Genomic DNA, 72,089 nt, shown 5'->3' on the forward strand with positions numbered 1-72,089 from the left:
CCACTGCACATTATCTGAGGAGCATCAACATTATCTAAGGAGCATCATCAGAGGGAGTGGGTTTGGAAACTCAAAATATCTACTTCTATGGCAGTGTTTGCACAGGCTGCCCGATTATTGGCATAAGATCTGATCTGATTGGTCAAAAGAGCAATTGGTGGTAAAAAGATCATAAATGGTATGCCTGTGACAATATAGCCCAAGTCCCATGACTGAGTCAGTATTATAATCCCTGCCTGTGTGATGGTCTGAAACCCAGGTCTCCTGCACATCACAAGACTGTGTTAGCCCTTTGAGCCAAAGCCTTGGCATTCATTTTGGGGACAAGTCTTCAAATCTCAGGCAAGTCAAAACTTCCCTTGCCAACTCAGCTATATCAGTAGATTGATATATGGGACTTGCTCCCTCTCTCCTTCGTTATCATATGACATTGTTCACAGTTCATATTTTTCATTGCTCCAGGAGATTCCATCCCTCCTTAAAATAGTTCAGGATAAATTTACCCTCATCCTTCGTGAGAGGATATACGAGGGAAAGAGGAAGTTATCAAGCAATTGGGGTAAGAAGTTGCACTTCAGGACTGGTGTGTGTACTGTATACTGCAATTGAGCAGGGGGTACAGAGAGGAGAGGAAAGAAGGAGAGGCGGGTACACACATATTCCTGGCCCTCAATCAGACCAAAAAAAAGACACTCCTCCTGAAGCCTGAGCCCCCGTCGGCCAGGTAACCCAAAACCCGAGTAGGGGAGTTAGCGTGGGATATGGGGGAGAGGAACAATGTGGCTCTTTGTGTGGAGCCGGGCAGAGAAAACAAACCGTTTCCCCAGGAAAGAGATCAGGTTCAGGCTCCATCTCAGAAGACCACACAAGGCTGATGATTGGAGCCTAGTAGCCTACCGTCTAGTGTAGAGCCACTGAATAGGGTTGAGGACTCTGATAGGCTCATGGAGTATGGCAGAGATCAAAGAAGGAGGTATCTCTGAAGTCCAAAGATGCTGTGAATATACTAGAAGTCCATATCTTGGGCTGCGTCCCCCATTGGACTGCTTCCTTGATTGGCACCTCGTGGTCAGAAGAAGGGCGGGGCCAATCTCCCTGGTGGCTGACTGATTGGCTGAGGAATGGATTGGAGAGAGGGCGTTGGTTCTGGTGATGTCCATAAGAGGGCAGGGCACTGGATCTGGTACCGCTGTACAGTGTAAAACAGTAAAGCAGTTCATCACATACAGAGAGAGAGAACGAAAGACGTAGAAAGAGAGAAAGTGAGAGAAAGAAAGAAAATGAGAGAGAGAGAGAAGAGAGAGACACGGAGAGGGAGAGAGTGAAAGAGAGACAGAAAGAAAAAGAGAGAGCGAGACAAAGGGGGATGAGAGAGAGAGAAAGCATTTACATTTACATCTATACCATAGTCTTAGATCTGCCTTCCTATTCTGTCAATCCTCCCTTCCTTAATCCACCCACTCAACATAAACACTGTGAGAATGAGGCTTTTAGATATGTCAACACCCAGATAACTGTCACATAGGTTATTATCAAGCCAAGAACATCTGTGCTGAACACACACTCACACAGGCGGATGCACACACACACACACACACACACACACACACACACACACACACACACACACACACACACACACACACACACACACACACACACACACACACACACACACCAGGGGCCAAGAAGCCATGGCTCTGTACTCTCTAACTCTCTATTCCCCTTGTCCCTCTCCGTTTAAGTTTCAAACGCTCTGCAAATACCCATGTGGAGGGATCTAGTTACACGTGGCAATAAAATAGCCCAAATAAAGGCATTGAAAACTGAGACGAAACCAGGCTATTTCCTGAGCTGAAATCCTCCAGTTGGCCTGTTGATTTTGTCAGAGCTAAAAGACTTAAAAGTATTTTTAAGACACTTTTAGTAGCGAACACAATGAAAGTGGACAGCCATATTAACCTCTGCACTGAGAGTTACTAAGCTAAAGTCAGTCGACTGTGAACGCAGACCAGGTCCCATTACACATAAGCGCTTGCGACATATGAAAACACACACACACATTACTATACACACCCTCAGCAGACACATATACTGTATACACACGCACACACGTTTGTTTTACTATCCTTTTGGGGACCAAAAAAACTATTCCCGTTCAATATCCTGTTTTCCCTAACCCCTAACCCTAATCCTTAACAACCTAATGCTAACCTTAACCCCTAACTCCTAACCAGTGCTTAACTAGTACATTTGGAGGTGCCGGAACAAAAAGTTAGCACGAGAGGGGGATGACCTGGGGAGCTTTGAGGTACCGGAACACATGATAAAGAAAAACTATTCTTTATAATAAAGCATGCTGTACATATCATCACATTTCCACTGTGACATAGAGCAATATAGTAGAGGCACTTATAGAAGTTCCACACATGGGGAACATTTTTTCTCGCCTAGGGTCCGGGAAATGTTTGGCCTTGTATAAATGCATTTCATCCAATCCTACGTCATTTTACATTACTGGAGACTTTGGCATAATGTTTTTTTATTGCCACGTTCAAAACAACTCGAAACTGAGAACTGGGAAATATCTGACTTCCGACTTCAGTGCGTTCAAGACAACTGTAAAATTCAGAAACAAAATAGCTCCGACTGGGAAAATGAGTTTTGAACGGACTTCCAACTCGGAATTCCAAGTGGGGAACTCTGGCCTAAGAGCTCCGACTTTCCGACCTGAAGATCACTGACGTCATGATTCCACCTCGTTTTTTTCAGAGTTCCCAGTTGTCTTGAAAGCACCATAATACTGCACAAGTGATCGAAATGACAGGCTACTTTGACTGACTGATAATCTGAGATCAATGAAAATGACTTATCTTGAATCCATCAATACCCTAGGCCTAGGTGTGTGGAGACATGTTGTATGCTACAGTATGAGGAGGAAATTATCATCCTAAAAAGGCTTTCCAGTATCACTTACTCACCCAATGACGCACAGCTCACTTGCTGGTGATGGCATATGCGTTAGTGCCAAAGCCCCCCCCCCTCTCTCTCTCTCCCTTGTTCAACAATATTTGGATGTTGATAAAATATTTTGGTAGCCTACAGCTGGTTATATTCTTCTTTTCTGTCGGAGCCATGTGCTTTACAAACCTGTGTTTCCCGCGATTGTAGACTATTTAAAATATTGCAAGAAGCCAGTTTTGTCTGCATGCTGTTTGTTCACTGACAGATTTGCCACACGTTCCCAACTGTAGGCTATGTCTTGTTATTGGGCTACACTCGACAGCTAGGCTATTTTTAAAAGAAGCTATTTATCCTCTGTGGCTAAATTTGAGGCTTTCTCATGGTGTGGCAGTGGGGTGTATTCATGGATGCCAATGAAAGTGAGGCTTACCCCAAAAAATGGACCAATTAAAAAAAAAATATATATATAAAATAATTGATCTTTTGTCTTTCTGTGTTTCATAATTTTCCTTCCGAGCGTCCGAGCGTGTGTAACAGCGGCCCTCTGTCTCTCTACGTGTATGCCATCTATCTGATGCTGTCTGGTCCAAACAAGTATGACATTGTTGTCGCCCGTAGCATTGAAGGCAAGGGAAGCCAGCGAGCATCTGGCCTCCCTTGATAAAAAAAATAATCCCAAATGTGCCAATCAGCGTCGAACTAAACTGAGCTTAACTGTAAATGGTCCTGGCGCAACAAAAAAAACGTTAAGGGAAGCCAGCTTTGATTTTGGAACATATGGTATTGACAGAAAAACTTGAATTGTGCATCTCGTTGTGTTCTCGTCCTCCGGTGGCTAGCTAGCTAAAATTGGCCCTTTCCTAAATTAACCATGGATGGAGTTCGGGATTTGGACTTGAGGTTTTACTTAATTCTCCGTACTGGCCAATGATTATAATGGCTATTCTGATCCAAACATTTGGATCAGAACCACCATCAGAACCACCGGAACCACTGATCCAACCACCATCCAATTCATACATTGTTGTGTCACTGGTCTGAGAGGATGGAAGTTCAAAATGTAACTAAATGTCGAAGGCTAACGTTAACTAAGGTTGGAAATGAATGGAAGTTAGGCTAGCAAACAAGCATTTTAGCCAGGTAACCTAGGACAACAACAAATACAAGCGTGTACTGTATGACAGAGTGACAGACCGTTTCGTTAACATGAAAGAGAGGAGGATGGTGTTGTTGTTTCTCCACAAGTAGGGTGAGTCAAAATGTTTATCTACTTGCACGAACGCGCATGCACACTCACACACACACACACACACACACACACACACACACACACACACACACACACACACACACACACACACACACACACACACACACACACACACACACACACACACACACACACACACACACAAAGAAATCAGAACCATGAAAATCCACATCATATTTAGCTGATGTTGATTGGACTAAATCGTTTCTGGTATCTTTTAGTTTTCACTGTATTAGACAAAAGAAGAGGTGATTTGATGATGTTGAAATGTTGAAGTTGAAATGGTGCTGGAATAGTGGAGGCAGCTCCAGTTTTCATTGTGACTTGAGGTAACTCTCTGTGGCTCTAAATCAATACTTGTTTTGTGGTCTGAAAATGCCAGAAACATTAACTTGTGTCAGGATTTGGCCAGGGTTGTTCCGGGTTTTGGTCAGTAGATGCCCCCATTGTGCTTTTTGTCCCTATGTTTTTCCCTTGATCCCCATTATTATTTGCACCTGTGTCTCGTTTCCCCTGATTGTATTTAAACCCTTTGTTTCCCTCAGTTCTGTGCTCTGTGTTTGTATGTTAGCACCCTGCCCTAGTGTTCTGTGTGCTCTTGTCGATTCCGGGTGACGTTCTTGTGGTATTCTGTTTTTTGTTTTTGTTTATTTTTGGTGAGTTTCTTTTGAGGTCTTTTTGTGTTTTACCTACCACCTTTTGGATTTGCCATTTTTTGTATTTTAGGATTTTTTCTTTATTAAATACACCGTCTTAAGTACTGCTGTGTCTGCCTCATCTTCTGGGTTCTGCTGTCTATTCGTGGCTCAGTTGGTTAAGTGACTGTTTCTCACTCCGGAGACCCAGGTTCGAAACCGGGTCCTGACAACTTGACTTGACCAGGCTGTAGGCAATGTAACTGTCTGTCACTGTACATGCAATATGCTTTGTTCACTGGACAGATGTTACTATCCGGTCATAAAACAAAGGTGTGGTTGAATTTATTCTGCCACTGTGTCTTCTTATTGTCTGGGTCTTTAGGCCTCTATACCACGGTCGCAAGGCATATGAATTAACAGGTTATAGAGCAAATAACGCAATTATCACATCACATAGGTTGTAATATAGCTTTTTTTTGGGGGGGTGGTGTCCCCAGTGATTTTACCCACGCTCCGCTACTGTGGTGTAGTAGTTATTTCTGAACAGACAGCAGTAACTCTATAACTTTGGCAAATTGATGTCAATTTATCAGGCTCCTCCAGAACCCTTTCCTCAATAAGGAAATTATAAAGTGCAATGCTGGAGAGAAGAGAGCTGCAGGCTCTATTAGAGCAGAGAGAGAGAGAGCAGAGGGAGGGAGAGAGATCATAGAAGTGAATCTCATTCTAGTTCTGTGAAAGCCAATCATTTTTCATGCCACGAGATGTACCAGATCCAGCCAAATAGGTTCCGGTTCAAATTAAGCACTGGTCCTAACCTTAATTGTAACCCTAACCCTAATTGTCAACCTAACCTAACCACTAAGCATAAAATAGTATCTTTTCTTGTGGGGACTGGGGAAACTTCCACTTGTCTGAATTTTCCTTGTTTCACTATCCTTGTGAGGACTTGTGGTCCCCACAAAGATAGTAAAACCAAAAACACACACATACACAAACACACACACAGGCTCCCCTTACACAGAATACCAAGCAATAAATCCGCCAGCGCAACGCTGGCAACCCTCTGTGATTTTCATGTGTATTGGTTACTAAGGAGACCGGTGGACCACGTGAAACTACAACAAATGACAAAGGGTGAAGCGGGGACCTCTCTGAAAGGGGATGGTTTAATGCTTCTGGCACATGGCTTTTGGGAATATATGATAAACAGTCATTGGGTTATGTGTCGCTCTCTGCCAATAGCCATCTTTTTCACTTTCAGACACAATTATTAAGATGAGGTTTTCGAAATGGGAGGGGAGAAGGGAGGAAGTAGAGGTAACTGGAAATCAAAACCTTCTCTGTCATCATGTGTACATTAAGCCCAGGATGTAAAACGGAAAGATAAGCACATAATCACACAGCTCTGGGCGGCAAAAGGACCACTTGAATGAACAATTAGAAAAGGGTAAACTGGAGACGGATCTGATTTGTCGAAAGTAAGGAGGGTTCCAATCTGATTGGTCGTTAGGGTTGTTCCTTGAATGTACTTTATGTCTTCCATAGAACATCTGGTTGGCAGGAAGAAGCTGTGAAGTGAGAGAAGGGAACAAGAGAGGAGAGGAGAGGAAAGGAAAAGAGAGAGGAGAGAGTAGATAAATGGAGAGAAGAGAAAGAGAGGAGAGGAGAGAGTAGATAAAGGGAGAGAAGAGAAAGAGAGGAGAGAGTAGATAAAGGGAGAGAAGAGAAAGAGAGGAGAGAGTAGATAAAGGGAGAGAAGAGAAGGAGAGGAGAGAGTAGATAAATGGAGAGAAGAGAACGAGAGGAGAGAGTAGATAAAGGGAGAGAAGAGAACGAGAGGAGAGAGTAGAAAAAGGGAGAGAAGAGAAAGAGAGGAGAGGAGAGAAAAGGGGAGAGGAGGTGGAGAAGGAGAGGAGAGAGTAGATAAAGGGAGAGAAGAGAAAGAGAGGAGAGAGTAGAAAAAGGGAGAGAAGAGAAAGAGAGGAGAGGAGAGAAAAGGGGAGAGGAGGTGGAGAAGGAGAGGAGAGAGTAGATAAAAGGAGAGAAGAGAAGGAGAGGAGAGAGTAGATAAAGGGAGAGAAGAGAAAGAGAGGAGAGAGTAGATAAAGGGAGAGAAGAGAAAGAGAGGAGAGGAGAGACAAGGGGAGAGGAGGTGGAGAAGAAGAGAGGAAGGGAGAAGGAGAGGATAAGAAAGAATAGGGGAGATGAGGAGAGAAGAGAACGCCAATAAATGCTACTAAATTAGACGAGAAGAGATGATTGCTCACCACTAAACTCCTACATGGAAGTGAGACCGAGCGACGGCGCCAGGGCCAGTATTGCATGTCAGTGTCGTTGTGACACACGTAACCGGATCGTTCCGGTTCTGCTGCTCAGTATTCTAATGAAGCCCCAGAGCTCTATCACTGAGGGCTGGCTCTCATTTTCACAGCACACACACACACACACACACACACACACACACACACACACACACACACACACACACACACACACACACACACACACACACACAGGCTCTCATATTCACAGCGCCTTCGAGTCTGCTGATCGCCACCGTCTCCAAGGTAACGCCAGAAAGAGGGCTGGATTGGAAGAGTGGTGGTTCATGGGATAAAAGATTATCACACAGTGTGGAACTTTGGCAGTACCCAATCCTTTGGGTGAGCTGCTCGATCACCCTTGATCAATCGACCTCACCCATGGACACTGAATAATGGGGCCTGAGTTAGAGCGGTGTTTGTGAGACAAGGGTGGATCCCGAAGGGACTTGGGCCGGGTCTTTTTACAAACATGTCCGTAGACTCTGAATGGTTTGAGCTACAAACTATTAAAATAAAGCTGAGATTCTCACAAACACGCACATGTAACATGTGTTGCTCTATGACACTCTATGACTCTCACAAGCGACACAAGAGTCGTTAGAAAGTAAGTGGTTCTTCTATATAGAAGTTCATAGGAAATCCCAGGACAGTGTTTATAATACTGTAATAAGCTCACATATTTTCTGTCACAAACTCGTAGGATGTTCATTTCCCACTGTTCAAACCATTTCTGTACTTACAGCATTCATATAAATTAATTTTTCTCAGGTTTTTCCTTTGGTGGACCTTGTTTTTTTACATTTCATTTGTCAATCAAATTGTTTTCTGTTCTACTTGTAGCTCCGATTGTCCTGAAAAGAAAAAGGTCAAACAATTCATTGTGAGGCTAAATCTAAAGGCTGAACAATCAGATAAATGAAGGTCAGATCAATTAAAAGACGATTTTTGCTGGGGACTTGGGACTGATAGGGTTAATGAGTGCTTGTTTCCTTTGAAATGTAGTTTGTTTGAACAGACTAAAATGAATAGCTTGAGTTCAAAAAACATTGCATGTTACCTTCACCCTGGTGGTGCAGTGGTCTAATACCGTGAGTAAAGTAAGAGAACAGCATAGGTTTGAATCTCACTGATGCCGTGCTACAATAAAGGTTCTGACCACAACCTAAACATGTACACAGAACAGGTGAAATCTTCACAGATTGTTTTAAAAACCTTTAGTTTTACTGATCAGGAAGTGTATGGCTTTGGAACCAAATGTACTAGCTCGGTTCTCAAAATGTATTTGAATCAACCATGTTTGATTAGAGCGTGCCTGGTGCAATGGAGCCAATGGGATATTCCCAAAAGCACACACACGGTTACACAATATGCGCATGGCCACGAAACAGAATGGCTCCAAAGAGAGAGAATCCCAGTCATTTGGCACTCCCCACAGCTCTAAGATTACAGCTAGGCCAAGGGAAGGAGCAGAGAAGAGAGACAATGAGAGTCACTTTGAAAAGAGATCACCTCAACAAGCAGGGTCTGTTACAGTGACAACGCTTTGTTTGGATGTTGGACTGTTTTATATGGGGATCTGTCAGGGCACGCGAGTGTGTGTGTGTTTGATTGTTGGTGATATATTTAAGCAGTTAATTGTATACTTTTTTCTATGGTTATTTCATCTATATGGAAGTTCCTTCATATAATCTTCAACTGTATTACGTCTTTCTCATTCAGATTCCTCTAGGTATCCTAACATCTCCATGACCCCCCCCCCAAAAAAAACAACAACATATGTGATAGTGCCCCAAATGCCTGTGTAACAAGCAACACCCACCTCCCTCTTCTACTTGTTCTGATCTCGGATTCGGAGGCACCGTCTCTTCTGAGCAGGCTCCATGTCCCCAGGTCCAGCCACACTTGGTGGGCTCCAGAGGGCGCCCTTGTCCCTGAGCTTGGGCAGAAGGAGTGTGGTGTGGGTGGTAGCTGGGAAACTGCCCGTCCTGGTAGGGGTAGGGGTGGGGGTGGGCAGGGCATAGGCGTGGTCCTCATCGAGGATGTGGGGGTCCTTAGGGTCGCCACTGGGCGAGGGCTCCTCTGATTGGCTAGTGGGGAGGGGAGGGAACTGGCCCTGGTCCCTCCCCTGGACCTGGCCATTGGAGCAGCTGTTCTCTTTGACTGCCTCCAGCTCGCTGAGGACAGAGTCAGGGCCAAGGAGCGGGGCCTCTCTCTGGGACTGGGAGGAGTCTGGGCTGGGAGCAAGGTCGGGGGATGATGACGTAGTCGTTCGGTTAGGGATATCTGGGGACATCGGGGGGGAGGAGGTGGCGGCATCACAGGGAGGGCTGCGGCATCCCCCTCTGGTCGTTGGTGGAGTGTGCGAGGGGGTTGTGTGTTTGGGCTCTGGGGGAAGGAAATGTCGTGAAGGTGAAGGGGGGACTGGGATGGTGGAGGGGTGGGTTTGATAATGTCATGGTGGTGGTTGTGGTGGTCCACTCTGGTATCCAATACCCTGGTGCTTTGCCCCGCTCTGGACTCCCGTTTACCCGACAGGTCCACCATTCCATGGAGGTTGAGCTCCAGCTTGACTGGGGTCCTCTGGAGCACTCTATGAATGAGCTGTCTCTCTGGCTGCTGCTGCTGGCCCAGCTTAAAGTCTATCAGTGCCTCAATCACTGAGGTGGAAGAAGGAGAAGCATCGTAGCAAGCCCTGGGGGAGGAAGCTGCACTGTGGGGGGTCGACATGGGCGACGGAGCCTGCCTCTCCGATTTAACCCAATCTGTGATATCCCTTTTGGGGTGGTCGGAGGGCGACGGGAGACCCTGGTTGGTGGTTCTACTTAATCTGCTTTGCACAGAGCTCCCTGGAGAGGGCAGTTTGACACCACTGGAGCACCTCCTCTCCATCCCATCTGGCACTGGCTGGATAACCCCACTGGGGGAGGTCCCTAGGGGGTCTGAGGGGGAAGCCTTAGGGGGCATGGGTATGGGGATAGGAATGGGGATGGGGACGGGGATGGGTACAATAATGGGGTAGGGAACCAGGACCATGGGCTGAGGGAAGAAGGGGCCTAGGGACGGCCATCTCCCGAAGTTCATCATAGAGGGCATGGGCACAGGGCCACGGGGCCCCATCATTGGGGGGGAGTGCAGGCCAGGGAAGTAGGCCCCCGGGTATGGGTGCATTCTAGGTGGGTTCATGGAGGAGGCCGAGGGGGGCTGGAGGTGGGGGTGGTGGGGGGAGTGAGGGGTGGACCGGTTGATGGGGCTGGAAGGGGGGCCAGGGTGGCACCTGTGGGGATTGGCGATGGGGCTCGTCAGGCCTTGGGCGTGGAGGGGGGGCCGTATGAAGGGCAGTGGGATCTGAGGAATTGCTTGGTGGTGTTGGTGGTGCTCCATGGGGGGGCGAGGAGGGGGGACGGAGTGGTGGTTTGCCACCTCTGGGGGTGGCAACGGTGGCAGGACATGCCTCTCCAGGTGTCTCAGCCCAGAGACGGGGGCCTTGGAGGACGAGGACGACGCCTCAGATGGTGACACAGTCCTTGGCATGGGCCCTTTGGGTGACCTGGTCCTCCCCCGAACGACCGCCGCGCCATTGTTCCACGATTCGGGGGTTAGGAGTTTCTGGTTCTGACCCCCTCCGTTGGACTCAGTTCTCCCATCCTGGGTGGGTCTTCCTGGGCCTGGGCTGGAGCTGATGAGAGCTGCCCTGGCCTCTCTGTAGAACACGTCCATCTTGTACTGGTTCAAGCACTTACTACTGCAGAACTGGAGCCGTTCTGCGCCTGCGCCGAAGTCCAGGTACTCTTTGGTGTGGCGGACGTGTTTGCACCAGTCGCACACCTGAGGTACAGGCGAGAGTGACTGTGGAGAATTACTAAAGTGTCACGTGAAAAGGGAAAACCAATTATTTGAATGTGGAATGTATTGTATAACATTTAAATAGAGTGATATTGTTTTTCCATCTCAAAATACCTAAAAGGCCCTTAATTGTTTCCGCACAAAAACATTTAATCAGTCTATATTGGAAAAGGAGTGACTTCAACATTTGGGATGAATTCTCCATGTAAGGCAATCTTCCCTATATAGCATGTGTTCAATTTCATGCTCAAATCATATTAAATTCATTGTGTTCTTTTTTTTAAATGATTTGGGCATTAAATGTAATATATTCTAAACACGAGAGATTAATTTGCATGGGGAATTGGTCCCAAAATGCTGATGTGGCTAATTGTTGGCTATGACTACTTGAACAGAACCTAATGTGGATTGCAGCCTCTCCTTGTCCATAGCCTATTTTAAGGTAACAAATATCTATATATGGAAAACAGCTAAACTATCAATTTAAGGGGCAGTTTCCCAGTCACAGATTGGGAAATTAAGTGTTTTGAAGTAGGTGTACTTAAAGACAAACATGCTTGACTTCATTTGTACACTTTGAGCAAAAACATTTTAGTTATGTTTAGTAATGTATTTCCATGATGTCGATTATGTTCTGTTCTTACTCTGGCCCCACTGCTGTTCATCTTCATCACCAGTCGGGGTGAGTCGTCGGCATGGGTGTGTTGGGGGGATTGCTCACCTCCATTGAGATCTTCATCCCGGGCCTGACGGACAGGGGCAAAGCCACATCATTATACACTTATAACAAACTGTCAAGAGCTCGGTCATGTTCTTAGGCACCAAACAAACAAACAAACGGACTGATTTGTCAAATAAGAAACAGTCATTGTTTTTTTATCTCCGTTTGCTAAATGTTTTAAAACGTTGTGAACACGTCCCAGGATTGAGTTAAAGTTGTTTTAGAGTACAGCCTGGATTCAGTTGAACACTTATGAGATTTTAAGCACCAAGCTTTGATGAGGTAGCATTTGCTTTAAGTCATCATGGATGGCTCTCGTGGTTATTAAAGCAAACTTAGATAACCAATTCCAAAATAACCACTGCAAGATTTGCCTCGTCATAGGGGTTCAATGTAACAGAGTACATTGACCTGTGGGCTTTGAGGTCACTGAAACAAAGGGAACGTTTTGGAAAGTCTTGATAAGATAAAGTAGATGACATACATAAAACCCTTATAATATTGTCAATGGTCCGGCTGTAATAATATTGGGCATTCCTCCCGATTCATGTAAGCTGATCCTGTGTGGATCTGCGAGCAGTGAGCACCCCCCTTCACTGTGACCCACTGAGTCGTGTTGAGTTACGAAACATGAGGCAGCTGCAGGTAAGGTATGCGCTGAAACTGGACACCTTGCCCCTAGGCCCCCTGCCCTTCTTCCTCGGTGAGACAAGCAGGGACAAGCCAATGGCCAAGGTTCCATCCCCACCTCCACCAACCCAAAAAATCGAGGGGTTGTTGCAGCCTGGTAGGTAGGCAGTAGACGATTCCCTCTTTCCCCCTGTCAGTTATTGTGTGACTATAACCTAGCGCTGCATAAACAACAGAAATGTTGAATGGGGATAGCCTTGCCTGACACCCCCATGCCTCTAAGAGGGGGTATCCATGTCTTGGATGGAGGGTGAAAAATGGTGGTAATGTGTATGGGAGAGAAGCGGTGTATGGACACTACTCCCCTGTCCTCCCGAACCAAGCCGCATTTTTGATTGGCCCTTTCTCCATTAAGGCAAAACTGATACTAAGGGCTTTATTGAATCGGTATCACAGAAGTTCAGCATTACAGCATGACTGAAATTTAACGGTTAGCTGAGACTGTATTCCTGGTAAACGATGCATACGAAAAGTACCTTCACATTTCTATCACCCAATCTCTAATGCTTCAGCGATACAGATTGAATAGAGCCCTAACTGTCCTTTGCAAACTTTGACCCCTTCCCACGCTCCAAACACTGGCCTGTCTATTAGAAACCATTATGTGTGTGTGGGTGTCTGTGTGTATTTTGTTTGTATTTTATTAGTGTCCTCATTAGCTGTTGCGAAAGCAGCAGCTTCTCTTCCTGCGGTCCACACAAAAATGAAACATGAGATAATACAGAACATTAATGGACAGGAACAGCTCAAGGACAGAACTACATCAATTTAACAAATGCACACATAGTCTACATACACACAAACTAGCTTTGTCAAATATGGGAGAGGTGTTGTGCCGTTGTGCCTGGGATCGAACCAGGGTCTGTAGTGACACCTCCAGCACTGAGATGCAGTACCTTAGACGGCTGCACCACTAGGATACAGTATATAATACTTTCTTGAATTTGTTCTGGATTTGGGGACTGTGAAAAGACCCCTGGGGGCATGTCTGGTGGGGTAAGCGTGTGTGTCAGAGCTCTGTTTACTATCCAAACAATTTGGGATTTTCAACGCATTAATGTTTCTTTTAAAAAGAAGAAGTGATGCAGTTAGTCTCTCCTCAACTCTTAGCCAAGAGAGACAAGCATGCATAGTATTTATATTAACCCTCTGATTACAATGAAGAACAAGACATGCCGCTCTGCTTTGGAACAGCTGTAGCTTAACTAGGTCTTTCCTTGCAGGACTCGACCACACGACTAGACAATATCTTAGGCAAGAGAGACTGGCATGCATAGTATTTATATTAGCCCTCTGATTACAACGAAGAGCAAGATGTGCTGCTCTGTTCTGGGCCAGATGCAGCTAAACCTTGCAGCACTCGACCACACGACTGGACAATAATCAAGATAAAACAAAACTAGAGCTTGCAGGACTTGCATTCTGGAGTGTGGTGTCAAAAAGCAGAGAATCTCTTTGTTACGGACAGACCTCTCCCTATGTTTACAACCATTGAATCTGTATGTTTTGACCATAACAGTTTACAATCTAAGGTAACACCAAGTAATTTAGTCTCCTCAACTTGTTCAACAGCCACACCATTCATTGCCAGATTCAGTTGAGGTCTAGAACTTAGGGAATCACTTGTACCACATACAATGCTCTTAGTTTTAAAGATGTTCAGGACCAGTTTATTATTGGCCACCCATTCCAAAACAGACTGCAACTCTTTGTTAATGGTTTCAGTGACTTCATTAGGTGTGGTTGCTGATGCGTATATGAACAAATCATCAGCATACATGGACACACATGCTTTGTTTAACCTCTCTTGGGTAAGGGGCAGTATTTTCACCTCCGGATGAAAAGCGTGCACAAAGTAAACTGCCTGTTACTCAGGCCCAGAAGCTAGGATATAGTTGGTATATTTGGATAGAAAACACTTCATTAGTATTAGAAACAGTTTATTCCTTCTTATAAATTGTATCAATTATTTACCTTTTAGGGTACCTGAGGTTGGATTAGGAATGCTGTTTGAAATGTTTGGAACAAGTTTACAGGTAACTTATTAGATACATTTTAGGCATGTTGGGCGAGTTGAAACCGGTGTATTTCTGAATCAAACACTTCAATTAAATTGACATTTTTGGGACATAAAGTAGGATATTATCGAACAAATGGACCATTTGTGATGTTTCTGGGACATTTTGGAGTGCCAACAGAAGAAGATCTTCAAAGGAAAGGCATTAACTATATCGCGATTTTTGACTTCTGTGGCGCACCTGCCTAGAAATATGATTTTCATGTGTTTGTATGCGGGCCGCTGTCCTCAAGTAATCGCATGGTTTGCTTTCGCCATAAAGCCTTTTTGAAATCTGACATAGTGGCTGGATTAACAAGAAGTTAAGCTTTATTATGATGTATAACGCATATATTTTCAAGAATGTTAAATCTTTGAATTTGGTATTTTTGAATTTCACTCGATGTTGGCCAGGTGGGACTCTACCGTCCCACCTGCCCATTAGAAGTTAATGCCAGTGGCAGGTCATTGGTAAAAATAGAAAAGAGTAGAGGGCTTAGGGTGCTGCCCTGCGGTACACCACACTTTACATGTTTGACATTAGAGAAGCTTCCATTAAACCTCTTGATACTCCCCATCCCGGATCCGGGATCGTGAATAAAGCCTCAGGCTCATTAGCATAACGCAACGTTAACGATTTCTGAAAATCGCAAATAAAATGAAAATAATGCGCCTGCTCTCAAGCTCAGCCTTTTCTTAACAACACTGTCATCTCAGATTTTCAAAATATGCTTTTGAACCATAGCAAATCACTAATTTGTGTAAGAGTATGCTTAGCTAGCTTAGCATTTTGAGTAGCATTTAGCACACAACATTTTCACAAAAACCAGATAACCAAATAAATAAAATAATTTACCTTTGAAGAGCTTCGGATGATTTCAATGAGTAGACTCTCAGTTACATAGCAAATGTTCAGTTTTTCCTGAAAGAATCTTTGTGTATGAGAAATCGCTCCGTTTTGTATATCACATTTGGCTACCGAAACGAACTGAAAATTCAGTCACCAAAACGCCAAACTTTTTCCGAATTAACTCCATAATATCGACCGAAACATGGCAAACGTTGTTTGGAATCAATCCTCAAGGTGTTTTTTCACATATCTCTTCATTGATATGCAGTTCGTGGAAGCCTGCTTTCCCCTCAGAATCGCATGGAAAAATACCAGCAGCTGAAAAAGACGCACCAATTTCGACGGAGGACACCGGGCGGACACCTGGAAAATGTAGTCTCTTATGGTCAATCTTCCAATGATATGCCTACAAATACGTCACAATGCTGCAGACACCTTGGGGAAACGACAGAAAGGGCAGGCTCATTCCTCTCGCATTCACAGCCATATAAGGAGACAATGGAAAACGGAGCCTCAAAAATCCTGTTGGTTTCCTGGTTGCCGTTTCATCTTGGTTTTGCCTGTAGCTCCCGTTCTAGGGCACCCACAGAGAATATCTTTGCAGTTCTGGAAAATTCAGAGTGTTTTCTTTCCAAAGCTATCAATTATATGCATAGTCGAGCATCTGTTTGTGACAAAATATCTTGTTTAAAACGGGAACGTTTTTCATCCAAAAATGAAATTGCGCCCCTAGAGTTTCAAGAGGATAAGGAAAGCCCTCTAAGTTATATTAGGCAGCTCTGAATCCATGATATGGCAGAGGTTGAAAAGCAATAACACATACGTTTTCTCAATAACAGGTTATGGTAATTAATATCAAATGCTGCACTGAAATTTAACAGTAGAGCTCCCACAATCTTCTTATTACCATTTTCTTTCAACCAATCATCAATCATTTGTGTCAGTGCAGTACATTTTACATTTACATTTAAGTCATTTAGCAGACGCTCTTATCCAGAGCAACTTACAAATTGGTGAATTCACCTTCTGACATCAGTGGAACAGCCACTTTACAATAGTGCATCTAAATCATTTAAGGGGGGGTGAGAAGGATTACTTTATCCTATCCTAGGTATTCCTTGAAGAGGTGGGGTTTCAGGTGTCTCCGGAAGGTGGTGATTGACTCCGCTGTCCTGGCGTCGTGAGGGAGTTTGTTCCACCATTGGGGGGCCAGAGCAGCGAACAGTTTTGACTGGGCTGAGCGGGAACTGTACTTCCTCAGTGGTAGGGAGGCGAGCAGGCCAGAGGTGGATGAACGCAGTGCCCTTGTTTGGGTGTAGGGCCTGATCAGAGCCTGGAGGTACTGCGGTGCCGTTCCCCTCACAGCTCCGTAGGCAAGCACCATGGTCTTGTAGCGGATGCGAGCTTTAACTGGAAGCCAGTGGAGAGAGCGGAGGAGCGGGGTGACGTGAGAGAACTTGGGAAGGTTGAACACCAGACGGGCTGCGGCGTTCTGGATGAGTTGTAGGGGTTTAATGGCACAGTACATGTTAAGTGCCCTTCTATATAAGCATGCTGCATTTTTTCCAACAGTTTGTTAAGTGCTGGCAGCAAGCTGATAGGTCTGCTGTTAGAACCAGTAAAGGCTTTACCACTCTTGGGTAGCGGAATAACTTTTGCTTCCCTCCAAGCTTGAGGACAACACATTTCTTCTAGGCTCAGATTACACATATGACAAATAGGAGTGGCTATAGAGTCAGCTACCATCCTCAGTAGCTCTCCACCTGTTTTCAATGCCAGAAGGTTTGTCATTATTGATCGATAACAATCATTTCTCCACCTCTCCCCCACTAACTTTACCAAATTAAAACTTGTAATGATTTTCTTTCATTATTAGTTTTTTTATGCATGAGTATGATGGTTCAGTGTTCATTGTTGGCATTTCCTGCCTAAGTTTTCCCACTTTTCCAATGAAGTAGTCATCAAAATAATTGGCAACATCAAATGGTTTTGTGATAAATAAACCTTCAGATTTGATGAACGATGGAGTTGAATTTGTCTTTCTGCCCATAATTTCATTTAAATCATTGATCTTGGCTTCATAATGAAGTTTATTCTTCATTTTGTTGAGTTTAGTCACATAATTTCTAAATTTGCAGTAAGTCAGATGTTAAGCCAGTCAGATGTGCAGCCAGACTTATTAGCCACTCCTTTTGCCCCATCTCTTTCAACCATACATACAGTTTTTCAATTTCTCATCAATCCATGGAGCTTTAATAGTTCTATCAGTCAGTTCTTGTCACGTTCGTTGTAACGAGGAGACCAAGGCGCAGCGTGATGAGAATACATTCCTCTTTATTAAAGGAAGAACACCTAAACAAACTAACAAAACGAACGAGAAGCTATAAACACTGGTGCTGATACATAGCAACATGGCAACTAATACATAGACAATAACCCACAAAACCAACATAGAAAATGGCAACCTAAATAGGATCCCCAATCAGAGACAACGATCAGCTGTCACTGATTGGGAAACAATTCAGGCCACCATAGACCTACATTTACCTAGACGTACCAAAACCCCAAAGATGTACAAAAAAACCCTAGACAGGACAAAAACACACATATCACCCTCACCACACCCTGACCTAACCAAAATAATAAAGAAAAAATAATAAGGTCAGGGCGTGACGGTACCCCCCCCAAAAGGTGCGGACTCCCGGCCGCAAACCTAAACATATATGGGAGGGTCTGGGTGGTCATCTAACTTTGGTGGCGGCTTAGGTTCTGGACGCCGCCCCCCTTTTCTACACTGAGGGCTGGGGACCCTCGATGGGGACTCAGTGCTGGGGACCGTCGCGGGAGGTTCCAGACTGTGGCCCGTCGTTGGTAGTTCCGGACTGTGGCCCGTCGTTGGAGGTTCCGGGCTGTGGCCCGTCGTTGGAGGTTCCGGTCTGTGAACCATCGCTGGACGCTCTGGACTGGGTACTGTCGCTGGACGCTCTGGACTGGGTACTGCCGCCGGACACTCTGGACTGGCGAGGCGCACTGTAGGCCTGGTGCGTGGTGCCGGCACTGGTGGTACCGGGCTGGGGACACGCACCTCAGGATGAGTGCAGGGAAGAGGAACAGGGTGTACTGGACTCTGGAGGCGCACGGGAAGCCTGGTGCGTGGTGTTGGCACTGGTGGTACTGGGCTGGTGACACGCACCTCAGGGTGAGTGCGGGGAGCAGGCACAGGACGTACTGGACTGTGGAGGCGCATTGGAGGTCTCCCTCCTGTCCGGAGCTGCTAGAACCGCCCACCTGCCCAGAGCTGCCAGAGCCGCCCTCCTGCCCGGAGCTGCCAGAGCCGCCCTCCTGTCCGGAGCTGCCAGAGCCGCCCTCCTGTCCGGAGCTGCCAGAGCCGCCCTCCTGTCCGGAGCTGCCAGTCGCCCATCAGTCAGGAGCTGCTTGAGCCGCCCGTCAGTCAGGAGTTGCTGGAGCCGCCCGTCACTCCGAAGCTGCCAGAACCGCCCGTCAATCCGGAGCTGCCGGAGTCGCTCTTCACTCCGGTACTGCCGGAGTCTCCCACCTGTCCGGCGCTGCCGGAGTCTCCCATCTATTCGGGGCCCGCTGCAAGGGTCCCCAATCCGAGGTCGGCGGCGAAGGTCACCGCTCCAAAGGCGCCACTTAAGTGGGCCAAGACGATGGTGGAGTGGAGTCCATGCCCTGCGCCGCCACAGCGGACAGATGCCCACCCAGACCCTCCCCTATGAGTTTAGGTTTTGTGGAGTCCGCAACCTTTGGGAAGGGGGGGGGGGTACTGTCACGCCCTGACCTTAGTTCCTTTCATATGTCTTTATTTTAGTTTGGTCAGGGTGTGAGTTGGGGTGGGCATTCTATGCGTTCTATGTTTTTTTATTTCTGAGTTTGGCCTGCTATGGTCCCCATTCAGAGGCAGCTGTTTATCATTGTCTCTGATTGAGAACTGTACTTAGGCAGCCTGTTTTCCCACTATGATTTGTGGGTAGTTGTTTTCTGTTTTGTATTGCTGCACCTTACAGGACTGTTTCATTTTCGTTTCACTCTCTTTGTTATTTTGTTTAGTGTTTCTGTTCTAATAAATATAACTTGAACACTTACCACGCTGCACATTGGTCCGATCCATCCTATTCCTCATCAGAAGAGGAAGTCAATCGTTACATAATATATAAATGTTATCTTATGTTAGTAAGTTATTAATTTCATTAACCATATTTCTAAGACTACATACAGTGCATTCGGAAAGTATTCAAGCCCATTGACCTTTCCCACATTTTCTTACATTACAGTCTTATTCTAAAATGCATCTGCACACAATACCCCATAATGATAAAGCGATTACAGGTTTTTAGAAATTTTAGCAAATGTATTAAAAGTTTTTTTTAAATGAAAAAATGATTTTACATAAGTGTTCAGACCATTTGCTATTAGACTCAAAGGTGTTTCTACAACTTGATTGGAGTCCACCTGTTGTAAACTCAATTGATTGGACATGATTTGGAAAGGCACACACCTGTGTATATAACCTCCCACAGTTTTAAAAACCCACAGATTAAAAACCAAGCCGTGAGTTTGAAGAAATTGTCCGTAGAGCTCCAAGACAGGATTGTGTCAATGCACAGATCTGGGGAAGGGTACAAAAACATTTTTTCAGCAAGAACACAGTGGCTACCATCATTCTTAAATGTAATAAGTTTGGAACCACCAATACTCTTCCTTGAGCTGGCCGCCTGGCCAAACTGAGGAATCGGGGAGAAGGGCCTTGGTCAGCGAGGTGACCAAGAACCCAATGGTCACTCTAACAGAGCTCCAGAGTTCCTTTGTGGAGATGGGAGAACTTTCCAGAAGGACAACCATCTCTGCAGCACTCTACCAATCAGGCTTTTATGGTAGTGTGGCCAGACGGAAGCCACTCCTCAGTGAAATGCACATGAAAGCCCACTTGGAGTTTACCAAAAGGCACCTACAGGACTTTCAGACCATGAGAAACAAGATTATCTGGTCTGATGAAACCAAGATTGAACTCTTTGGCCTGAATGCCAAGCGTCACGTCTGGGGGAAACCTGACACCATCCCTACGGTGAAGCATGGTGGTGGCAGCATCATGCTGTGGGTATGTTTTTCAGCGGCAGGGACTGGGAGACTTGTCAGGATCGAGCGAAAGATTACTGGAGCAAAGTACAGAGAGATCCTTGATGAAAACCTGCTCCAGAGCACTAAGGACCTCGGACTGAGGAGAAGGTTCACCTTCCAACAGGACAATGGCCCTAAGCACACAGCCAAGACAACGCAGGAGTGGCTTCGGGACAATTCTCTGAATGTCCTTGATTGGCCCCGCCAGAGCCCAGACTTGAACCCAATCGAACATCTCTGGAGACACCTGAAAATAGCTGTGCACCGACACTCCTCATCCAACCTGACAGAACTTGAGAGGATCTGCAAGTGTGCCAAACTTGTAATGTCATACCCAAGAAGACTTGAGGCTGTAACGACTGCCAAAGGTGCTTCAACAAAGTAGAGTAAAGGGTCTGAATACTTATGTAAAGTGACACTTCAGTTTTACATTTTTTATAACTTTGCAAAAATGTCTAAAAACCTGTTTTTGCTTTGCCATTAATGGGGTATTGTGTGTAGATTGATGAGGGAGAAGAAACTATTTAATACATTTTAGAATAAGGCTGAAACATAACAAAGTGTGGAAAAAGTCAAAGGGTCTGAGTACTTTCCGAATGCACTATATATTCATGTGGGCTATTTTTAGCCCTTTTCCAGTGTAGCTTGTGTGTGTGTTATGTGTGTGTGTTACCTGTGTTGTGCTTGGATAAAACCCTTCACACATGCATGCACCCACACACTCTCTTTAAGTTCTTGATTTTTTTTATCAATACAATGGTATAGATAAAGATGACCTCACTGAGGAAAACAGTGGTATTCCATTTCCGAGGGTTTGTTTACCTGCCAGAAATCTCACTATTAATGTGTGTGTGTGTATGTGTGTGTGTCTGTGTGTGCATGCTTATCTTTATTTCCATCTGAACTTCGTCAGTTTTGTCAGACCTAAAATTGTCCATTGACTCCTAGTTGAACCAAGGTTGAATCCCTCACCTTGTTGCGTTTGAAGTAGGCCCGTCGGCAGGCGGCGAAGCACTTCTCACTACAGAAGCTCTTCAGCTCGGTGCCCATACAGAGAGAGTAGCGCTTCACCCCCTCCTTCTGACACCATACACACACTATCTGCACATTCTGCACATCTTCCACTGTGGGCAGAGCCAAAGGAGAGAGGACTCAACATCAACATGCGAAGTGTGATTGACGATGATGATGATGACCATGTTAAGAGCATGTGAGTGTTTCATCTGTATGAAATAATTGTACGCTATATGTGATGATGATGATGATGATGATGACCTGAAGACTAGGCTTTAGCTCAGCGGTTAGCAAGCTTTTATGATGTGCAGGAGACCTGGGTTCTAACCCAGTTGTTCACACAAAGTGCTTGTGTGTGTGTGTGCATGTGTGATGTTTGCCCTACCTGCAGATGGCTTTATAAGGGGGACAATTACAGGAGCACTCTTATGCTCCTTAGGGCTGGTCAAAGAGGAGGAGCTGGGGAAGGAAGAGGAAGTGGGGACGCTGGATGATTCTCTCTCTCCACTCCTCATGGCCAGTGCAGAGGGGCTGACTTTGCTGTTCAAGCTCTTGGGCTTCGGCACTGAGTTTTCTGGAAGGTACAGGATTTGTATGGTCACTTTATGAGAGCCCATATATGTTCTAACATGTATGGAGTGATATAAGTGACAAAATAAATGTCATCTGCATTCAAAATGTTGAGCTTTTGGGGGCACTAATATCACTCCATATAAACAAATAATGTATATGCAGCCCACAGGACGTTGAAAAAATAAAGATCATTTTATTTTATTTAACCTTTATTTAACTAGGCAAGACAGTTAAGAACAAATTCTTATTTATAATGACGGCCTACCAAAAGGCAAAAGGCCTCCTGCAGGGAAGGGTCTGGGATTAAAAATACAAATAAATAAAAAATATATAGGACAAAACACACATCAAGACAAGAGAGACAACACAACACTAGATAAAGAGAGACCTAAGACAACAACGGCACTGAACATTTTAGAAAGAGACAAATCCAGTCATACAGGGATAATAAGTGAAACATAAGAATGGTGAATTAAGTTGCAAGTATGTCTAGCAAATGTTTAAAGTGATTCTGTCTTTATTGAAAAACCTGTATGCTCTGTTATTGGGTTACCCGTGAGTTCTGTCTGACCTCTGTTAACTATGCTACCTGTGTTGTAGATACCTGGGCCTTGTTCAGTTGGCAGAAAAGTTTTGAAAGGGAGTGAAACGGGAAGATACTACCTGAACTAATGATCTTGGGTTGTGTTCAGTAGGCAGAAATAATTTTGAAACGGTAAGGTGCCACCTGAACTTGTTCAATTAAAACACAGATTTCCACTATCTGGTGCAAAATGTTTTGCTACGATGAGTCCTACTGAACGGGACCCTCGCCTTTTCTCACCTTTAAGGACGGAGACATGCTGCTGGCGTCTCTCTCGGTTGGGGTAGTTCCGTATCTCGGTTGCCTCGTTGTCCCTGAGCTCCACCTTGTCATAGCCGTACCAGCCTAGGAGCTCATTCATGGTGCTCTCTGCAAACGTCTAGAGGGAGAAAAGGAAAATAAATCACTGAGCAACATTATAGGTTATGTCAGTCAGGTGACATGGCGGGTGACGGGGCAACTGAAACACTGCATGCTAATGCTAAGCCAATATGAACTTCAGTTTTGAGTGACCTTACATCTGAGGTTTGTGAGTGGAACTTTTTCATCCCACTCTTTAAATGTAACCAGAGCTTCCACTCCCGAATCAATGTGCTGGATTCTTTTGACTTCCAGACCAGCCCTGCCTGGATGAAATGAATAGGGGAACACAGAGGCGTACAGTATGACTCTTTTTCCATGATGTATTCCAGTTTGTTTACTCTTGCTAAATCAGAGACGGAAAAGTTTTTCAACCTAATACTATTGTGAAATCTATGAATCATCATTTGTTTGTCTCTTTTAATTGAGGGGGGAAAAAAGAGACACAGAGAAGAAAAAAAAGTGTTCTAAGCAGATGGGTTGAGAATTGAACGTCCAGGCTTTTTAATTTATTTATTAAGACCATGTTTTAAAAAACAGCACAAAGGTCTAGCCCTGTCTCTTCATCTGCCCACCTCTCCGCCTCTGTGGCTTTGGGGGCGAGCGGGGATTGGAGCAGAAACACGATCTGGAATGGGCAGAAATCAGAGCGGGACACCCTACACCGCCTCTAGGTCCCATGGTTCTGGGAAATGACCCGCTCCTCTCCCCTCAACTCTCCTGAGCGTCCAGCACTCTCCAGTCCCTCTCTGTGTGTCCCCTCCCTCCTCTCCCCTGCCCTCTCCTCTCTCTGCCTCTCCTTGGCCCCCTCCGTCCGGCACCTTCCAGCCCTGATACCCGACACTGCACTCTCGGGTTTCAACCTTTTCCAGCGTGGACAGCCTGCCTGTGGGAGTGTTGTACTAGGCCTGTAGTACTGACTGCACATTCTTTCCCCCTGCTTTCCTCACACTGACTGACCTCTGCTCCGGACCAGGGCCTCAAAGAAATGGAGCTCTGTGTGTATGTGTGTTTCTTTGTGTGTGTGTGTGTGTGTATGTGTATGTGTGTGTGTGTGTGTGTGTGTGTGTGTGTGTGTGTGTGTGTGTGTGTGTGTGTGTGTGTGTGTGTGTGTGTGTGTGTGTGTGTGTGTGTGTGTGTGTGTGTGTGTGTGTGTGTGTGTGTGTGTGCGCACACAGTGGTATCATATCGAGCTAAATATGCCTAATGATGATTAGTCAAGTATTTGGTGTCCGTGTGCTACTGTCTGACGTGGAGGGAGTGGGTCAGACTATGGTGTTGAAATAGATCCTTTAGCTGACACAACACTGGACCGGACCGGATCAGCCCGCAGACAGAATGCCCAGAAACAACCGTGTCTGTCTGTCTTTTTGTCTGTCCGTCTTTCTTTCTTTCCCTCCCCTTCTCTATTTCATAAATCGACCCTTATACAACTGGCCTTCAAGTCCAACAACCCCAGTTCATGACCTTATACTGTAGATCCTGTACATGTCTGAGATTCACAAACTAGTAGTCTGTCAGTGCTACCTGCCATGGACTAGCCCAGTCTACGTCAATGATTCCATCAGGGCCAGTCCTCCTACATTACATTCAAGTGTCGTTTTGTCTCACTATTTTCTCATTAGACGGAGACAGGCGTCTTTTCTTTCCCCTCCCCATGCTTTACTTCCCACAATGTTGTTTTTGTTTCTTCTTGGCAGTTCAGACAAACATCTGCTTTGTGAGAGTGACAAGCCATATCCCAAACCACAGAGAGAGCCCCAGCCAAAGGCAACAACCCAGGGCCGACCCCCAGATCCAGCCCAGATCCAGGCCAGGCTGACTTACATCAAGCCCGGATAGCATTTCGCATGTTTTGATTAAAATTAGTTAAGTTGTAATTCTACACCCCTCCCTGCATATCAAAGCTACAATCCAAACCACTCATGCAAAAATACCACATTTCTTCTCTCACGAAAAGACCAGAATATAAACGCAAACTACTTTTTTTTTGTCCTTTGGAGGGGGAGCTCATGGATATTCCTTACCTTTTACTCACAAGTCTCAAATGTCCTAAGCGGAAAGTCTCAAGTGACCAGTGTTACTCAGTTTGTTTGGCCAAATGCCTTCCATTTTATAAAGTTAGATTGTAATAGACTATCCTACCACAACAAGTGCGAGCACAGCCGAAGCAGGGAAGAGGTTATGTGTTCTTGCTGTCTGGTGGTGACGCACATCTGGAACACCACTGGACATTGCGCGCGGCCACAGCTGGACTGACATGGCGTCACTAAAGAAGGGCTACAATTCAGTGTGCACGATATCAAATAGCCTATTGGATAACATAAGATTGACACTTTGATTAAACACACACTTTTCTATCCTCCCGGAAAAGTACATTTCCAGAAAGTTGGTTTATTATGGCAAGGCCAGGTAATCTAATATTATTTCACCAATATGGGACTGATGTTACACAATTGTTTTATCACTTTTATTTCGTCAGTATTCAATAATATAATGGCTTTGAATTATAAAACAACATTAAAGGGAGGTGCGCTAATCATTTCACTGAAACAAATCAAAGTTTGCGTCGCTTCTATGCCTCTTGAACTGTGATTTTTACGCACGGCACTCTCCCCCACTGAATCAAACTGCCCTTGAAAGAATTCACAAACGGAACACCGACAAAAGAAAAGCAGCCAAAACAATTCCTCTCACCTTCATCTCTTGGTTGATCTCTCTCTTGACGGGGTGCGCAGGTTTCCTACTGCGTTTATTTTCCGGTGGTCTCCCTTTTTCCATCTCTGGCATAGTTCTGATTTGCTCCGTGTCACTTCTTTGGCGGGCTTCACTCGGGTCTAGTCGAGGTGCGGCGTCAGAGTGCAAAATCTGTCACTCTCGGTGACAGCGGCTGTCATGCCCAGACGTTTGCGTCCGTCATCTGAGGGCTCCTTCCATTGACTCTCCACTGAACATGCGTGTTGGGCGCTGTGGCCTGCTGCTGCCGTGGTACCGCCGCCAACGAACAATCCCCTCTCTCTGTCCCGGAGAGCAAGGAGGGGCTTCCGGGCTGTAACCCAACACCGGGCGCCCACCCCTCAACATATACATTTCATTAGGAATGCAAGAGCTGTGTATTATCTGCGGGGAACACACTACCAACACTGTGTGTTATATTCCAGTATTTAAATAAATATATTAAAAGTCAGATTGGGTAAATGATACCCATACATAATGTTTGGGGCGGTCTAAAATGACATATGTTCTATCAAAGACAGAGATAGCGAGAGGACACATAGCAACCTTGGACAGGGACAATGGAAAGTAGCCTGCAACCCACTATTATTTTATTGTCAGTGATACCACACACTTGTGGCTATGGTCAAGAGGAAAGGAAGCCACTACACACCTACTTGATGTGCCTGCTCTGCTGAAATCCCTATTCAATGAATGTTTAACACTATATTTTTGGGATGGCACAGTTGGACCTGCTAGGGCCTCATTTAGGTGAGACCACATAGGACTATGCCACTGAGAAGTGTCTTTTTGATTTTTATTTACCTTTATTTAATGACGGCCTACCCCGGCCAAACACTACCCAAAGCCAAACACTACCCTAGGCCAAACACTACCCTAGGCCAAACTCTACCATAGGCCAAACACTACCCAAGGCCAAACACTACCCTAGGCCAAACACTACCCTAGGCCAAACACTACCCCGGCCAAACACTACCCCGGCCAAACACTACCCCGGCCAAACACTACCCAAGGCCAAACACTACCCTAGGCCAAACACTACCCCAGCCAAACACTACCCTAGGCCAAACACTACCCAAGGCCAAACACTACCCTAGGCCAAACACTACCCCGGCCAAACACTACCCAAGGCCAAACACTACCCTAGGCCAAACACTACCCAAGGCCAAACACTACCCTAGGCCAAACACTACCCAAGGCCAAACACTACCCTAGGCCAAACACTACCCAAGGCCAAACACTACCCTAGGCCAAACACTACCCTAACCCAGACGACGCTGGACACTCCCGATCACGGCCAGTTGTGATACAGCCCGGGATCGAACCAGGGTTTTTAGTGATGCCTCTGGCACTGTGATGCAGTGCCTTAGACCTCTGTGCTACTCGGGAGAAACATTTTACATCTCTAACAACTTTGTGTGTCTGATTTGCTGATCTCTCTCTCTCTCTCTCTCTCTCTCTTTGCATTCATTTATTTCTCCTCTTTTTCGCTATCTCTCGCTCTCTGATCTTTATGTACCGTATTCACTCTCCCCCCTCTGTGACTATATGGACCTCAGACAGACAGACAGACAGACAGACAGACAGACAGACAGACAAGACAAGACAAGACAATACAGGAAGAGGGGTGTTGCACAACCCCTCTTCCATTTCCCCTCGGCCCCCTCTGCCCTGCTCTGTTTCGAGGAACCCTGGGGACCACAGCTCATGTAAACAGAAACCCGATCCCGGTGCGCTGGCTCAGGTTGCGCTCCCCTCGTAGACCCGCTGGCCACTGGTGATACGAGATCCGCCTGGGCTTTGGAAACGGGGGTTATCAGATGCCTTCCAACAGGCCCCCTCTCTTCCCGTCTCAGAGCACATCTGGTGCCTCTGCAGGGAGCACAGGCAGCGAAGGGAACGCTGTCCCTTGGGTTCCCTCTGGAGGGAACCCAGACCCTCACTATTCCCTCTGAAATCCACTTACCAAAATGGCAGGGACTCAAGACGGTATTTATAAGGCCTAAAGTTACCATCCCCACATCTGGATCCAGTCATAAGAAGGGCAATTTTGTGTACCTTTAATGTATCATTATTTGCATTACTGTCCATAGAGGGATGATTAAAGTGTATTGTCCCTGACAATTTAGAAAATTATCGAGAATGTTTGTGAGGTACAAAAAACAGGTTCCCCCCATAAGTTCGCAATGGGCGGTTATATAAGGTCTTTGATTTTGCGATACTTTGACTTGCCACCAGAGAGCGATATTACCCTTTTTCTGTGGAGGCAAATTGGCTTACCATTTGGATGCTTGTTTAGCCTATGGACTCACGCTTCGAGCACACCAACAGAGTAGGGGATTTCGGGACGCCATCATTACATCCATTTCAAATGAAACGCTGCGTTTGTATTGCAGCATTACATTGTAGAGGCAGTTTCAGTGCGTCCGGTGTGGTGCATACTTTGAATTTATCGAACGTATGCGTCAAACTGTATGCATAGATGGCTTAACAGAAAAGGTATCAGAATGTGAATGTTGAACTTTTGTTGCAAACATATCCAGATGATGCTGCGTTCTATTTTACAAACTACACTGTCGGTGTGTTCGAAGCTTTGGTCAACCTCTGCCGATGAAACCCATGTATATTTGACCCATTAGATTTGTATACATATAACGCTCGGACAGAACATTTTGAGATTACTCTATGGGTCATAGGAACCTGTCCATACAATGGTAAAACAAAAACCAAAGACGCAAGTAGCCTAATATAATTCACATAGGACCATAAATAGGTTCATTACCAACTGTAGCCAGGATATGTCACTGTTGGTCAAAAGTAATGTCGCGTTCAGTAAGACACAAGGTTTTGGAACGTTCAGATATAAATATACGATGTAGGCTCGAACAAACATGACTCTGGCATGTAAAATAAGTAAAATAATCAGCTCTATTCCTGGAATTTCTAACGGCAACATTCGACAATATTTGGCAACTTTATGTGGCTTCATTTGGATGTTAAAATCTGATAATACCTGAATAGAAGTTGGCCCATGTAGCAGACCTTTCCATCCAATGGCACCATATAATGGGTTTAATAGAAATATTTTGTTTGATATTTTGTCCAATGAATGCTTCCGAATTTTGCCTTCCCACTGATGACACATACTCTAATTAAATCATCTATTAAAATACATGCATGAAATATATACAATCCATGTGGATTTTAACGAAGCATATGTTCAATATAAAAACACATATGGGTATCACACTTTTACAGTAGGCTACATTGTTATTTTGTTTACAGGTTGTTTGTGTATGTGACCAAGTTTCAACGTCACACGTCAGTCATGATGCTGGTATAAAACGTTGGTCCGACTTTTTCAGTGATCACATTTTCAGAGGGACTGTGGCTGCGCTTGAAGTTGTGGCCAGATCATCATCAGGATGTCAAAAATGACAGTTGTTCATCTCGGAGTGATTGTCTTCGCCATATGTTTATCGACAGAGGTATGACAAAAGATGTGTTATTCATATTAATAAGAAAAATACGTTTTTTTAAATTACTTAAATTCGCTTTTCATTTGCTTGCGGTATTTTTGTGGTAGGCTATTCATTCGATAGTTTATAATACATTGTTTTTTGATTACGTTTTATATGGCTTGGATAGACAGGATTGAAAGTAGCCTAATAGACCAGTAGGGTAGTCGTTACTTCTCATATATAGGCCTAAGCATGTAAATCATATAATCTCGGTGTCTTTTCTGCAATTATCCTACATTTCTTTCTTGTAATCACTTTGTTATAAAACCACTTAGGCGAATTAATTATTTAAACCCACGGTACACCTGAGTCTTTCCAAGGGTTAAAGTTTATTTCAGTGCAGCGCGCTAAAAAGGAACCTGAAACGGGTAGCAAAGACCAACAGTTTGCGCGTCTGCTTTTGCACTATCATTCTCTCTTTGTATGGTGTTACTGGCCAATGTGATACCTGGTTGTGACCCAGATAGGCTAGCTACACATAGAAATTTAAAAATAATGTTTTTCCTAATTATTGCCAGTGTATGTCTGTAATTTAAAGGTGCATTGCGTTTTATTTGCTATTTTATTTTCCATTCCATGGAAATGTGCTTGGTTTGGATAGGCAACGTATATTTGTTCTAATCCAGGGGTTTTCTGTGGGATTTGACATGCAATGTTGGACTACAAAATTGTTCAATCAGTACCCAGCTAGCACAATTTCTGAGAACTATGTTTCTGAGCTTGGTGAGAGCATGGTTGAACTGTGGTTATTTAGCATACAACCTTCCCACAACTTTCTGGGAATTGTGCCGTATAGTTGTTTGGCTTTGGAACATTCTCAGCACATTTAAGGAACTTGGCAACATTCTTTTCTTTGTATTTCATTACTTTAACAGAACGTTTCCTGAAAGTTCAAACATAGTTACATTCATTTCAATTTTGGTTATGTTCCAGGAACGTTCTCCAACTGTTTGCCCATTAGGAATGTTGCCAATGTTAAGAAAACATTAAGAAACAACTTTCTGTGTGAATTTCAGTACTTCAGCATAAGGTTTCCTCATGGATCTATTTAAATGTCATGTTCTCATCTGTTCCCGAGAACATACAGATTCCTTTCCATAAAAACCAACATTAGTAACCGTCAGAAAACATTCTTAGAATGTAATTTAAAGACATATACATTCCGTTCTCAGCATCCACAAATCTATCTGCTATCATGTGAAGTTTGTTCAGGCGTTGGCCACTCACACTAACTGGCCACACCTGATCTTAATGAGTTTCCTTTGAAATTGGTTCTGTTTGAATAGATTCAAATTAACAGCTTTTTGTGTATATATATATATATATATATATATATATATATATATATATATATATATATATATATATTATATATATATTTGTGACATAGCCTCAGTGAGATTCTATAACCTACAATCTTCTGTTCTCTATCCACGGAATTAGTTCATGCTGCCACCAGAATGGAGCGAGCATTCCATTTATTGTATATACAGTGGGGAGAACAAGTATTTGATACACTGCCGATTTTGCAGGTTTCCCTACTTACAAAGCATGTAGAGGTCTGTAATTTTTATAATAGGTACACTTCAACTGTGAGAGACGGAATCTAAAACAAAAATCCAGAAAATCACATTGTATGATTTTTAAGTAATTAATTTGCATTTTATTGCATGCCATAAGTATTTGATACATCATCATACACCTTTTCCAGATCCTTCAGGTTTCGGGGCTGTTGCTGGGCAATACAGACTTTCAGCTCCCTCCAAAGAATTTATATTGGGTCCAGGTCTGGAGACTGGCTAGGCCACTCCAGGACCTTGAGAAGTGTCTTACCGAGCCACTCCTTAGTTGCCCTGGCTGTGTGTTTCAGGTCGTTGTCATGCTGGAAGACCAAGCCACGACCCATCTTCAATGCTCTTACTGAGGGAAGGAGGTTGTTGGCCAAGATCTCATGATACATGGTCCCATCCATCCTCCCCTCAATACGGTGCAGTCGTCCTGTCCCCTTTGCAGAAAAGCATCCCCAAAGAATGATGTTTCCACCTCCATGCTTCATGGCTGGGATGGTGTTCTTGGGGTTGTACTCATCCTTCTTTTACCTCCAAACACGGCGAGTGGAGTTTAGACCAAAAAGCTCAATTTGTCTCATCAGACCACATGACCTTCTCCAATTCTTCCTCTGGATCATACAGATGGTCATTGGCAAACTTCAGACGGGCCTGGCCATGCGCTGGCTTGAGCAGGAGGACCTTGCGTGCGCTGCAGGTTTTTAATCCATGACGGCGTTGTGTGTTACTAATGGTTTTCTTTGAGACTGTGGTCCCAGCTCTCTTCACGTCATTGACCAGGTCCTGCCGTGTAGCTCTGGGCTGATCCCTCACCTTCCTCATCATCATTGATGCCCTACAAGGTGAGATCTTGCATGGTGCCCCAGACCGAGGGTGATTGACCGTCATCTTGAACTTCTTCCATTTTCTAATATTTGCGCCAACAGGTGTTGCCTTCTCACCAAGCTGATTGTCTATTGTCCTGTAGCCCATCCCAGCCTTGTGCAGGTGTACAATTTTATCCCTGATGTCCTTACACAGCTCTCTGGTCTTGGCCATTGTGGAGAGGTTGGAGTCTATTTGATTGAGTGTGTGGACAGGTGTCTTTTATACAGGTAACGAGTTCAAACAGGTGCAGTTAATGAGTGGAGAACAGGAGGGCTTCTTAAAGAAAAACTAACAGTTCTATGAGAGCCGGAATTCTTACTGGTTGGTATGTGATCAAATACTTATGTCATGCAATAAAATACAAATTAATTACTTAAAAATCATACAATGTGATTTTCTGGATTTTTGTTTTAGATTCCGTCTTTCACAGTTGAAGTGTACCTATGATAACAATTACAGACCTCTACATGCTTTGTAAGTAGGGAAACCTGCAGAATCGGCAGTGTATCAAATACTTGTTCTCCCCACTGTATATACATAGCATTCCATGGATAGAGAACAGAAGATTATACTTTCATCTGTGCTTTGAGTAAAAAAAAAAACTTAAAATAAGCTAGCAGTGTTAAGTCTTCAAACATTCAGGGAAAGTTAAGGAAGTTATTCAAAAACCTGTAAATTCTATTCTCAGAGTGTTAATAATACTTTCATGGAACCACAATAAGTTGTGATTATTGAAGATGTCCGCTTTGGCTGAAATGTGCTTTGTCATGTCCCAATTCTGTAGAATTACGTTTGAGTTCTCACTTAACCAAGCATCTTCCTGGTTGCCTGCAGGTGGTCTCCCAAAACACAACAGGATCCACATGGGTTAATGCGACCAGTGCGGGCTCCAGCGTCAACTCCACCACCATGGCCACAGACCCGTACAGCAGCTCGGCCAACTCCACCTCCCCTACCGGAGCGGGCGTGTCACTGCAGTCCAGCCCCTTCTCTCTCCTGCTCCCCATCGTCATGGCGACCTCCCTCCTGTACCGCTACTGTTGATCTACCGCTCTATTGATCTACCGCTCTATTACCACAACCACCACCACTCCCCTCAACCGCACTGAACAGAGACCACTAGACATCTAAGATTTCGCCCCCACCCACTCATTCGCCCAAAAGAAAGAAAATCCTAGTGCTGACATTTTTCTTCGAAGGGGGGGGGGTGTAACGTCAGTTGGAGAGGAAGCTGCCACCATCACCCCCCCCCTTTCAAATCACTTATGGAGAATCAAAGGAATGGCACTCTTCAATATGGCTTCCTGCTCCAGCACTATACTCCGTCATCCCTCAAGACCTGCGTTTCCATAGCAACTCCACCATCCTGGTTATCAGTCTGTGGAATGCTGGGGGATGCAGGCCTGGAGGACGCAGGTGGTTGTCATGTCACATGTCTCTCAAAATGTGGACCACTTTGGTGTACAGAAGTTCTAATCGTAGTTTTTAATTATACCTAGGAAAATAATCTGAAATGTGTTTTGTATGTGCCCAAGGTGAAGGTTGTGCATAGGAGATTATTAATAAAGAAATTCAAACCTCTTTTAATTAAAATATTTTAAATGGGGTTTTCACGATTTGGTGCTTTTTAGTTTGTGTTATTGGCAATGTACCAGAATGTGTTGTATGCAAAGAGAATAACTTTGACACTGGACTTGAGTCTGTATGCGTAGTGATTTCTAAAGATTTTCTGGTCTTTTTCAAGGAGGATATAACTGGCATATCTGCCTTTCAATGCCTGGGTTGGTCATAACAAAATGACTGTACTGTGGGAAAGGATGACACATGTATATTCCCCCTTATAGTTTATATTTTGTATAAATGGCAATGTTAGTTTTTGTTAGCCCTTCCGAATTAATGGTACGGAATAACAATGTACAATAAATTATAATAAATGATATTTTGTGTCCTCCTTGGATTACTGTTCAAAGGTGGTTTGTAGGTTGATACTGAACTAGGTCACTGGGCTCAATGAGTTGGTATTTTGAAGATGCTCTATTTCGGAACCCCTTTTGGAGGGCAAAGGTTCCATGTCGCTTCTAACTTCTGTAAACTCTTTGTCATTTCAAAGGGCCAAATCTCGTTTTCAGATTTCTGGTTTGTTCAGTGATCCAGCCCTCAAACACTCTTCTAGAAACTGTCGCCTCTACTTTGATCCATCATCTCTCGCAATCGATCTCGGTCCATTACATCCTAATGTAGTTTTCTATAGGGGTCCAACAGCAGCAGCCAGATGAATTATTGAGCTGCCACGTTGTCTAGACAGCAACTGCTGAGCTGGCTGCATGGGCCTGAGCTAGACTCTGCATTCTATGATGCCCCCTCGATCTCTAGTCCAGTGACACGCACTACAAAATAGTTATGACCATGTCCTCTCGATGTCAGTTTTTGACTGGGGTCCTAAGAATGCCACATTTATCACTTTTTAACCCTAAGGCACTGACTTTTTTATGCACTTGCCAAGAGTTGGAGAGTGTCCCCCAAGGGTATATTATTTACTATTTGATTAGGTAATGAGATGCTTTCCGAAGTCTACCCAACACTGTCTAGTCTTTGCCTCAGTGCTGCATACTCATGAGGACTGCTGCAGAGAATGGGGGAAAAATACATTCATACTCAAAGGGATGCAGCTTCATGGCTAGAACCATCTTTAAGGCATAGTTCACTTAATGTCGTTTGTTCCAAACAATTGTCCATGTCAGTAGTCAAGTTTTCAAGAGAGAACTTTCAGTATGTAGCAAAAACTCAGTTTTGCAGTGAACTATCCCTTTAATACAGATATTGTTCTAATATGTAGGCTAATTTTAAAAAGGGATAACAACTACGTCGACGGCCACTTTGTGTCCCAGCAGACAAATACGGATTAACATCCAATTTTTGTTGTTGAATTATACCAGAACAAGTAACCAAAAGGTCACTGGTTTGAATACCCACGCCGACAAGGTGAAGAATCTGTCTGTGAGGCACATAACCTTAATTTGCTCCAGGGGCGCCATACTATGTACATTTTAGTGCACCTATCTGGTGTCTGACATCTTTATCATGCAAAATGAAGAGATCAGTAGCCTCAGACGAACATGCTACTTGTTTGTCATAGACCAGTGGTAACCAACCGGTTGATCTCCAAGCCATTCTTAGTCACCAAACATTTTTGTAAAAAACAACAAAGCCTTGTGTTACTATTTTTTCTTCATTTGTTTCATGCTGTTGACAATAGGTACACTTGATTCAGCAGCTCTAGCGCCAGTGTTACCATTTCATATTTCTTAAGTTAGAACTCCACCTACCAGTTGTTGGGGGTTAATTAACATGCTCAAGTGCAGAACGGCAGAATTTTCCATCTTCGGGATTCAAACCAGTGACTTTTCTGTTACTGGCCCAACTCTTAACTGTAAGGCTACCTGTCACCCCCAGGGTTGGGTAGGTTACTTTCTAAATGTAATCCATTACAGTTACTAGTTACCAGTCCAAAATTGCAATCAGTAATGTAATTTTTGGATTACCCAGACTAAGTAACTTAATCTGATTACTTTCCCCTTAAGAGGCTTTAGAAGAAGACAAAAATGTATGTTACCAATTGAACCACATCTATTGCAGGATAAATCAATGTTAAAGTTTACATAGCTGGCCATATATGGATGTTCAATGTTACTTTATGGGTTGGTTATGTAGGCTTCTCCTAACCAAAGCTTTCTACTACATACAATCATACGATTAAATTATATCTTTACATTAAAATATATAATTTATAAGTCCAAAAATGGATGTAGCAACTACAGACTGCCCCTTTAAGTCTATCAAAAGTGTACGAGTTTGAGCAGTTGTCCATTAGGCCTACGGATGTATGTTATTTTAACGGTATGAATTAGATTGAGCAATAAAAGCCCCACTTTTATTCCAGAGGATGGGATTCGCACTATGCAGTTGTTGCAAGAGCACATTTCTCACTGGTTGTCCACTGGTTTCAAAAACAATGATTGACAGGCAGCTTAAACTTCTTGAATTGAACAATTATTGGGTGAAACTACACATTTAGATTTGTGAACAGCCACAATCCATAAGGCACAAATAGCTAAATGAGAGTGCAGCAGTGTGATTCACATCAATGCGCTATGTAGATTTCTTCTAATAAAAAGGGATATGTGTATCGCCGTAGACTACACCACTGCTGTCATCCTTACTGTAGACTACACCACTGCTGTCATCCTTACTGTAGACTACACCACTGCTGTCATCCTTACTGTAGACTACACCACTGCTGTCATCCTTACTGTAGACTACACCACTGCTGTCATCCTTACTGTAGACTACACCACTGCTGTCATCCTTACTGTAGACTACACCACTGCTGTCATCCTTACTGTAGACTACACCACTGCTGTCATCCTTACCTCCAAGCGTTTATTCAAGTTTGATCATCTTTGGATGCCGACAGCAGTCGCAGCATTGGAAGACATAGCTTGGCCTGAAGCCAACAAAGGTCTATTCCTTGATTGAGTACAATATTTTTGCAGGTAATGTAAGGGATTACAGTTAGCTGTTTTTGAAATCCCTTACATGTAATCCATTATTACCCATCCCTGGCCACCCCTATGTAGAGACGGGTATGGTGCTGGAGTGGAGATTTTGAATATATGTTTAAAAATAGATGAATTTACCATTTAACACGGTATTAAAATCCACAACATTCAAACCATTTCAACATTATAGACAGGAAACAAATTGCGCACAAATGCCGAAATCTAAAGTATGTTCTCACCACTGTGTTATTTTTGTGCAACCTGTTGTACATGCTGTGGAATGACATCTGCAGTGAATAGACTAGTAGAGCATGAGAACGCAGTAAACCGATGATGCTACAGTCAGTGGAGAGAGACCAGGCAGTGCGGAAGTCCTTCTCAGCAACACTAAAGCCAAGCTTTACGAGCCGTTGACCTGCCCATTGTCTCCCTCCATCCTCTCCCTGCTCCATTAACCCTTTCCTGCCCAGCTTGTCTCGGCCCCCTTGAGATTGCATTGAAAATTATAGTGCAAATGATCAATGCTGTTCGAGATTCTGCACAGATTATTATAGCAATTGTGAAGATCTTCACAGACCTGCGACTTTTGCATGTTATCTTGAACATGCACGCTTTGTATGATTACATAAGACATTTATAGTTACTGTAGGCCTACCTCAAAATGTGGCCATGGATGGATTACTCAATGTAAGGTTGAATGAATACTGTTACTGTAACGGCGTTCTTCGTTTGTCGAAAGAGAGTCGGACCGAAATGCAGCGTGTTGGTTACTCATGTTTTTAATGAAACAAATAACGATACATGAAATAACTTAGAAATACAAAAAACAACAAACGGAACGTGAAAAACCTATACAGCCTGTCTGGTGAAAACTAACACAGAGACAGGAACAGTCACCCACGAAATGCAAAGTGAAACCCAGGCTACCTAAATACGGTTCCCAATCAGAGACAACGAGTATCACCTGACTCTGATTGAGAACCGCCTCAGGCAGCCAAACCTATGCAACACCCCTACTCAGCCGCAATCCCAATCACTACAAAACCCCAATACAAAATACAATAACATAAACCCATGGCACACCCTGGCCTGACCAACTAATTAACTAAAACACAAAATACTAAGACCAAGGCGTGACAGTTACATTCATTTGTAAGATATTAAATAATCTAAAGTTAAGGCTGTTTTACAAAAGTAATATTGAATTGTGTTTGGTTGACAACACAAGCAGATATCAACAGGATATATAATGCTTGGATCCATCTGAACCACTGGCTTAATCCTTTTATTTTGTATTTAATTGGAGACGAATCCAATATATCATTTGTTAATTTGTCGACAATTTAATAGGCTATTTACTCTATTGCAAAAGTGATATTGGAATTGAACGCAACCAAATATCAACATTTGAAGGAGATATCTTTGTGCCACTGATTTAGTCTGGTTTTAATTCCAGATTAGTTACAAATTAATAAATGATATGGTGGATTCACGTCTCTATCTCAATCAATAATCAAAGTTAAAGAATTGGCCTAAATCAAATCAAACTTTATGTAAAGTGCATTTAAAGTTTCATTTTATTTAGTCCTGCTATTTAATTTGAAGACGTGAATCAAACATTTCAAGGATTAATTTGTAGACAAACTGGAATTAAAACCTGACTAAGTCAGTTGCACCGATGGAACTATCTCAACAGAAGATACATTGCCTTCAAATGTTGATATTTGGCTGCGTTGACAATCAAACACAATTCAATATCCAATTTGTCTACCAATGTGTTGGATTCAGATCTCAATCTCAACCAAAAATCTAAATGAAAGAATAGGACTAAATTTAATCTAATCAAACTTTAAATGCACTTTAAATAATTTTTCAATTGATTTATTCCTATTCTTTAACTTAGATTTTTGGTTGAGGTGGAGAAACTAATCAAACACATTTATGATTAACTTGAAGATTAAATGTGAAATAAATGAATATGCTCTGTTAAACCTACCCTTTGGAATGACTTCAATAGCAACAGTGAATATATAGATCTCTCAATAAGCAATCTCACGATAGCACATTGGGAGTAGTCAGTGAGAAATATCAAAGCTAAGCTGGGCTTGGTTAAAATCCTGGATGGGAGACCAAATGAATAGCTGTAGGAGGTGCTGCCCAGAGAAATACATTTTCTGATAGTGGAAATACTGTTGAAGATCTGACCTTTCAAAGGTACAAATTCAACATTTTATACAAAGTTTGTGACGTTTGTCATGTCAAAAAAATGGTTACAATGATGACATGGTTGAAATTCTACCCCCAATTTATTTATTTTTTAATCAAATGCATTTTCAATGTAGATTCCACGGAACAATACGTTGACAAATTCAATTAGGTTGAAACAGCATTTATTCAACCAGTTTGTCTGTGTCAATCACACAGACAATTGACGTCAAACATTGATTTTTAAAACTTTAGTTTTAACTGTGTCTGCGTCCCTACACATATAGACTCCTATGGGACAGTGTGTATGGACCTGTTTGTGTATGGATGCGTGTGGGGTCCTGGCTGGTATTTTGCATATAGGCACTGTGTTTTGATTGAGGTCCTTAATATGTGTAAATTCTGTTTAGACCGGTAGAAACGAGCTATATACACAGAATAGAGTGAAACAGGAAAGTTATTTCAGATATATTAGCTTCATGTAAACTGGACTAACAAACATGTTAGCTTGTATCTCTTCACACACCTGCCCAACACATGACCGGTAACCTAGCACCCGGAAACGCCTACATACTCTGTGTTGGTTAGTTCCCGGTAATGGGAGGAGAGGCCCAAGGCTGGGGATAAAGGCCAATAGGGGTTGAAGAGGTTTTCCAAAGATTAGACAATTACAGTGAAGAACAGTTGCTAACTCATGGTATGCGTCCCAAATCGCACCCTGTATAGTGCACTACTTTTGTAGTACTAAAGGAGTGCAGAACGCGGGGAATCAGGTTCCATTCAGTAAAGGTCTTCAACTAAAGTAAAAAATAAAAGAGCAACCATAAAATAACAATAAGGAGGCTAGATACAGGGGGTACTGGTACTGAGTCAATGTGCAAGGGTACAGGTTAGTCGAGGTAATTGAGGTTATATGTACATGTAGGTAGGGGTAAAGTGACTATGCATGGATAATAGATAATAGATAATGAACAGCGAGTAGCAGCAGTGTAAAAAAGGTGGGGGGGTCAATGCAGATTTGATTAGCTGTCTTATGGCTTGGGGCTAGAAGCTGTTCAGAAGCCTTTTGGACCTAGACTTGGCGCTCCAGGACCGCTTACCGTGCGGTAGCAGAGAGAACAGTCTATGACTAGGGTGGCTGGAGTCTTTGGCAATTATTAGGTTCTTCCTCTGACACCACCTGGTATATAGGTCCTGGATGGCAGGAAGCTTGGCCCCAGTAATGTACTGAGCTGTACACACTACCCTCTGTAGCGACCGAGCAGTTGCCATACCAGTCGGTGATGCAAACAGTCAGGATGCTCTCGATGGTGCAGCTGTAGACATTTTTGAGAATCTGAGGACACATGCCAAATCTTTTCAGTCTCCTGAGGGGGAATAGGCGTTGTCGGGCCCTCTTCACGACTGTCTTGTTTTGTTTGGACCATGATAGGTTGTTGGTGATGTGGAAATCAAAGATGAGAATGAGAACAACACAAAACAACTATTTTATTCAAGATATTTTCCCTACAGTATCTAAATGGAATCTTGTCATTGTGAAGATAGAATCTCCCCTATTGAATGAATAGTCCCACCGGATTCAGTACACACAAAGTACCATTCACGGCAATGGAGATCAGAGCATTGGTTAAAACGAAGAAACCACCAAACAAACAATGACTTATCAGCACTTCAGATTCTTATCTTCTTGGGTTAATTTGCTTAAAAAACAAACATATTGTGGCCAATGGGTCGGTCAGGGGTGGGCTGGGGGACAGAGGAGAAGACGGAGAAGGAGAAGGAGAAGATGTTTGCTCTTTAACCGATGGACCATTCTGTGATTCAACTGTGTGTGATGATAGAAGTCAGCAGCACTGTAGGGCGACCGACCGACTAAATTCACATTGAAATGTGAGTTAATGATCTGTCATTCTCATTGAAAGCAAGTCTTAGAAGGAGTAGATCTGTTCTACAGTGGGGAGAACAAGTATTTGATACACTGCCGATTTGCAGGTTTTCCTACTTACAAAGCATGTAGAGGTCTGTAATTTTTTTTATCATAGGTACACTTCAACTGTGAGAGACGGAATCTAAAACAAAAATCAAGAAAATCACATTGTATGATTTCTAAGTAATTAATTTGCATTTTATTGCATGACATAAGTATTTGATCACCTACCAACCAATAAGAATTCTGGCTCTCACAGACATGTTACAACCCAAATTGTAAAAAATAATAATAATAAAAAAATATATACGTTTACAAAATAACATGGGTAACTATTTACACACTTTCAATATTTGGAAGACCCTCAGTCCTCTATCAAATCAAATTGATTTATATAGCCCTTCGTACATCAGCTAATATCTCAAAGTGCTGTACAGAAACCCGGCCGAAAACCCCAAACAGCAAGCAATGCAGGTGTATACTTTCGCAAGGCACTATACTGTATATAGAATACAGGGAACATAAGGTTGAATATATTATTATAGACCTGCTAGATCTACTGTCTCTTTTATATTATGACATTTCAGCTAGATCTACTGTCTCTGTTATATTTTGACAGACCAGCTAGATCTACTGTCTTTATTATATTGCAACAGACCAGCTGTATCTACTGTCTCCATTTCACTTTGGCCATTGTTGTGGGCCTGCCCTCCCCTCAACAGCCTCAAATAGGCTAGTTCATGTGAGTTGGGGTGGTGCGGCAGACACATTCCATCACTTTTCATGACATTTCATTACATAATTTCATCACATTTTATTACATTACATTTTTATATATTGCTTCTAAAATTTAAAAAAATCACAAATAATATGTTATATTATTAATTTCAAACAAGGGCATTAGCATGAGAAGAATTTACCAGTCCTGTCACGACTTCTACCGAAGTCGATGCCTCTCCTTGTTCAGGCGGTGCTCAGCGTTCGACGTCACCGGTCTTCTAGCCATCATTGATCCATTTTTCATTTTCCATTGGTTTTGTCTTGTATTCCCACACACCTGTTTTCAATCCCATTCATTGCCTGTTGTGTATTTAACCCTCTGGTTCCCCTCATGTCTTTGTCAGAGATTGTTTATTGTCATTGTGTTGTTTTGTTGTATAGGTGCGCGACGGGTCTTCGTACCCATATTTGTTTATATTTCTTTTTCTATTTAGTGTTATGGCGCATGTTACTTTGACATTATTAAAAGACTCCATTTTACACTCCGTTTGACTCTCCTGCGCCTGACTTCCCTGCCACCTATACACATATCTCTGACAAGTCCAAAACGGTGACATTGTTCCTCTTCTGCTGGCCCCGTTACAGATTATACACAGTTGCTACAACGGTGTCCTCTCCGCTCAAACAATATTCCTCCACTTGGGAATCGCTAAATGAATCGTCCTACAACAATCTCTGTCTCACTTTTCTGATCAATTTATTCTAAAATTGTGTGTACATCTGTATATCTAGACTTAGATTTAGCTTTCCCTGACTTAGTCGCCATACTGAATCTGCGCGTTTACCAAAACAACGCTGTGCGTAAAATGCATAGCTCCTTCCGGAATAAAACTTCAATAGCGAATGACTCTCTTTACACCGGAGTTTACGATACGGGTTGGTCTTCCAACACACAACCATTGCATATTGCCATTTACCTCAGCTCATTGGCTATCTACCCAGCTAGATTTCAAGACGAGCAGTGGTCATTGGGTTAAAATACAGTCAATCAACGAAACAGTGGTCATATCATTGGTGCACAGTGATGTCAATACTTGTTGTCTTCAAATCGGTGTCTTTCAGTCAATACGTCCCGCGAAATGGCCCATCAGGTTTGGTTGTGTTACAAACAAATCAGTTGATTGCAATGAAACCAAACATGACTGGAAAAGTCACGTTCTGTGTGGGTTATTTACCTGGAATATGTTGTCGAAAATGGAATAAGACGGAATTCACGGCACAAGCGGTTCACAAAACGTTTCGTGTTAGGCTATCATTGTAACAATGATCATTGGGATTGCAAACAGATGAAGATCGTCAAAGGTAAACAATTTATTTTAATGCAGTATGTGATTTTGTTACACCTGTGCTGGTTGATTTTTTTTTTTTATGGGGCTCTATCCTCATGTAATCACATCGTATTCTTTAGCAGCAAAAATCCTTTTTTAAATCTGGATTAGCAAGATTCTAGGCTTTCGATACATGTGAGACATTTGTATTTTCATGAATGTTTAATATGACTATTCATGTTGTGGAATTTCAGCCGCTACGGGGTTCCGTGCTCAGAGAGGTTAACCTGGCCAGATTGTACGTTTTGCTTCAGTTTTGTCGTCACATTCTGCAATTGGCTTGCGAGGCTACATTAGCTAAGGTAGGCTACGTCAACTGCAGCAATGTATTTGATCCGAGCACGTGCCAGCACCAGCAGTGCAAGCCTCCCTCTATGCTTTTGCGCAAATTAAGTACGTTCGGAAAAGCTAAAAGTATGCATCTTAGAAATAGTTTTCACATTCAAACTTTACATAGCTGAACTCAGAATTAACATGGTCGCTGTGGTAGAACTCTTATTTTGATTGGTTATATTGTCATTTATCAAAATCCCATCAGGTAGCCTGATTTAAGATTTGTCATGTAGGCTAAACAAGATTATTGGGGAAATTGTTATTCTTGCAAAGCATCTAAATGTCAAACCATTATATTAAACTGACTATTCACAATAATCGTATAATTGTGTGCATACTCCTATTGGTCAGTTACCATAATCAGCTCGTAACACCAACAACACCACACGTTAAAGCCAAAACAATTCTGACACTGACAGAACTTATTGGAGCCCATGACCACACGTAGTGGTACTTGGTCGGCAGACCCTGTCACACTGAACGAGTCAAGATGTCCGACAATCGTTTAGGATCTAAGAATTTGCCCACAACTTGGAAATTGTGTCTGGGTTTCATAAGACAGAAGGTTACATAAGGCAAAAACAAAAGGCGGGTGGAGAGGGCATATAACCTCTCTGGCCCACCCGACACGCTAGCGTCCCACCTTGCCAACAATAAATGCAAATGCGCTACGCCACATGCTAATAGCACTCGTTAAAACTCAAACGTTCATTAAAACTCACATGCAGGGTACTCAATTCAAGCTACACTCGTTGTGAATCTAGCCAACGAGTCAGATTTGTAAAATGCTTTTCGGCGAAAGCATGAGAAGCTATTATCTGATAGCATGCAACACCCCAAAATACCAGAAGGGGACGTACACAAAGGAATTAGCGTAGCCGGCGCTACACAAAATGCAGAAATAAAATATAAAACATTCATTACCTTTGACGAGCTTCTTTGTTGGCACTCCTATATGTCCCATAAACATCACAATTGGGTCTTTTTTTTTCGATTAAATCGGTCCTTGTATACCCAAAATGTCCATTTATGAAGACCGTCAGATCCAGGAAAAACACTGTTTTTAAACGCAACGTTATTTTTTTAAATTAAAAAAGTTGCCTATAAACTTTGACAAAACACTTCCAACTACTTCTGTAATCCAACTTTAAGTATTAGTAAACGTTAATAAACTATAAAAAAATCACGGAGCGATCTGTATTCAATAGGCACAAGTTTGGAAAACGTAGCCAGCTTTTCCGGTTCCATGTTTCACAGCTGTGGACCTGAAAACCAGATGTGGCTATTACTCAGATGACCAAGGATTTAGTTGAATTGAAATCACAACACTGGCGACATTGTGTGGAAGCTGTAGGAACTGTAATCTCACCCTTAAGTATTTTTCCTTCCAATAGACAATACATAGACTGGTGGATTGATTTTTTCTCCGTCGATTTTGTGATCAGGTTTCCTTGCAATTTTGACCACGGAACTCGTTCTGTTATAGTCACAGACACCATTGAACCAGTTCTAGAAACTTCAGAGTGTTTTCTATGCACACATACTAATCATATGCATATACTATATTCCTGGCATGAGTAGCAGGACATGGAAATGTTGCGCGATTTTTAACAGAATGTTGAAAAAAGTAGCCCGATCTCTAAGAGGTTTTAAATTAACATCTAGCAAGGTTTACAACTACTAATTTGCAACTACTTACTGTGTTTTTAGCTACTTTGCAACTACTTGTTAGCATGCCAGCTAACCCTTCCCCTAACTCTAAAACTAACCTCAACCCCTAACCCTAACCCCTAGCCTAACTAATGTTAGCCAGCTAGATAACGTTACCATCTAGCCACCCCTAGCTAATGTTAACCACAACAAATTGGAATTTGTAACATATTTTATGTTTTGCTCATTCGTAACATAGTGTACTAATTGAAATTCATAATATATTGTATGAATTGCAATTCATTACATTTTAAATGAAATGGAGATGGATAACCACAAATGAATGCGAAACATATCAAACTAAACGGAGTGTGTTTGATTTGTGTACAGAATAATGTGAAATGCTTTGAGACCACGTTGCAGGGACGGCAAAATTGTTGGATAAGGAGGCTAAAATCGTACAGTCTGTGCAGGCCTTAAGTCATTGATCTTGCTTGTAGTATACCCATCGGGCCCCAAGTTTGGTTTGTGTATGTGCAAACCAAATCTATTAAAGTTAAGATAAGAAACATCTTGGTGGATGGAAAAAACATATCACAGCTCAAAATAACAGCACTGAAGCAACAAGATGCTCATTAGGTTTTCACTGTGTTTTCCTCTGTGTACACAACAGCCGACTCAGCAGTCTTTGGATTTACACATTTCCAAGATGTCAGACTCAAAGATCTGCAAAGATCTCCAAGATTCTCTCAGGTTTTCCAAGTTTTCCATTGTGATGATGACCTAACCAACTGGGCACAAACTGATTGAATCAACGTTGTTTCAACGTAATTTGTCAACGTATTGTGACATGGCATCTACTCAGAAAATAAGTTGGATTTGAAAACTGTTGTTTTGAGTGCGAAATTTCAACTACATGATTATGTCTATGACTATTATCAATGTGACTATTACCAATGTGATTATCGTGAGAATAATTGTTGAGAGATCTCCACTTAAAAACTAAATATTTTCACTGTTACAATCACAGTCAAATCAAATCAAATTGTATTAGTCACATGCGCCGAATACAACAGCTGTAGCCCTTACAGTGAAATGCTTACTTACGAGCCCCTAACCAACAGTGCAGTTTCAAGAAATAATGCATAAGAATTACAGATAAAAGTAACAAGTAATTAAAGAATAGCAGTAAAATAAACAATATATACAAAGGGGTGCCGGTACAGAGTCATTGTGCGGGAGCACAGGTTAGTTGAGGTAGTATGTACATGTAGGTGGAATTATTAAAGTGAATATGCATAGATGACAACAGAGTGGCAGTTGTGTGGAGGGTGGGGGCGGGGGCAATGCAAATAGTGTGGGTAGCCATTTGACTAGATGTTCAAGAGTCTTAAGGCTTGGGGGTAGAAGCTGTTTAGAAGCCTCTTGGACCTAGGCTTGGTGCTCTGGTACTGCTTGCCGTGCAGTAGCAGAGAGAACAGTCCATGACTAGGGTGGCTGGAGTCTTTGACAATTATTAGTGCCTTCCTCTGACCGCCTGGTATAGAGGTCCTGGATGGCAGGAAGCTTGGCCCCAGTGATGTACTGGGCCATACGCACTACCCTCTGTAGTGCCTTGCGGTCGGAGGCCGAGCAGTTGCCATACCAGGCAGTGAGGCAACCAGTCAGGATGCTCTCGATAGTGCAGTTGTAGAACCTTTTGAGGATCTGAGGACCCATGCCAAATCTTTTCAGTCTCCTGAGGGGAATAGGTTTTGTCGTGACCGCATCACGACTGTCATGGTGTGCTTGGACCATGTTAGTTTGTTGGTGATGTGGACACCAAGGAACTTGAAGCTCTCAACCTGCTCCACTGCAGCCCCGTCGATGAGAATGGGGGAGTGTTCAGTCTTCTTTTTCCTGTAGTCCACAGCTGGTGCTCTCATGCATGTTTCAGTGTTATTTGCCTAGAAGCAAGCATAAAAGTAGTTCAGTTCGTCTGGTAGGCACATGTCACTGGGCAGCTCTCGGCTGTGCTTCCCTTTTGTAGTCTGTAATTGTTTGCAAGTCCTGCCACATCCGACGAGCGTCAGAACCGGTGTTGTATGACTCGATCTTAGTCATGTATTGATACTTTGCTTGTTTGATGGTTTGTCGCATAGCGGGATTTGTTATAAACTTTCCAGATTAGATTCCCGCTCCTTGAAAGTGGCAGGTCTAGCCTTTAGCTCAGTGTGGATGCTGCCTGTAATCCATGGCTTCTAGTTGGGGTATGTACGTATGATCACTGTGGGATGATGTCATCGATGCATTTATTGATGAAGCTAATGACAGATGTGGTGTACTCCCAATGCCATCGGAGGAATCCCTGAACATATTCCAGTCTGTGCTAGTAAAACAGCCCTGTAGCTTAGCATCTGCTTCTTTTGACCACTTTTTTATTGATCTAGTCACTGGTGCTTCCTACTTTAATTTTTGCTTGCAAGCAGGAATCAGGAGGATGGAATTATTGTTTGCTTTTTGCAGAATACAGCTTCTTCAATGCTATCTTGGTGCCAACCTCTGACTGAGGTGGTATGTAAACAGCTATGAAGAATACAGATGAGAACTCTCTCTGTAGGTAGTGCGGTCTACATCTTTTCATGATATACTCAACCTTAGGCGAGCAAAAGCTCGAGACTTCCTTAGATATAGTGCACCAGCTGTTATTTACAAAAATAATGTAAGATGGTGCAGGAGTAGTAGGCAGACATTTAATGTACCCCCAACCGATTTTGTTTTTTGTTTGTTTACCTGCGTTGTTTGTAACTTATTTTTTTACTCATTTTGTACATAATGTTGCCACTACCGTCTCTTATGACTGAAAATAACTTCTAGACACCAGGACTGCGATTACTCACCACGGACTAGTAGAATCCTTTTTCTTCTTTCACGACTCTGACGAGCCCAAGGTGGAGGAAAAAAGCTCCCTCGGGAACAGGCCCCAACCCCCGTGATCTGCGTGAAGAGGAGGCGGAGAAAGAGAGGCCGGGGAAGATTAAACTACCAACTGGACATTAAAAACAGTAACATCTTATGCTTTTTTTTCAAAAGGGTTGTTTTTTCAGAGCAGATAAAATGTGACCATACTTTAGTACTCATATACTGTATCATCAATGATGTTATTGAGGCCTATATAGCATTTGCATCCTCATTTGCGTCATCAACGGGTATTGTTTCAATTCAAGCCAGAATGAACAATAGACAATAAAATAGGCCTATGGTTTCATGTTCTGGTTGTAATGATACAGTGGGGCAAAAAAGTATTTAGTCAGCCAGCAATTGTGCAAGTTCTCCCACTGAAACAGATGAGAGAGGCCTGTGATTTTCATCATAGGTACACTTCAACTATGACAGACAAAATGAGAAGAAAAAAAATCCAGAAAATCACATTGTAGGATTGAGAATGAGTGGATTACTCAAATCGATGGCGCCAACTAAACAGACTTTTTGGGATATAAAGAAGGATTTTATCTCACAAAACGACACTACATGTTGGGACCCTTTGGATTGCAAATCAGAGGAATATTTTCAACAAATAATTGAATATTTATTCGCTATTTTATTCGCTATTTGTGAATTTTTGAAACCTGTTCTGGTTGAAAAATATTTTGACGTGTGGCGCCGTCCTCAAACAATCGCATGGCATGCTTTCGCTGTAAAGCATATTGTAAATTGGACAATGCAGTTATATTAACAAGAATTTAAGCCTTTAACTGATATAAGACACTTGTATGTATTAATATCCATAATTTTATGATTATTTATTTGAATTGAGCGCCCTTCAGTTTCGCTGGAAGTTAGCGGGATGCCTAGCCTTAAGAATCGTGTACTTTTAATGTAAGTACATATTTTAAAGGATATCTAATGCTTGGATAGTTTCATCTGAGCCCCTGGGTTAATCCTATTCTTTAACTTTTTTTTTTTTTTTGGAGACATGAATTCAACATGTAAATTATGAAATTAGATAATAGGCTATTTATTGTCCCAATGGGCACAATCTTGTTGAATTAACATTGTTTCAATGTAAATTGTGAAAATTAGAAGTGGAAATTACATTGGATTTGAAAAAGTAATCAACTGTTATTTTGAGTGTGAAATTTCAAACACAGGATTATGTAATCATTGTAACCAATTTGTAACATACACTACATGACCAAAAGTACGTGGACACCAGCTCGTCAAACATTTTGTTCCAACATCATGGGCATTAGTATAGAGTTGGTCCCCCCTTTGCTGCTATAACAGTCTCCATTCATCTGGGAAGGCTTTCACTAGATGTTGGAACATTAATTACAATGGGGACTTCCTTCCATTCATCCACAAGAGCGTTAGTGAGGTCGGGCACTGATGTTCGGCGATTAGGCCTGGCTTACAGCCGGGGTTCCAAATCCTCCCTAAGGTGTTAGATGGGGTTAAGATCAGCGCTTTTTACAGGCCAGTCAAGTTCTTCCACACTGATCCCGACAAACTATTTCTGTATGGACTTCGCTTTGTGCATGGCGGAATTGTCATGCTGAAACAAGAAAGCGCCTTCCCCAAACTGTTGCCACAAAGTTGGAGGCTCAGAATCGTCTATAATGTCATTGTATGCTGTGGTGTTAAGATTTCCCTTCTCTGGAACTAAGAGGCCTAGCCCGAACCATGAAAAACAGCCACAGACCATTATTCCTCCTCCTTCAAGCTTTACAGTTCTCCTGGCATCTGCCAATCACAGATTCATCCAAGCAGTGAGCTTTACACAACTCCAGCTGATGCTAAACCACAAATAAAAGTTAAAGAATGGGATGAAGCCAGTGGCTCAGATGGAACTATCCAAGCAGTAGATGCATGTCCTTTAAATGTTGACATTTTGTTTGCGTTGTCATCCAAACACAATTCAATATTACTTTTGTCATACATGGTACCAGTTTCAGGCATAAGTGATATACAAGGTCAACTGGTGCAATTTTGAAATTTAGTTGTGTATCAGCAGTTTTTCTCATATTTCATTCACTGACAGTGATTAGAAATGTCAGCTAACAATTTTTAGATTGGTAGTTAGTCTAGCCAGCTATCTAAACTTGAGGTAATTAAGGCTGAATACCAACTGGGCACACAGGGCACGTGCCTCCATTGATTTTGTTATTCATTATCACTCAGCTGTCATATTTGTATTTATATTTATTATGAATCCCATTAACTCTTCCTGTGGTCCGGCAAATTAAGGCAGTTATACAATTTTAAAAACATTATATTCATAACATTCCTAACATTCAATACATTCATAACAGATTTCACAACACACTAAGTCTGTGCCCCTACTCCACTACCACATATGTGACCGACCTTCTCGTCCCGGTCTTATGTAGCAACATTTGAAATTGTGTTTTTTACATTGGATAAAAGCAGACGCGCAGAGCTTGAAAATGGTATGTCATACACTAGATTTCTGGAACAATGTGAAAGTAATTCTGCTATGAAAGTTGATAAACTTATAAAGCTCACTTTTTAGAAAATGGCCCTTGAATGTTTTGGTACACCTATTGGAGAGCTCTTCTTTGTCTATACACATACAGCATGGTTCACACCCTCTTAAGCTTTAGCCCCACCCATCTCTTTAAAGATTCAAATGAGGCCATGTACTAAACAACCAAAGATTTCAAGACAAAAGGCTGGTTTGTACTACCGGTGTGTTTGTAAATTTAATCTGGAGTGCTAAAGTGTGCTCTGGGCGTTCGTAAACTCAGAGCGTTGTCAGATTGTCCGTTTGTAAATTCAGAGCATATTGCGCTCTGAGCTTTCAGAGCGCATTCTGGATGCTCTGGCCGAGGAGTAGGGTTGATGCGAACATTCTGACCTAACAACAGCAGTCAAACACCCAAGCTAACTGGCTAATGTTGGCTAGCTTGCTAGCTACTTCCAGATCCAAAGGAGAAAAGAGCTCACTGACCATTATACTCATCCTAGCAGAGCTGGATATGCTGTTATTATGTTATCCAGAGTGTTGTTGACTGCAACTGTACTGCTGACAACAATTTAATGACACTTTTTTACCAACGTTTACTGACACTGGCCATATTCAACGGGTGTTGAGCGTTCGTAAATTCATCAGTCATTCTGCGCTCTGGCACACTCAGACGAGAGTGCTCTGAAATTGGAGTAGATAGCCAGAGCGAATGTACCAGCTACGTCTATCAACAGTTGTCACAGTGACATCCTTAACATACTATTGAAATGTTTACTTGCAATGTGGAGCCTTTTGTTTTGACATGTAGCTAGCTAGCTAAACAATGAACCATAATCCCAACTCATAATGTTACTATCCTGCATGAATATGCAGGTTGCTAAGCAAGCAGGTTCAATGTTAGCTGGTGTAGGAGAATTTCCAGTGCTTTGGTGATTTTCCGTTATCTATTTCCCCAGAAGTAGTGAAACAGAATCAATATGGGGTTAATTATTAGACATGTGTAAGCAGAATGTAGGCTGAGCCCATGTGAATGTACAAAGCTGGATCAATATAGGGTTAAATCATTAGACATACAGTGGGGCAAAAAAGTATTTAGTCAGCCACCAATTGTGCAAGTTCTCCCACTTAAAAGATGAGAGAGGCCTGTAATTTTCTTAATATTCTGTTTCATTTGTTCCCAGGGGGGAAGGGGAAGGCACCTAGGGAGTGCTTATACTCAGTGTACATTTCTTCTTAATTATAAACACGTAATCAAGATAGCATCGCAGGTCGGTGGAGAGCTTCACAATTGCCGTAATAATATGTGCAGAATCTCAAATGGCATTGATCAGTCATATGGTATGCTTTCACTGTAATCTCAACTGAAATACAGGCCATTTGGTTCTGCTATTAGATGATGCATAGTGATAACACATTAATCTGTTGTATACTGCAAATATTCCTGAACTTTGCTTTGCTTATAGATGGTTGAAAGCATAGTGACCTTGAAGAAGGCACAGTGATGCCAAAAGGTTGGTGTTTTACCCAATACTGGGAGTTTATATGTATGGAGTGTGAGACTCTCTTTGTTTGTATAGCTGAAAGCATCGTGATAACATTGGAAATTCAATTCACTTTTGGATTTCTTTTTGAGTGGGTTAATATCGGTTGTAATCTCATTGATCAACGTCTCAACCAAATATTACCCAATTATCCATGTTGGAATGAAGTGGGGAGCCTAGTGGGTAGTTTCCCTTATGTACAGATTTAGGATCAGGTACTCCTCCCCCAATCCTAACCTTAACCATTATTGGTGATAATGCGACCCAAGATCAGCCTCTGGGCCCTCAAACTCAAGTCTGGACATCGACGCCAGTTCCACTGCGTTTTTTTAGTTGTTCCCCTCTAATCAGTGACTGATTTAGAACAGGGACACCAGGTGGGTGCAATTCATTATGAGGTAGAACACAAAAATGCAGGCTCCGAAACTCGTAGTGTAAGAGTTAAATACCGCTGCTCTAGGGGAAACTTCCTACTCCGGCTAGCAACCACTAATCACCTTTGTACGATGACGTTTAACTGACAAAATGTAACCATAAACATCAGCAGTTGAGGGGGAAATCAGGCTGATTGGTGGGTTTACAATTGTTCTATTGAAGATTACCTTCTGTTATACAACGTGCACAAACCATCATGATTGAGGATAAGAAAGTCAGTTTAGCTAATTCCAGTGGTGGGCCGTCAGGGCCAGCAAGGCCTTCTCTGCTGGCCTAAACATCATCAGAATATCGTTTTTTTTAAATATATTTTCCCACAAATATGTATTAAATTATCCCCCAGAGTAAGAGTTACTGTCATGTCTTGTTATGTCTGTTCCATTCTTCAGCTGTTCTACATCTCCCCTAACTAGCTCATTCACTCTTTCTCACCTGTTCTCTCTTCCCCCTCTGATTAGGTCTCTATTTCTCTCTCTGTTCCTGCTACTTTCAGTGTCTGATTCTTGTTTGTGTTTTTGATGCCAGAAGCAAGCTGTCGTCTCGTTTGCTTCCACCTTGTCCTATCCTGTCGGAGTCTGCCTGGCAGGTGCATCCTGCACTATACTACGTTCTTTTTGTTCCATTGTCAACGTTGGAAGAGGATTTATGCCATTCCTGTTTTTCATTAAAGAACTCTGTTTTCTGTTAAAACCGCTTTTGGGTCTTCACTCAAGTACATAACAGAAGAATCAGACCAAGAATGGACCCAGCGGCTCCGGACCCTTTTCACTCCGCCGTCGAGATCCAGGGAGCGTTGCTAGGCAGACACGAGGAGGAATTGTCTGCTGCTCGACATGCCGTTGAGACCCTGGCCGTCCAAGTCTCCGACCTCACAAGACAGGTTCACCAACTCCACCTCGATCCACCGCCCACTTCCAGGGTTTCCGAGTCTCCGGAGCCCAGGATCAACAACCCGCCCTGTTACTCTGGGGAGCCCACTGAGTGCCGCTCATTCCTCACTCAGTGTGATGTGGTGTTCTCTCTCCAGCCCAACACTTACTCCAGGAGCGCAGCCCGCATCGCCTACGTCATTTCTCTCCTTCCCGGACGGGCGCGTGAGTGGGGCACGGCAATCTGGGAGGCGAGGGCTGAGTGTATTAACCAGTTTCAGGACTTTAAGGAGGAGATGATACGGGTTTTTGACCGTTCTGTTTTTGGGGAGGAGGCTTCCAGGGCCCTGTCTTCCCTATGTCAGGGGAATCGATCCATAACGGATTATTCTATTGAGTTTCGCACTCTCGCTGCCTCTAGTGACTGGAACGAGCCGGCTTTGCTCGCTCGTTTTCTGGAGGGTCTCCTCGTCGAGGTTAAGGATGAGATCCTCTCCCGGGAGGTTCCTTCCAGTCTGGACTCCTTAATAGCCCTCGCTATTCGCATAGAGCGACGGTTTGATCTTCGTCGCCGAGCTCGTGGAAAGGAGCTCGCGTTCTCCGTTGCTCCCCTCTCCACATCACTGCCACCTGCCGCATCACTGCCACCCTCCTCCGCCGGCTCGGATGCTGAGCCTATGCAGCTGGGGGGTATCCGCATCTCGGCCAAGGAGAAGGAACGGAGAATCACCAATCGCCTCTGTCTCTACTGCGGCTCCGCTGGTCATTTTGTCACCTCATGTCCAGTAAAAGCCAGAGCTCATCAGTAAGAGGAGGGCTACTGGTGAGCGCAACTACTCAGGCCTCTCCTTCTGGATCACGCACTACCTTTCCGGTCCATCTCCGCTGGCCCGGTTCATCTGCTTCCTGCAGTGCCTTGATAGACTCTGGGTCGGAGGGCTGTTTTATGGACGAGACCTGGGCTCGGGAACATGACATTCCTCTCAGACAGTTAGGGAGCCCACGGCCTTGTTCGCTTTAGATGGTAGTTCTCTCCCCAAGATTCAGCGTGAGACGCTGCCTTTAACCCTCACTGTCTCTGGTAATCATAGCGAAACCATTTCTTTTTTAATTTTTCGTTCACCTTTTACACCTGTTGTTTTGGGTCATCCCTGGCTAGTGCGCCATAACCCTTCTATTAATTGGTCTAGTAATACTATCCTATCCTGGAATGTTTCTTGTCATGTGACCTGTTTAATGTCTGCTATCCCTCCTGTTTCCTCTGTCTCTTCTTCACAGGAGGAGCCTGGCGATTTGACAGGGGTGCCGGAGGAGTATCACGATCTGCGCACGGTGTTCAGTCGTTCCAAGGCCACTTCTCTCCCTCCACACCGGTCGTATGACTGTAGTATTGATCTCCTTCCGGGAACTACTCCCCCGGGGTAGATTATACTCTCTGTCGGCTCCCGAACGTAAGGCTCTCGAGGATTATTTGTCGGTTTCGCTCGACGCCGGTACCATAGTCTCCTCCTCCTCTCCCGCCGGAGCGGGGTTTTTTTTTGTTCAGAAGAAGGACGGGTCCCTGCGCCCATGCGTGGATTATCGAGGGCTGAATGACATAACAGTTAAGAATCGTTATCCGCTTCCTCTTATGTCTTCAGCCTTCGAGATCCTGCAGGGAGCCAGGTTTTTCACCAAATTGGACCTTCGTAACGCCTACCATCTCGTGCGCATCAGGGAGGGGGACGAGTGGAAGACGGCGTTTAACACTCCGTTAGGGCACTTTGAATACCGGGTTCTTCCTTTCGGCCTCGTTAACGCTCCAGCTGTCTTTCAGGCACTAGTTAACGACGTCCTGAGAGACATGCTGAACATTTTTGTTTTCGTTTACATGGACGATATCCTGATTTTTTCACCGTCTCTCTCGATTCATGTTCAGCACGTGCGACGCGTCCTCCAGCGCCTTTTGGAGAACTGTCTTTATGTGAAGGCTGAGAAGTGCATTTTTCATGCCGCCTCTGTCCCTTTTCTCGGTTCCGTTATTTCCGCTGAGTGCATTAAGATGGATCCCGCTAAGGTCCAGGCTGTCATTGATTGGCCCGTTCCTAAGTCACGCGTCGAGCTGCAGCGATTTCTGGGCTTCGCTAATTTCTATCGTCGTTTCATCCGTAATTTCGGTCAGGTGGCAGCTCCCCTCACAGCCCTTACTTCTGTTAAGACGTGCTTTAAGTGGTCCGTTTCCGCCCAGGGAGCTTTTGATCTTCTTAAGAATCGTTTTACATCCGCACCTATTCTTGTTACACCTGACATCTCTAGTCAGTTTGTTGTTGAGGTTGACGCGTCAGAGGTGGGCGTGGGAGCCATTCTTTCTCAGCGCTCTCTCTCTGACGGCAAGGTCCATCCTTGCGCGTTTTCTCTCATCGCTTATCGCCGTCAGAACGTAACTATGATGTTGGTAATCGCGAACTGCTCGCCATCCGCTTAGCCCTAGGCGAATGGCGACAGTGGTTGGAGGGGGCGACCGTTCCTTTTGTCGTTTGGACTGACCATAGGAACCTTGAGTACATCCGTTCAGCCAAACGACTTAATGCGCGTCAGGCTCGTTGGGCTCTGTTTTTCGCTCCTTTCGAGTTTGTTATTTCTTATCGTCCGGGCTCAAAAACACCAAGCCTGATGCTTTATCTCGTCTCTTCAGTTCTTCTGAGGTCTCCACCGACCCCGAGGGATTCTCCCTGAAGGGCGTGTTGTCGGGTTGACTGTCTGGGGAATTGAGAGGCAGGTAAAGCAAGCACTCGCTCACACTCCGTCGCCGCGAGCTTGTCCTAGGAACCTTCTGTTCGTTCCCGTTCCTACTCGTCCGGCCGTTCTTCAGTGGGCCCACTCTGCCAAGTTAGCCGGCCACCCCGGCGTTCGGGGTACGCTCGCTTCCATTCGCCAGCGTTTCTGGTGGCCCACTCGGGAACGTGACGCGTCGATTTGTCGCCGCTTGTTCGGTCTGCGCGCAGACTAAATCTGGGAACTCTCCTCCTGCCGGCCGTCTCAGACCGCTTCCCATTCCCTCTCGACCGTGGTCTCACATCGCTTTAGATTTCATCACCGGACTGCCTTCATCAGCGGGGAAGACAGTTATTCTTACGGTTGTCGATAGATTCTCTAAGGCGGCTCATTTCATTCCTCTCGCTAAGCTCCCTTCTGCTAAGGAGACGGCTCAGATCATTATCGAGAATGTTTTCCGAATTCATGGCCTTCCGTCTGACGTCGTTTCCGACAGAGGCCCGCAGTTCACGTCTCAATTTTGGAGGGAGTTTTGCCGTTTGATTGGGGCTTCCGTCAGTCTCTCGTCCGGCTTTCATCCCCAGTCTAACGGTCAAGCCCGAACGGGCCAATCAGACTGTTGGTCGCATTTTACGCAGTCTTTCTTTTCGTAACCCTGCGTCTTGGTCAGAACAGCTCCCCTGGGCAGAGTACGCCCACAACTCGCTTCCCTCGTCTGCTACCGGTCTATCTCCTTTTCAGAGTAGCCTCGGGTACCAGCCTCCGCTGTTCTCATCTCAGCTCGCCGAGTCCTGCGTCCCCTCCGCTCAGGCTTTTGTCCAGCGTTGCGAGCGCACCTGGAAGGGGGGTCAGGTCGGCACTTTGCCGTAATAGGGCGCAGACTGTGAGGGCCGCTAATAAGCGTAGGACCAAGAGTCCTAGATATTGCTGCGGTCAGAGAGTATGGCTCTCCACTCAGAACCTTCCCCTTAAGACAGCTTCTCGCAAGTTGGCCCCGCGGTTCATTGGTCCGTTCCGTATTTCCCAGGTCATTAATCCTGTCGCAGTGCGACTTCTTCTCCCCGCTATCTTCGTCGCGTTCACCCGGTCTTCCATGTCTCCTGTGTTAAGCCCGTTCTTCGCGCCCCCGCTCGTCCCTCCCCCCATCCTTGTCGAGGGCGCACCCATCTACAGGGTTCGTAAGATTTTGGACATGCGCCCTCGGGGCCGTGGTCATCAGTACCTAGTGGATTGGGAGGGGTACGGTCCTGAGGAGAGGAGTTGGGTTCCCTCTCGGGACGTGCTGGACCGTTCGCTGATCGATGATTTCCTCCGTTGCCGCCAGGTTTCCTCCTCGAGTGTGCCAGGAGGCGCTCGGTGAGTGGGGGGGGGGTACTGTCATGTCTTGTTATGTCTGTTCCTGTCCTTTCTCTTCACTCTGTCTCTCTCTGCTGGTCTTTTTAGGTTACCTTCTCTGTCTCTCATTCTTCAGCTGTTCTACATCTCCCCTAACTAGCTCATTCACTCTTTCTCACCTGTTCTCTCTTCCCCCTCTGATTAGGTCTCTATTTCTCTCTCTGTTCCTGCTACTTTCAGTGTCTGATTCTTGTTTGTGTTTTTGATGCCAGAAGCAAGCTGTCGTCTCGTTTGCTTCCACCTTGTCCTATCCTGTCGGAGTCTGCCTGGCAGGTGCATCCTGCACTATACTATGTTCTTTTTGTTCCATTGTCAACGTTGGAAGAGGATTTATGCCATTCCTGTTTTTCATTAAAGAACTCTGTTTTCTGTTAAAACCGCTTTTGGGTCTTCACTCAAGTACATAACAGTTACACTCTTCATTTCATAGCGTTCCTCTTGGTTGCACTGCTTCCAGCCCCAGGTTGAGATTTGGAGGGCTGGTCTTTATGTTAGATATTTTATCCAATCATATTCAACCATCATGTGTTGCCAGGCGTCTAAAATCTGCCCTCAGGCCTTCAGAATCAACAGTGCGGGCGCTTGTAGCTTAAAGTGAATGGAAATAAAAATTTAGTATCAACCAATCAGCTTTAGAGTTGGCTATTGTACGCCTGCTGGCTGGCTCCAGTGTTACACAGGAGCCAGCTAGCAGGCGTAGTGCGTGCACATCTTTTGATTGGATTACCAATTTTGAGAGGCAGGTCCTATATGGGCAGGTCTCAGAACTAGGAAACTGAAATTGATTTGCGTACTACTAAGCTGTTTTTTCAACCCACAATGGCGGAAGGAGAAGATATCGATTTGGTCGAGGATATAATTATAACGCCATTCTCAAGACAAACTTTTCAAGAAAAGTTAGACATTGTCAGGAGAGGTAGACGCCGAAGCTACAAAGCCTGTCACAGGCGGGAAAGGGGTTCGTTCGCCACTTTCAATTATGGGCGCTATCAATGACTCACAGGCTCCGAGAAGCACTGCAAACTGTACTGCTGGGAATGCCTATTATTTGCAAGTGATCGATTTGGTGTTTGGAGCCACACTGGCTTTGCAAACCTGAGTTGTCTAACCAAGGCAGCAACGAGACACCAAAGTACGGCTGGGCACTTACAAGCAATGGTGCTTTTGAAAACTTTTGGGGACACCCGAGTGGATCTACAGCTCAACGAACAAGCGCGCAGGGCAACGAAGCTGCACAATGAAAAGGTATTGTACTCTTCCCCTGCAATTCTCTGAATAAAAATGTCAATTTCAAGGTGACGCAACGCCTGGTTATACTGCATTTCTGTCTAAATGTATAGTGTCCAGAGCCATGGCATCATAATGATGGTAATAAGAGGTGGATTAATTCGAGTGGGACTGTGTAGGACTTCACTGAAGGCCCAGGCCCCAGAACCACGGCACGCTACTGGCTAATTCTCTCTCCTTAACCTCTCTGGGCAACCCGACGTGCTAGCGTCCCACCTTGCCAACAATAAATGCAAATGCGCTACGCCAAATGCTAATAGCACTCGTTAAAACTCAAACGTTCATTAAAACACACATGCAGGGTACTCAATTCAAGCTACACTCGTTGTGAATCTAGCCAACAAGTCCGATTTTTAAAATGCTTTTCAGGGAGAGCATGAGAAGCTATTATCTGATAACATGCAACATCCCGAAATACTTGAAGGGGATGTAAACAAAATAATTAGCGTAGCCGGCGCTACACAAAACGCAGAAATAAAATATAAAACATTCATTACCTTTGACGAGCTTCTTTGTTGGCACTCCTATATGTCCCATAAACATCACAATTGGGTCTTTTTTTTCGATTAAATCGGTCCTTGTATATCCAAAATGTCCATTTATGAAGACTGTGTGATCCAGGAAAAACACAGTTTATAAACGCAACGTTATTTTTTTTAATTAAAAAAGTTGCCTATAAACTTTGACAAAACCCTTCAAACTACTTCTGTAATCCAACTTTAGGTATTAGTAAACGTTAATAAACGATCAAATTGATCACGGAGCGATCTGTATTCAATAGCAACAAGTTTGGAAAACGTAGTCCACTTTCCCCCTTCCATTTCTTCCTGCTGTGTACCCGAAGAAAGGCTGTGCCTATTACTCATATGACCAAGGATTTAGCTGCATAGAAATCACAACACTGGCAACATCGTGTGAAAGCTGTAGGAACTGTAAGCCCATCGTTATCTATTATACCTTGCAATAGACAATACAGAGACTGGCGGATTGATTTTTTCTTCGTCGATTTTGTGATCAGGTTTCCTTGGGATTTTGACCACAAAACACGTTCTGTTATAATCACAGACATCGTTTAACCAGTTTTAGAAACTTCAGAATGTTTTCTTAGCATATACTAATCATATGCATATACTATATTCCTGGCATGAGTAGCAGGACGTTGAAATGTTGTGCGATTTTTAACAGAATGTTGAAAAAAGTAGCCCGATCTCTAACAGGTTTTAACTAACGGGTGTCAAACTCATTCCACGGAGGGCCGAGTGTCTGAAGGTTTTTGCTTCTCCCTTGTACTTGATTGATGGATTGAAGACACTAATTAGTAAGGAACTTCCAACACCTGGTTGAGGACACCAGGGCTTAATTGAAAGGAAAAAACAAAATCCTGCAGACACTAGGACCTACATGGAATGAGTTTGACACCCCTGCTTTAACTCTTTCCATCTGTCTGTCAATTAGCTTCTGAACAACCCCACCTGTCTCCTATACTGCTCACAGGAATTTGGGAGAAAGTAGTCTTGGAACCATGGATACAGGAATGCCTTCCATGAACGTTGGCGGAATTTTGAGGGAGTGTTGTGGGAATGTTATCCACGGCACTTAATTGCTCAGATTGGAGTGATACCCCCCAGAAACACAGGCGTGGACTGATGTCGAGCACAGCATAAGTGTCACGGCTTTCGTTGTGGGAAGGAGGAGCGGACCAAAATGCAGCGTAGTTGTGATTCATTTTTTTTAATAAGGAAACTATACACGATTAAACAAACAAAATAACAAACGTACGAAAACCGAAAACAGCCCTATCTGGTGCAAACCACAGAGACAGGAACAATCACCCACCAACACACAGTGAAACCCAGGCTACCTAAATATGGTTCCCAATCAGAGACAATGACTAACACCTGCCCCTGATTGAGAAACATATCAGGCCAAACACAGAAATAGACAAACAAGACATCCAACATAGAATGCCCACTCAGATCACACCCTGACCAATCAAAACATAGAAACATACAAAGTAAACTATGGCCAGGGCGTGACAATAAGTCAGTCAGTGATAAGGTCCAGAATGCATTGCTGAAGGGGACTGATTTAGGTTTAGGTTTAGAAACCTGTCGTTGTTGTTGTTGGACATACTAAGTTTCCCGTTAATCATTTTATTAAGGTAAAATATCTTGAAATAAGATAAATTACTTTTATTAAGCCTTTCTAAGCTTAAAATAAGCAAAGTTATCTGCCAATGACATTAGATAATTTAGCTTGGTTAAAATAATATACAAAGTTAATTATCACTCAATATTAGATATTTAGGCTTGCTTAGATTCCACTTTTTACAGTGTTGGTGACATGTGTCTCACTCTTAGAGAGGTTGGCCAACTCGTCCATCCTTGGATGAATAATTCTCGGACATTCTTGGAGTATTGCACTGTATTTCCGTGAATCTCAACATGAATTCCATCACAACAACAACTCATGTCAGTCTTGTCTGATTGATATGCAGTTTGAACTGAAACAGATTAATCAAAACATATTTATCTCTTGTAAAAGCCATACAAATCACATACTCTTCCCTAACTATGATTCTAAACTGCTCCATTATGACCACCGACTCCTCTGTACATTTTTGTTCATTCGCAGAGGGCAACCATTATCACCATGGAGACCAAAGACAGGAGAATTATTAGTGGGCAGCCTCACAAGAAAGCTGCCTCCCCATTGGCTTTGTGTGTCCCTGAGAATTCTGGGTATTTTACCTCTGCTCATAACAGAGCATCTCACATATGATAACACAGAATCTGTCCATGAAGATGCTTTTCTCAAATCAAGAAAAACTCATTTGTATTTTTTAACGCTCCTGTTTTGTTTGTTTCAAGTGAAGTAATTCTGTGTTCCCGGTCCAAAATGACCGCCCCATTATAGCTGATTATAAATCCATAATAATACTATAGTATTATCACCTAATGTTGTGTTAGATCTTTTTATTACGTTCTTGTGAACATTACAAGTTTTGAACTTCTGTAGGCTATTTATGGCCTGTAGGCCTCATTGACCTGAGCTCGTTTTTGAGTAAAAATAATGCATAATGTATGGATTATTTTAACTATAACAAACACTCAGGTTAAACATATTGTGCTATTTATCACAGACTACTTTGTGTCAAAGTTTAACAAGGACTCTCTCCTCCTCACCAGTGTCATGCTCAAATATATGATCAAGAGCCTCAAAGACAGTATATCGTTCTAGTAGGTATATCAGTATATCGTTCTCGTATATCGTTCTAGTAACAGCATATCTAGCTTCAGCTGCCTCCCTTCTCTTTTCTATTCCTCACCCTTTGGAAGCACACCTGATGCCGCCTGATGGCACCTGTTTGCTGCTGGGAAATAGCTTCCACCCACTCTGTCTGCTGCCGGGGGAGTGTGACGAAAGAATGCCATCTGAGCTACCATATCCTGGTTAAACCAGACTGAAGGTTGCGCCCACTTGAACGTGCGGCATTCAGTCTCGCTTAACTAGGCTTTTATTAAGCTGCTCAGCCAGGAACCCACAAAGTACATGGGGATAATACATGTGTACAATGACTGCTGAATACATGGATGTGTTATTGAGTCGGCTTGTCTAGCTGACCAGGGCACCAAGGTTGTGTTCATAAGGCACCAAATGGAAGAAAACTGACTGAAACAGGAGGGACTACCCAGACTTGTACAATATGAAACACTCAATTTTGTTTTCTGTTGCAAAAGTTTTTCCGTCAAATGCGCCAATGAACATGACCCAGGCTTCCCCAAACCTTTTTCACTTGTCAAGAACATCTGACAGCTATCAAAACAAACAACACACTGCAATCTGACATACATACGTAGGATAAAGCATTCATACTGTAGTGAATAATATTATGTCACCTAGTGTAGATGACCAGTTTACTGACCTGAAACAAACAATCAACCACATTTTTTTGCCTGTAATTGTACAACCGATATTCCATATCACAAAATATCATGTTTTCAGACAAAAGTACATATTTTTTTACAAAACAGCATTGTGAGCCTGAACTCTTCCGAAATATATGCAACAATATTTTGTTTTTTTTAAATGCTTGTCCCTTACAGATCTGAGAATAAAGAGAGCACTTTTGAGGATGTAAAAAGCACCTTCAAACAGAATGAGTCACAGAGTAACAAAGTGTCTGATATCATCCACTTCAGCCCCCACTTTCTATCACTTCTCTATCTGCTCTCATTTCAGATGTCCGTGGCAGGGTGTCCTGCATCATTGGCTGGTCCATGTGACATTCTGCAGGGTTCTGTGGCTAGAGGGGACACTTTCCCTTCTCCAACATAATTCCAGACCTAGGGGAGCCTCCTACTCATACTCCTACTCCTCATGCACATGAAACCCCCAAGCAAGCATTCGAGTACAATGTTTTCTTGGATACCAAAGTAGAGGCAGAGGAGTAGGATGGTTCTCCTCCAAACTGAGAGGAAAATAGGAACAATACAAACAATGAAAATTCAAACCAATGTCCTGTTATACACATCACACTATTGACTTGATTACAATGGTTTTTTTTTCTGTCCGAAAATAATATTTTAAGTCACAACTCCTGTACCAAAGGCTAATTCAAGTACTCACCATAAACATTTTGTTTACAGTAGCTGCAATGACAATAGGTAGACCATTGAGATACTGGTTTCTTCCATCAGGGATAGAGATCTCTGACTCAACACTCAATCAACACCAAAAGACCCTCCCAGCTCCTACATCTGACTGGCATAGCACCTGGCATAGCATTCTGACATAGCCCTATACCATGACACAATGGTTTAGGGCTATGTTTGTCCACATCACCTACCCAGGAGGCATTCATTTAGACACACATTGGCTCCCCTGTCTCCCTCACAGGAATCAGACAAGAGCTCTCACTTCCTGTTCACGCCTACGGATCACAATTACAATCCCCCAGGAACCCAGCTTACAATTCTAGGGAGAGGAAACATGTTTGTAATGTTACATGTAATGTTCCCCTAATGTTTGTTTGTCCAGTTTTCCATTAGTTAGTGGAACATTCTATCTATGTTAGCAAAATCCTTCTGAGAACCTTTTCAGCATTTTTGGTGTTGGAGTTAGGAGAACATTCCCTTAATGTCAAACAGAACATACCCAGAATGTGGTTAACATGTTCTCAGCATATACAATATCAATGTTGTACACATGTTTCATGGGACAAAGGTTTGGCTGGTAAGTAGGTTTCAGCGGATTTCCATAGGAAATGTTGAAGCGAGTAGCGGATCGTCGGACCAGCATGGATGGCTCCTAATGCCCAAGATCTAGATAAATCGTCCTAAATCAAAACTCATGTCGTGTTCAGTGGGGTTACCTGTAGCAAACCTTTTTCAACAGAAGATGAAAATCTGTGTTCTTATAGGACAAGCTCAGGTATTATCGCTCCATTTCACTTCCCTGTTTTCTCCTTACCGTTTCTCCTTACTGTTCGCTTACTGCCTATCACTCATACATTTGAGATATACCATAAACACAACGAATGGTTTAGGTGAGTGAGTGAGTGAGTGAGTGAGTGAGTGTGTTCTCTCTAGGCGGCTAGAATTACAAACACACAACCACACACACTGGATGTGAGGTCTGACTAAGGAGACTATCGCCTGGATGAATTCTCATTAGCAGTCCACCAGCTCTACTCAGCTCTCCCACTCCTCCATTCCACCCTCCCTCCATCCCCTGACATTTGTATAATGAACATGGTGCCCAATTAAGTGTCAGATACCATGGCCGGTGACAGATGTTATGGTGTGTGCGTGTGACTGGACTGGAATATTTAAGTCAATTGCCTCTGGAGAGAGAGTGTGTGTATGTGTGAGGGTAGAAGGAACATCTAGCTTTTTATAAGTTTGTATTTGTGTGAGCAGAGTCAACTCATCTTTGAGTTTTCCCCCTAGCATGTTTGCGTTTTCCTCTCGCTAGCATCACTCCGTTGTGAAGCGAGTGAGACGTGGCATGGGTCCAGCAGCCACACTCATGTGCCGTAGCCTGGACTCAGACATCACACTCCGTCCGACCTGCTGGGCTTCCACCGCAAACACTTCTCTCCTCCATTCCTCATATCATGAAGAACTGGCAACCAGACATAGCTAACAGGGCTGAGCAGGAATGAGCTCCCCCACGAAAACACAACCTCCAACTCTCATAGAGCAAGTAGAACTCTCATAACAAGAACTGAAAAGGTACGTGAGAGGAGAAGAAAACTCATACTCATAGTGATGGTGTGTGTACTGGATGGACTAAATGGAAATACTCATACAGATGTAGTGGGTGTATGGTTTTCTATTGCTCTGTGAGAGCCAAAAGCATCACATGCACACATGCAGTGTACTGAATACGGGTGACTCTCAACCGCTGACCTTCAAGCAGAGGGGTAGGGGAAGAAATGTGTTTCCCCGCTGACCAATCAGGCACGAGTAAAAGACAAGTCATGAGAGCGGATCATCCCCACAAACTTGAATAATGCTGAGTTGATAATACTGTCATGAATATCCCCACCCTTGGTTCTTTTCATTGTGGTACACAACGGAAAATGTCTTTCAACACCAAATGAAAACAAACATTTCTCATTGGACAAGCCTAAGTAGCCCCTCTGTGTTTAAGTCCGTTTTCTCCCGTTTGGTGACTAATGCACACGACTCAGGTTACTCTGAAATGGAAGGGGTGCCTACAACATTACAACATCTCTGCCTGGAAAAAAACTCCATAGAGATAAGCCTTCCAGGAGTTAGTTAGTTAGTTAGTTAGTTAGTTAGTTAGTTAGTTACAGTAGGTCTCCGTGCCTTAGTCCACGGCTTGGCTTGGCTGAGGTCAAGTACCCAATCACTGAAGCAGCAGCAGCCTGGTTTCCAGGGAGAGCAAACAACTTGACCGCTCTAAAAATATCCTCCGGCCTAGCCCCATTCATATGGGTTATCGTGGAGCCTGTATACCTCTCTCTTTCTTTATTAGCACATCCAGAGCAGGGCATCTGTTCAATAGTATAGTAAACATTGGTGCTAGTCATTGCTCAATTTTATTAACAGTGCCGTGAGAATCTATCAATGTCCAAACTCACCACACATTCAATGTATCTGTTGTCTATTAGTAGTCAAATGATCTGTTAAGTCATTTGTTTTTAATTCTGAGAGGGACGCGGGAAGCAAAATGGTGGGAGAAGAAAAGGGATAGGGAGAAAAGGAAAAATAGAGAAAGAAGGTGATCGATGGGACGAGAAAGAGTGAGTTAAAGAGAGAAAGAAGTGGTTATAGTGAGAGAAAGAGAGAAACATGAGAGAGAGACAGAAATTGAGACGAATAGCAAGCAGAAGAGAGGCAAACTACCCGTGAGGAGGGATTATAAATCAATCTGTGGCCAGCTGGTCAAGGCGGGTGAAGTCCTCAAAAGCCTTGTGCTAGATCTCCCTGACCAAATGGTGTCGGTGCACAACATCCGGCCCCTTTGTGCTCTTAATTAAAACACCAAATAGGATCAATTAAAAGCCTGTCTATTTAGGCGGTAGTCCGACACGACCACGTGATGTGGGCTATCAGTCCCAGGGTGGTTAAGTAGGCCCAGATAAGAAAGTATACCACGCTGTTATAAGACTTAGAAGGAACCAGGACACCACTCCACAGTCTACACACAAACCCGATTTTAAAGGGACGCTACTGAGAATGACCCATTTGTGTCCTCTTAAGTCTCTGAGGGAAAGCTCTAACCATCTTTAACTCTTGAATGTTATGGCAAAATATAGATTTCTGCCTAAATACACATACCAAAAAGTAATATATTTTTATTAGATAGCCATAAACAATAACTAGCAATGCTGCATAGTTCTAGAAAGGTCTGGGATTCACCTTCTGGTAAAAATGCTTATAAATTGTTGAGGTGTAATTACAATGAATGCTTGTTACCATGCTTCTTACAAATGGGCAGGTTTCCATAAAAATGACCAACTTAGTGTTTCACTTCTTCTCCGCTGCACACAGTAACTACTTTCAGAAAGGTTGTGATTCCCCGTGGATGCGCTCGGGGTCTGAGAGATTATAGCGTATGCTCAATAGGCTCTTATTACTTACCCTTGAATGTGCACTTTTCAAACTCTATCTCCATTCAGTGTTGTTGCTAGCACTTGCCTCCAAAATGATGTGTACCATCTGGGTCAACTTGGTTGAGCTGGTAAAAACAGATCACTAGGTCAATCTCACTGACTGGGATCTATATGGTAAAAACAGATCACTAGGTCAATCTCACTGACTGGGATCTATATGGTAAATACAGATCCCTAGGTCAATCTCACTGACTGGGATCTATATGGTAAAAACAGATCACTAGGTCAATCTCACTGACTGGGATCTATATGGTAAAAACAGATCACTAGGTCAATCTCACTGACTGGGATCTATATGGTAAATACAGATCACTAGGTCAATCTCACTGACTGGGATCTATATGGTAAATACAGATCACTAGGTCAATCTCACTGAATGGGATCTATATGGTAAAAACAGATCACTAGGTCAATCTCACTGACTGGGATCTATATGGTAAAAACAGATCCCTAGGTCAATCTCACTGACTGGGATCTTTATGGTAAAAACAGATCACTAGGTCAATCTCACTGAATGGGATCTATATGGTCACCTCCCTGACCAAGGCCCTGCTCATCCGATTGCTCATTTTGACCGGGCGGCCAGTTCTGCAAAGAGTCTTGGTGGTTCCAAACTTCTTCCATTTAAGAATAATGGGGACCTTCAATGCTGCATACATTTTTTGATACCCTTCCCCAGTTCTGTGCCTAGCCCTTTATTCCTATCATAATTATTCTTCTAGCTCTGTCAAGCTGTTGATACCGGCTCATGGCTACACAGCAATTTTCAAATCTTGCAATAGATTTGCAAGCAGATTTAAGTTAAAATTGTAACTTGGTCACATTCACCGTCTTCTTGGTAAGCATTTTTAGTGTAGATTTGGCCTTCTGTTGTATGTTATTGGCCTGTTGAATGGTGAATTCCTTTCCCAGTGTCTTTTTTAAAGCATACTGAAGCAGGTTTTCTTCTTGGATTTTATCTGTGCTTAGCTCCATCCCATTCTTTTTTTTAAACTCACCATTATTTGCCGATGTCAGGCACACCCATACCATGATGCAGCCACAACCATGCTTGACAATAAGTTGTTAGTTACTCAGAGATGTGTTGTGTTGGATTTGCCCCAAACATAAGGCTTTCCACTAAGGCCCAATGTTTTTTTGGCAGTATTAGTTCAGTGCCTTGTTGCATGTTGTATATTTGCACTATTATTTCCACTATGTCCTTAAAATCACTATTGTGGAGTCACCACATTGTTGTTGAGCCATGTTCAGTTTTCTCCCATCGCAGCCATTCAACTCTAACTGGAACTGTTTTACAATCACCAATGGCCTCATGGTAACATCCCTGAGCAGTTTCAGTCCTGTCCTGCAGCTCAGTTCAGAAGGACAACTGTATCTTTGATGTGTCTGGGTAGTTTAGTGTATAATTATGAACTTGACCATGCTTAAAAAGATTCCATGTCTGATTTGATAATGTTACCGCTCGACCAATCACTCCCTGGTCTTCGTAGCTGAATCTGAGGGACCTTACATACGTTGTATGTATGGTGGACAGAGAAAGGGTTAGTCATACAAAAATAATGTTAACCACTATTTCACAGAGTCCATGTAAGATATTCTGTGATTTGTAAACCCACATTTTACTCCTGAACTAATTTAGGCTTGCCTGAACAAAGAGTCTGAAAACTAAAATATAGTCATTATATAAGTAATGACAATTTTATTATTATTTATTTTTTCCACTTTGACATTACAGAGTATTTTGAGTTGGTTGTTTGTTTTTAATTGAACCTTTATTTAAATAGGTAAGTCAGTTAATAAGAACAAATTGTTGTTGACTACATATGACAATTCAATCAATTGTGATCCCACTTTAACACAATGCAATTTGAAGAAATAGAAGGGGTATGAATACTTTTGTATACTTATAGTGTACTTGATCACTCACGAGCAGAGTTTCATAAAAAAAATCACTAATTTCTGTAAGAGTATGCTAAGCTAGCTTAGCATTTTGAGTAGCATTTAGCACGCAACATTTTCACAAAAACCAGATAACCAAATAAATAAAATAATTTACCTTTGAAGAGCTTCGGATGTTTTCAATGAAGAGACTCTCAGTTACATAGCAAATGTTCAGTTTTTCCTGAAAGAATCTTTATGTAGGAGAAATCGCTCCGTTTTGTACATCACATTTGGCTACCGAAACGAACCGAAAATTCAGTCACCAAAACGTCAAACTTTTTCCGAATTAACTCCATAATATCGACCGAAACATGGCAAACGTTGTTTGGAATCAATCCTCAAGGTGTTTTTTTCACATATCTCTTCATTGATATGCAGTTCGTGGAAGCCTGCTTTCCCCTCAGAATCGCATGGAAAAATACCAGCAGCTGAAAAAGACGCATCAATTTCGACGGAGGACACCGGGCGGACACCAGGAAAATATAGTCTCTTATGGTCAATCTTCCAATGATATGCCTACAAATACGTCACAATGCTGCAGACACCTTGGGGAAACGACAGAAAGGGCAGGCTCATTCCTCTCGCATTCACAGCCATATAAGGAGACAATGGAAAACGGAGCCTCATAAATCCTGTTGGTTTCCTGGTTGCCGTTTCATCTTGGTTTTGCCTGTAGCTCCCGTTCTAGGGCACCCACAGAGAATATCTTTGCAGTTCTGGAAAATTCAGAGTGTTTTCTTTCCAAAGCTATCAATTATATGCATAGTCAAGCATCTTTTTGTGACAAAATATCTTGTTTAAAACGGGAACGTTTTTCATCCAAAAATGAAATTGCGCCCCTAGAGTTTCAAGAGTTATTAAGAACAAATTCTTATTTACAATGACGGCCTACCAAAAGGCAAAAGGCCTCCTGCGGGGACTGGGGCTGGGATTAAAAAATATATAAAAATAAAATATAGGACAAAATACACATCATGACAAGAGAGACAACACTACATAAAGAGAGACCTAAGACAACAATATAGCATGGCAGCAACATGACAACAACATGGTAGCAACACAACATGGCAGCAGCGCAACATGGTAGCAGCACAAAGCATATTACAAACTTTATTGGGCACAAAGGGCAATAAGGTAGAGTCAACAATACATTAATCAAAGCATCCACAACTGTCAGTAAGAGTGTCCATGATTGAGTCTTTGAATGAAGAGATGGAGACACAACTGTCTAGTTTGAGTGCTTGTTGCAGCTCGTTCCAGTCACACATAATTTACTTAAAGACCGAAAGTATTAATTTAACCTGTTGAGTGTAGGGGGCAGTATTTTGATGTTTGGAGGAAAAACGTACCCAAATGAAACTGCCTATTTCTCAGGCCCAGAATCTTGACTATGCAAATAATTGTCAGATTAGGATAGAAAACACCCTACAGTTTCCAAAACGGTCAAAATATTGTCTGTGAGTATTACAGAACTGGTATTGCAGGCGACAATCTGAGGAAAATCCAACCCGGAAGTGCTGTTTTTCCTGAAAGCTCTCTGTTCCATTGCCTGCCTTCGCTCCATTTAAAGGGATATCAACCAGATTCCTTTTCCTATGGCTTTCCCATGGTATGAACAGTCTTCAGACATAGTTTCAGGCTTTTATTTTGAAAAATGAGCTCGAAAGATCACATCGTGTCATTGTATGGCTGGGTACCATCAGCGTTTTGCATGCGCAACAGCTTGGAGCAGACATTTTTTCTCTCTCTCCTATTGAAGAAGCTACAGTCCCGGTTGAAATATTATCGATTACATATTGTAAAAAACAAAAAATGTTTGAGATGTTTCTACGAACTTTACGGAAAATTCCAAATAGTTTCGTCTGCCTGGTCGTGACCGCTCGAGCCTGTGGATTTCTGATCATAACGCGCCAACCAAATGGAGTTAGTTTGGATATAAAAATAATCTTTATGGAACAAAAGGAATATTTATTGTGTAACTGGGAGTCTCGTGAGTGCAAACATCCAAAGATCATCAAAGGTAAGCGATTCACTTTATTGCTTTTCTGACTTTCGTGACCAATCTACTTGACTGCTAGCTGTTTGTAATGTTTTGTCTACTGAGAACATGTCCTTATATAAACGCTTGGTATGCTTTCGCCCAAAAGCTTTTTTGAAATCTGACACGCCATGTGCATTAACAACAAGCTAAGCTGTGTTTTGCTATATTGCACTTGTGATTTCATGAAAGTTAAATATTTTTAGTAATTTAATTTGGCTCTCTGCAATTTAGCGGATGTTGACGAAAATGATCCCGGTAACAGGATGGGTGCATCAAGAAGATTTATTAAGTACACTTTTAATAAGTGTATTGAAGGTTGATGATATTATATATACGGTGTACTAAAAGACTGAAAAACAAATCATTTAAAGTTCACTTTAATAAGTATATTGAAGTGTGCCGATAGCAAATGCATAATTTACAAAGACTGAAAAAATTATGAATATAAAGCACACATTTAATAACTGTGAAGTGTAATTGTCACGAATACCACCGAAGGTGGCTCCCCTTCCTGTTCGGGTGGCGCTCGGCGGTCGTCGTCGCCGGTCTACTAGCTGCCACCAATCCCTTTTTCCTTTTCGTTTGTTTTTGTCTAATTGGTTTCAGCTGTTCCTTGTTGGTATTGTTATGTTTGTGGTGTATCGTTGTCTTTCGCATTTTCGCTGTCCGGGATTTGAAACTAAGGTTTTGGGTTTGTTTGTTAAACAAAATCTAAAATATATTTTGGTTAATGTTCTTCAAAGTAACCACCCTTTGACTTGATGACAGCTTTGCACACTCTTGGCATTCTCTCAACCAGCTTCGTGAGGTAGTCACTTGGAATGCATTTCAATTAACAGGTGTGCCTTGTTAAAAGTTAAATTGTGGAATTTCTTTCCTTCTTAATGCGTTTTAGCCAATCAGTTGTGTTGTGACAAGGTAGCGGTGGTATACAGAAGATAGCTATATTAAGTAAAAGACCACGTCAATATTATGGCAAGAACAGCTCAAATAAGCAAAGAGAAACGACATTGCATCATTACTACAGCTTCTTATGGATAGTCGAGACGCTACCGTCTCAACTGGCCAATTGCTGGGGGAAATGCAGAGCGCCAGATTCAAATAAAATTCTATAAAATTCAAACTTTCATTAAATCACACATGTAAGAAACTCAATTAAAGCTAGACTCGTTGTGAATCTAGCCAACATGTCAGATTTTTTAAATGCTGTTCGGCGAAAGCATAAGAAGCTATTATCTGATCATCATCTGCACCAGCAGTAAACAAAGGAGCTAGCATAGCAGGCGCTACACAAAACGCAGAAATAAAATATAAAAAATGCATCACCTTTGACAAGCTTCTTTTGTTGGCACTCCAATATGTCCCAATAACATCACAATTGGTCCTTTTGTTCGATTAATTCCGTCCATATATATCGAAAATGTCAATTTATAAAGCACATTTGATCCAGAAAAAAACTACTTACAAAAACGCAGCATCACTACAAAATATTTCAAAAGTTGCCTATAAACTTTGCCAAAATATTTCAAACTCCTTTTGTAATACAACGTTAGGTATTTTTAAACGTTAATAATTGCATTGTAGACGGGGCAATCTGTATTCAATACAGGAAAGAAAAGAAACCAGCACTGCTTTTCACGTCTTGCGCAACTCACAAAGGTGTCCCCAGTTCCGAGTTGGCCTACTTCTTCATAGCACAAAGGAATAAACT

At 43.1% G+C, this 72,089-nt stretch overlaps 1 protein-coding gene and 1 long non-coding RNA gene across 2 annotated transcripts; one reads left to right on the plus strand and one right to left on the minus strand.

Moving 5' to 3' along the window:
- Window positions 1–1,100: 1,100 nt before the first annotated feature.
- Window positions 1,101–26,021, minus strand: LOC135557363 (sine oculis-binding protein homolog). Its single transcript, XM_064990575.1, is given in 8 exon segments — window positions 1,101–1,189; window positions 9,019–9,563; window positions 9,566–11,045; window positions 11,687–11,788; window positions 21,471–21,622; window positions 21,898–22,086; window positions 22,909–23,047; window positions 25,726–26,021. Coding segments are annotated over 7 exon segments (2,691 nt in total). The 5' UTR covers window positions 25,819–26,021; the 3' UTR covers window positions 1,101–1,189; window positions 9,019–9,027.
- Window positions 26,022–28,977: 2,956 nt separating this feature from the next.
- Window positions 28,978–33,659, plus strand: LOC135557158 (uncharacterized). The gene is made up of 2 exons (XR_010458184.1): window positions 28,978–29,252; window positions 32,555–33,659. It is a non-coding gene; the product is annotated as an uncharacterized LOC135557158 (long non-coding RNA).
- Window positions 33,660–72,089: the final 38,430 nt, after the last annotated feature.

Source organism: Oncorhynchus masou, chromosome 16, assembly GCF_036934945.1.
Source record: "Oncorhynchus masou masou isolate Uvic2021 chromosome 16, UVic_Omas_1.1, whole genome shotgun sequence".
Classification (NCBI taxonomy): Eukaryota; Metazoa; Chordata; class Actinopteri; order Salmoniformes; family Salmonidae; genus Oncorhynchus; species Oncorhynchus masou.